This window comes from Pipistrellus kuhlii, unplaced genomic scaffold (assembly GCF_014108245.1).
Source record: "Pipistrellus kuhlii isolate mPipKuh1 unplaced genomic scaffold, mPipKuh1.p scaffold_m20_p_6, whole genome shotgun sequence".
NCBI lineage: Eukaryota > Metazoa > Chordata > Mammalia > Chiroptera > Vespertilionidae > Pipistrellus > Pipistrellus kuhlii.
The window spans coordinates 53,569,587-53,639,738 of NW_023425562.1; the positions used below are offsets into that span (position 1 = coordinate 53,569,587).

At 50.6% G+C, this 70,152-nt stretch overlaps 2 protein-coding genes across 2 annotated transcripts; both read right to left on the reverse strand.

The window, feature by feature from the left end:
* Positions 1-8,734: 8,734 nt before the first annotated feature.
* Positions 8,735-27,476, reverse strand: LOC118707946. The gene is made up of 15 exons (XM_045574633.1): positions 27,368-27,476; positions 25,654-25,866; positions 24,262-24,264; positions 23,719-23,884; positions 21,383-21,514; positions 20,496-20,580; positions 20,279-20,378; positions 19,861-19,982; positions 18,940-19,122; positions 17,364-17,417; positions 16,255-16,470; positions 15,127-15,194; positions 14,816-14,861; positions 12,915-12,978; positions 8,735-8,865 (listed from the first exon to the last, which is right to left on the reverse strand). The coding sequence occupies exons 1-15, from the start codon at positions 27,474-27,476 to the stop codon at positions 8,735-8,737; spliced, it is 1,692 nt and encodes a 563-aa protein (XP_045430589.1).
* A 6,170-nt stretch (positions 27,477-33,646) lies between these two features.
* BPIFB1 (BPI fold containing family B member 1) lies at positions 33,647-54,921 on the reverse strand. Its single transcript, XM_036418793.2, has 15 exons — positions 54,738-54,921; positions 53,574-53,715; positions 52,681-52,788; positions 51,583-51,723; positions 50,520-50,601; positions 45,042-45,105; positions 43,282-43,367; positions 42,100-42,279; positions 41,152-41,205; positions 40,529-40,687; positions 38,974-39,041; positions 38,117-38,162; positions 37,004-37,067; positions 35,983-36,059; positions 33,647-33,804 (listed from the first exon to the last, which is right to left on the reverse strand). The coding sequence occupies exons 1-15, from the start codon at positions 54,850-54,852 to the stop codon at positions 33,772-33,774; spliced, it is 1,419 nt and encodes a 472-aa protein (XP_036274686.1). The 5' UTR covers positions 54,853-54,921; the 3' UTR covers positions 33,647-33,771.
* Between the last annotated feature and the right edge of the window lie 15,231 nt (positions 54,922-70,152).

The following is a 70,152-nucleotide window of genomic DNA, read 5'->3' on the forward strand; positions in this document are numbered from 1 at the left end:
CTGCCTAGCACGAAAGTGAATTGGACTGAGGGACAAGATTCTTGTCCCCATAGAGTAGCAGGAGGAAGAAGTCTGTTAGGACCTGCCCCTGTGAAGCTTCGAGGCCATGGCTTTTGGGGCCTTGCTGCTGCTTCCTATGCCCAGGGCTCTGCAGTCTGGAGGGCCTTTGCCTGTGTGGGGTGATGTGGACGTACCACCAGCCCAGATATGTGTCCCAGAGAATCTGTTGCGCATGTGAACCTTCAGACCCACACAAGAGTGTTTCGGTCAGCATTGCTCAGAGTAGCTCACAATGGGGCAAGAACAAAGTTGATGTAAATCATGGAGGATTCATTAGGTAGAATATTTCAGTGAAAACTAATGGGCTAATATTTCTCATTATAACATGGATGAATCACCTTAGAAACATAAGTGTGAGACAAATGCAAGCTGACCACCTTTGTGGAAACTTTGTAACATATAGTGCAAATTTTTAATTTGATTGAGAAAGAGTAGCCATGTGTTGTAAAATATAAAAAAATGGCTCGGGAAAAGTAATCAGGCCCAAGGCCTCTTCTGGAGGGGAGAGAGGAGGGAAGGATGTGCAGCCCAATGAGAGTTGTGGGGCCTGCAACCCTATGCCTGCTTTTGTTCTTAATGCAGATTTTGGTTACAAAGGTGCTTGCTCTGTATATCTTCTTGGTTTTTGTATAGTTGACAATGAAATTAACCATCACCATCACCACCATATACTGCTTGATGAGTACACAGTTGCCCTTCATACCACTGTCTGAACTTTTTTGTACATTTGAAATACTTCATAACAAGGTAGGATGGTCAGAAGAGTGAGGTATATATTCCTAGTGGTGGGTGGGCTGTGAGGGTGGGCACTGTGGTCAGGAGGCAGTTGCCGCGTGTCTCTCTGTCACCCTGCCCTGTCATGCTGGAAGGCCAGCCTACGTTTCCGAAGGCTGGTAAGAGTAGCCATGAGGACTTTCCTTCTTGCATTTGTTTGATGATATGTCCTATTCCCTTCTTGTTCTCAAAGGGTGTCTCTTCCAATTTCTGACCTCTCTGTCTTCTGATCCTGAGAGACTACTGTGGGACAGAATTTCACATCTTCTAGAGGAAGCTGAGACTCAGGGAGGGGATGACACAGGAGCTTGGTGAGCACAAATCTGGTCAAGGAGTTTGGACCTGCATTTCTTAGGTCCTGGCTCCTGGTCAAGCAGGTTGATGCTCTAAGCACCTATGGGTGTCTGTACCGAGCTCTGCGGTCCAGCATTGGAAGCTGTGAGATTTCCTGACAGTGTCCAGGTGGTAAGAGTCATAAGAAAAGGCAGGCAAATGGAGAGGTTGCTGGACCCAAGAGCTCCCTTCTCCAAGCTTGCTTTGACATGTTTTACCCCATGTGTGGACCAGCAGCCTCAGCATCATCTTGGTCATATTAGAAAACCTGTACCACTGTGATTCTGATACCACCTCCTCTTTGAAAACCACCTGTTCAAAAGGTGTAAGTAGCCTTAGAAACGAGAAGCATGTGTGAGGGGTGTGAAAGTTAAAGATGTATGGGTGAAACAGTTCTTACTTACAGTCATCGAGTATGCTGCTGGACATGAAGTACTTGGCCACAGGGATACAGCTAGGATTTGAAGTTCCCGGTAGATTTTTTACGGATGAAGAACCTCTTAGAGTTGGTGGAGATCTGCGGAGCTGTCCAGGTAGTAGAAAGGGTCTGTCGACAGGAACTTTTCCCAGCAGTGAAGGTGGGGTCAGCAGGTCAAGCGCGTCTGCCTGGACAGCCAGTGTGAGGGCCAAGGCCCAGAGGCTTATCATCTTGGTGGCTGATATCTGCAAAGGAGGGCTTTGTCAGACACCACATTCCCAGTGGACCATAGGGCTGCCAGTTTGTATTGGATGTACACACAAGATCCTACCTCATTACAAGGGTGCTATTCACATTGCAGATATTGTATGCATACTGTATTCATGGGACAACGTCCTAGCATATGGCAGTCAATGTTTGGAGGAAGGGCCTCTTTTTCATTTCTATACACCTGTGCCATAAAGATGTCTGTGGGCTGGGGGAATCCTTTGGGTACAGGCCATGCCCTTACTGTAGGCTTTCTGACAGTCCTCTTGACACAAACATCCTTGGAGTGGTTTGAGTTACCATATGGGTATTGGAGATTTTTGAATTCTCCAGCTACAAATGCTATGTCTCCAGTAATGGACAAGTCCCTGCTTCTGGTCAAGTAATGGATAGCAGTGTCCTTGTTGGTGTGAGCTTACAAGTGCCATCCCTTTGTGAAGTGTAAATGGATATCAGCTGCTTTAAATTCTCTGCACAACCCTGAGAGGGAAGGCTTGAGTCCTCTATATTCAAATGGTGAAAATTGTATAGAGCCGGCAATTATGCTCACCTGTGCCCATTGTCCAGCCCCTTGGTAATTATCATGGGCAGGACTAAACCACCCCATCAACCATTCCCAGGCTTGGCATTCTTCACCCTTCTGGTATTGGGCTGCCTTGGCAATTTAATTCAGTTTGCAGAGGCCAGAGCCATCCCCTTGTGAGTGAGACCATCTAAGGGCTACTCTGTCTTTTGAGGCCTGTTCTGTTTCAGGAGAGCACTGGTCTGGTTTGATGGTGGCATGAGCCAGTTCATGCTATTGCATTAGTACTCAGCACAAATCGGGCTCCCTGTGTGAGTGAATGATGGAGTCAACCCGGGAATCCACCTTCTGTGGCCTCTTCTGTGTGCAGGGCAATGGGTGATCCTATTGGCCACAGGTCACATGGCCTCTTCCTCTTGCTGGGGTTGAGCATCCGTAGCTGATGTGATTGTATAAATGCGTAAGTCTCAACTCTACCTCTACTGGTTGGGATGTGTCTGTACATATATCCTTATTGAGTGCTGGTCAGTGTTTGTACTTGTGACTGTGCTAACATCTGCAACATCTCATGCAATCCTCCCGGCAAGTCCAGGCACCAGATATTATTACTGCTGTTTCCAGCTGGAGGCAGAGAGCTGGGTTCCCTCCCAGACAGGAAAGCCCCCCTTGACTCTGAGCTCAGCTGCTCCCTCAGTGGGATCACTTCCTTTCCTGGTTGTCAGATTCCTCCCTTACCATGATTCTCAAAGTCTGACTGTCACTGAGAATCACGGGTAAAATGGAGGCTTGTGTCTTAGGGCGTTTTCCCTCTGTGAAGCAAGTAGACTTTGGAGTTTCTCTCTGTTTAGATTTTTTTCTCCAGACAAGTTTAAAAAATCAGGCTCGGGGACCTTTGTTCTCGCCATGGGTAGGTGGGCATTGCCCACCTCAAGCTGCCTGCCATTTACCAGCATCAGCAGCAGAATCGCTATTGCAGAAACGTTGGGAAGGACATAATCAGAAGCCAATGTCAATCCTTCACATTGAACACATTAGGTGTTATGAAAAAAATATCATCACATTTTCATTATTTTTCTGATTTTACCCTCACCTGTGTGAAATTAGCCTTTACTGTCTCAGGTGACATATTAGTGTCCTCTGAGGAAAAAGTAATAAAATTCTGTGCCTGTGACCGAGTTGATGGCAATATTGTTAGACATCGTCTTTAGTGGGGCCCTTGGAGAGGCCCAGAACAAATCCCCCTTTTCTAAAAATTGTGACACCTACTGTGCTCAGCAGAGTGCTGTGTGGCTCAGTAGGGAGGGGGCTGAAGAGATTCTAAATGCAGACCCCTCGTTTATCGTCCTCTGATGAACTGCTCTAGCTTGTTTCTGCCTCTGAAATTCGACCCGTTCTTTTGTGAACTTGATTTAGAGTTCTTACCTTGCCCAGTGTCGATGAGTCCGTGTTGACGGGAGATCTGTTCCGGAAGCTGCCTGTCCTCCTGCTATTGCTGGGACTGTCAGACGGAAAGGTGTACCCCACATTTATAGACCTACGTCTCCAGGGCGAGTGATCAGACATGAAGGGACGCCATTCAAGTGTGCTGATAAGGGAGGCGTGATACAGGCTGATTTCCAAGATCAGCACCTGCTAATGGTTGTGACATTTGTCATTGCCTTTCTCAGAGATGTTCATGGTGTCTGGAAAATTTTCAGAGAGGTGAGCCCGACCAGGTACTTACTCTTCCATATTTTAAATCTTCAAAGGCCTATTATCCCTGAGTCATGTGGGTGGTGGTTGAATGGCAGAGAACAGATGGCAACTTACTGAGAGCTCTTTAGAAAAGGTGCCAGTGCTGTATCCTGTCCGAGGTTGGCATTCAGCATTGAGTGACTGACTGAAGAATGGGGACTTGCGGGAGAGGGCATGGGGTCCCTCTGGACAGGGTATCTCTCTGTTAAGTGACATTTTATATCAGGTCTGTGCGATGGGAAGAATCCAAACATACTAAGATTTAGGAATAAAGTGATGGATGCAGGCGGATTGGAAAGTACACAGTGTCTGAAGTGGGCGAGGGCCTGAATGCAGGCCTGGGGATTGTAAGCATGGCTGTTACATAAATGGCTCAGCCCCCGTTCCTTTCCCAGAGTGCCTCTGGAATGAGGGTGAAATGTTTTCAGATGTCTGCTGTCCTTTCATTGCTTTCAAATCTCAATCTCCACATGAGGCCTCCTCTCACCTGTTCCTTATTTAATGGCTCCCCAAATTCTAGAGGCCCTTCTCTGGGCCTCAGGCTTTCCTCTATTTCAGAGGTTGTTCTCAGCCATCTGTTCAGTTCCTGCCCCTAGGATTTTGTGCATCCTGCCACCGCCTTGCTGTGTGGTGTATCACAGCAAGAGTGTGGGAGAGGGAGATGATTTTGACAGAGAGTGTGGCTAATGTCTGCTTCTGCTCACTTGAAGTGGGGGCATTGGTTTGGGTTCCTGCCTTCAAGCAGGCTCAGCATGCTTGCTGCCTGGCCCTTGCCAACCCCACTGCAGTTCTCAAACTGTGGACCTCAAGTGCAGTTCTGGTTGCCAAGGGCCCCATTTTGGGATTTGCTGAAATGTCAGATGCATAGAACAAACAATAGTTGACCTTTTCCAAGAGACTAAGACCATGGGTTTTACAAATGATGATAAGGAGGATAAAACCCAACTGTCCTGGATCTTATTTTTCTTGGACATTTGAGAGAAAGTGAGTGATTCTTTAGTTGAAATTCATGACACCCACTAGTGGGTGTGGCCGTTGGTTTTGCTAATGGTTTCTCTGGACCCAAGGAATGAACCCTTCTCCAGACATGGGGAGGGACACATCCGGGATGCAGCCTTTGAAGGCCCCATTGGGCTTCCTGGTTCCTTGTCTTTCTTTCTCCTCAGCCCCAGGAGGTGGGGCAGCCCTTAACTTCTGCTAATCCAGGACCCACCTGAGCGGCTTCTCTGAAGGAGGCTTAGCAGGCTGAGCACTAGGGCTCCCTTACTGTCAAGTCCCTAAGTGCTAAATGATTTGACCTGCTGACTCTTGAAAGGGAAGGTCCTTTCAAGGCTGGCCCAGGCTTGGCGGAATCACAGCTGCTGGTGATAATGCAGATACCAGTTCTTTAAAAAAAAATAAAAATAAAAATATATATATATATTATTGATTTTTTACAGAGAGGAAGAGTGGGATAGAGAGTTAGAAACATTGATGATAGAGAATCATCGATCAGCTGCCTCCTGCACACCCCCTACCTGGGATGTGGCCGAAACCAAAGTACATGCCCTTAACCGGAATCGAACCCAGGACCTTTCAGTCTGCAGGCTGACGCTCTATCCACTGAGCCAAACCAGTTTTGGCCAGATACCAGTTCTAAATTGCCTGTGGGTGAAGGTGTCACCATAGGCCCAGCTGATCCGGGGGTGTCCTGGTGACAGAGGCATCAGAGTTTTGACCTTTTTTTGGTGTTTTTTTTTGTTTAGTGAAATGCACACATGTGTGTACACATTTGTACTTTGCCTGTGTATATGTTTGTCTGTGACTCTCCAGGTCCCTCAGCAGTCTTTTCAGTACTCCTGCTTTGGTTTTCTTCTCTGGTGTAATCAGTCTCAGATCTTTGTTGGTATTAGGAGTTCACAGAGCCTCTAGCAGCAAATAAATCTGTGTTCCCAATTTCTCTGGAGTTTTGTGTAAACTTTGGGTTAATTTTTATTTCTAAGGTTACACATCTCTCATAAGATTGTTAAAAAATTAAATTCTTTATTGTTCATAGTATTACATAAGTCTCCTTTCCCCCCCATTGACCTCTCCCCAGCCGCCCTCATTCCCCAGCACATTTCTCCCCTTCCCCCATCTGTGTCCATTGGTTTTGCTCATATGCATGTATACAAGTTCTTTGGTTGATCTCTTTCCCCTTCACCCCTTGCCTTCCTCATAGGTTGGACAGTCTATTCAATGCTTCTGTGTCTCTGGATCTATTTTTGTTCATTAGTTTATGTTGTTCATTATATTCCACAAATGAGTGAAATCATATGATATTTATCTTTCTCTCATGAGATTTAAAGGAGCCTTGTGTTTTATTAAAGGTGATGAGCCGGTGTTTTGGGGAAGACAGAGTTTCTCTGTGCAGGATTTGGGGCCAGACAGATGTGTGCGTAAATCTTGGTTCAATGTGTGGGGCCTTGGAACATTATCTAATAATTTTCTCTTTTTTAGTTTCCTCATCCATAAAGTATATAAGTGACAGTCATAACTGAAACAACCAAACGGATGACCGAACAGGCTGTATGGAGCGACTAGGCTGGCAGGAGGGTCAGTGAAGGCCAACCAAATGACTGAGCAGCAGGCTGCGTGGGGCAACCAGGCTGGCTGGGGGGCAGTTGGGGGTGACCAGGCTGGTGGGGGGGAAGTTAGGAGCTACCAGCTGGCAGAGGGGGCAGTTGGGGGTGACCAGACCTGCAGGGAGGACAGTTAGGGGTGATCAGGCAGGCAGAGAGGTGAGCAGTTAGGAGCCAGTGGTCCCGGATTGTGAGAGGGATGTCTGACTGCCAGTGGATCAGGCCTAAACCCACAGTCGGACATCCCCTGTGGGGCCCCACATTGGAGAGGGTGTAGTCTGGGCTGAGGGGACCCTGCTCCATGCATGAATTTCATGCACCAGGACTCTAGTAGATAATATTGTCCCTATCATAGGGTTGTCATGATGATTAAAGCAATTAACATATGTTTGGCATATGTGAGTATTCTATAATTTACTGTCATCATCATTAATATTACCTACCATTGGGTCAGGTATTTTCAATTGTTTTGTACCTTTCTCTCAGATTTTATACCATTTCCGTATCAATATGGTGTACCCAGATTTTGGCAACTATTATACCTTGTTTCCAACAAGAAAATACAATGTTTTGTTTATGCTTCTTTACCCTCAAAACATATCCTTTCCAGTGCTTTTACCAGTTTGAAGGCAGATATAGAGACTTTGCAAGGCCAACATGCAGGGCTGTCCTACCCTCTAGCTCAGAGACCCCCTTGGGGGCTGCTGGTTGGGGATATTTTTTCTTCAATGCAGGGCCTGTGGTTCATATTTATTTATTTATTTACTTATTTATTTATTTATTTTTTCTTTAATATATTTTATTGATTTTTTATGGAGAGAAAGGGAGAAGGATAGAGAGTTAGAAACATCGATCAGCTGCCTCCTGCACACCCTCTACCGGGGATGTGCCCGCAACCAAGGTACATGCCCTTGACCAGAATCGAACCTGGGACCTTGCAGTCCGCAGGCTAACGCTCTGTCCACTGAACCAAACCGGTTTCAGCCTGTGGCTCATATTTAAAAACCGGTCCTGAGTCAAGTAATGAATCTACACCATCATTTACTCTGAACGCCAACCTCCTCCTACAGGACAGGGTCTCTGCACCAATCCTTGGGTGCCCCTCCGTGGTGTGGGCTCCATGGTGGAAAACTGGCGCTTAGGAGGGCTTTGCCTATAACTCTTCCATTTCCCCAAGGCCAGCTGGGGTTACCGAGGGAGCCGGACACTAGTTCATTCCTGAGGCAGAGTCCATCATAAGCTGCCACTCTTTCTGTGGTGGGGATTTTAGGACAATCCTGTTTCTCCTCACCCGCCTTTTTCTGGGGCCAGGCTTCACTTATTATCGGCTTTGGCTGCTGCCTATCTCTCCAAGCTTTGCCATCTCCCCACACTTGGCAACCATGGGGCTGTTTTCATCTGACTGCACAGCCCTCTGGTTCCTGCCCTTCTCTGCTCACAGCCCTGACCTGCCGGGGCCACACGGAACTGGGACGATGGTGAGGAGGGAGGGCACAGGCACTGCTGTTGGGCACATGAGAACTCCGCTGCTGCCTGCTCACCTTGCAGGCTCAGGGCAGTTCTGAGGTGCAGCTGTGAGGTTCAGTATCTCACAGTCACCTCACTTCCCTCTTGGGTGGTCTGGCTGCTTTCCTTTGCCTCTTTCCTCCATACTCAAGGCCTCCCAAATACCTTAGGGCTTCACAGTCCTTGTTTTCTTAGGGACCCCAAACCTTCTCTTCCCTGCTCCCATCCTTTATCCTGACTAGGGCACCTTTCCCGCATGTGTAGATTTTCTGTGTGTCTTTCTATACCTCATCCTCTCAGGGCCTGGACTTGGGAAACTCAGGCTCTTAGTCCGTTTTCTGGGGAACCCTCTCTTCTCTGAGAAACCGAGCACTGAAATCATAATGTCCTCTGAGGGGCCAGGGGAAGCAGGAACGATCAGGCAGAAAACCCTTTCTTTAAGCATTTCAAGATGGCCTCGCCACCTTCCAGAACCTCTTGGCAAACTCAGAACCAGACTCTTTCTCAAGCAAGTCATCTTTATTGCAACTGAGATTTTCCACTGTGACTGTAGCCGTTCTTGGAGTCTCCAGGGTCTGGAGCACGTGTGGCTGAATGGAGGGATCCTCTGCAAGAACCTATTCCTCTGGAATGGTCAGCAGCATGTAATCCTGTGGGTAGAAGCAGCGATGTGGACATCCATCTTACCAAACCAGCTCTCCTCTCCCCGAGGCTGCGCCTGCCTCTCCTGAGAGGGGGTGAGTCCTATGAGCACACCATTCCCCCGTGGCAAGAAGACAGAGTCAGGGACTAACTGGATATGGTGATTAGTGGAGGGCAAGGAGGGTCTTGGAAATGTCAGTGAGGGAGGGAACAGGCTGGTCTTCAGGGCTCTTCCTGAAAGCCTAAGTATCAAGGGCTTCTAATGTCTCTGAGGCATTGGGGTTCATCCCGGCGGGTCACCCTGACGTGGACCTATCACCGGGCTAGAGCCTTCCACTTGCTCCCACCCACCGTGCCCATGCCTCTGCTGGGCCCGTCCACGCTGCTGGAATCCAAGCGCTCCTGCCTGTACCTTCTTCCCCCCCAGAGCGGGAGATTTCGGGGGGTCAGGGACTGGGTCTAACTCGCCTCTTTGTCCCAGCATCACTCAGCACAGGCCAGGCACAGAGCAGCTAGTGCCGTATATTGCCTGGCTGCATGAGTGGTAGTGAATGAGTGTGTGAGCAGGGAAGCCAGGGAAGGAGGCACAGATTGTGCACTGCCCACTTCTAGGTGGTGCCACTCATGGAAACGACAGGATGAGTGATACACGCTGCAGTTGTGCACCTGGCACAACGTGCGAGGCGGCTTAGAAGTGTGTGAGCCAATGAGCCCACCACCACCTATTCCTTTGCCTCTAGAGGAGTGGCTCTGACGTGAGACAGCCGCTGTGGCCGTGCCGGGATTTTGCTTCTCTGAGCCCTGACTCGCTTGTCTGTAAGATGGGACAAGTCACAGCATCAACTTCATGCAACTAATGGTGACGACCGCCTGGGTAAGGCATTGAGCCTCTCAGTGAGCCTACGGTCTGGTCCCCTGAGGAATGCATGCAGCCCCTCGGAGCCTCAGTCTTCCCACCTGTAAAGGGGGCGTCACCCCCAGGATGGCTGTGGGAGACAGTGAGTTAAGGAAGGGGAAGGGCTTGCCACATGTAGGGCCTTCTATGCCCAGGCCCCAGCTTCTGCCTCAGCAGGTCAGGGACCACGGCGACGCTAAGGCCCTTCTAGCTCTGACTTCCTATTGTGCCTCCAGAAGCTTCTTTTCCCAGCATTTACCTCAGAGAACTCCATGCAGGCCTTGTTGAAGGAGATGCCCTTGATGCTGGGCAACGGGAGGTGTTGTTCTCCTAGCAGCTCTGTGAACGGGACGGGTAAGGCGCTCAGTCCTGTGTGCAGGCTGGGCAGTGAGGGCCAGCCAGCGGACCCCTGGCTGCTCCTATGCCCAGGGCAGGGGCGGGACTGATGTGCCCCCTTCCCTTCCTCAGGGAGCAGCATCTCCATCCCCCTTCAGACAGCCCCTCCAGAAGGCCAGGCCTCTCTAATGCCCACCCATTTATTAACATCCTGTTTTACAGAAACTTCTCTCAGACATATTCAGTAACTATAGATGCCTTCTTACAAAGTTATTCTTCTTAGCACAATTTTAAGGAATGTTCATTATGTTGGAGTCTTCTGATGATTGTATCAATGAATTTTATTGTTCCTGTTTAATTGTGAGAAATGGTTGAAAAATGCGATACGTGCCTGAAAAATGCTAAAATCTTGGCAGAAATAGGAAATATCTCAGAAAAGGATTAGGAAAAAAAAAAGTCAGGATAAATTGAAAAATTAACTTTAAAACACTAGAAATTTGATTATATTAATAAGAAAATATCCAATGAAGCCCTGGCTGGTGTTGTTAGAGTGTTGGACCCAATCAGGGCATGTGTGGTGCACATCAATGTTTCTCTCTGTCTCGGTGCTTCCTCTCTCACTTTCCATCCCTCCCTTCCACTTTTTCTTTAAAAATCAATGGAAAGAATATTCTCAGGTAAGGATTAACACATACACAATAAATGAAAAAGAAAATATCCATGAATATATTGCATTATTAAATATATAAAAAATAGTTCTTCAAGAAAGTTTTTGGCGAATTGGTAAATGTGGTGAACTTGAATATGGTCAGTTTTCAGATTGAATTTCAATGAATTCATCATTTGGCTGGTTGATTTTTGACACACTGAGCTTTGGCAAACTTGACATATGCCCCTTTTCCCCTGTCCTCTGCACTGACCAACCCTCACCCCACCTCATCCACCCATCGGCACTCTGGGCTCAGGGGAGGATCTAATACCTCTTGCTGGCCTAATGTGGTATTTGGTCCAGTTAGGTGGGGGTTGGGATAGAGGAAGAGGGATAGTACCTCTGGTCTTCCATCTATCCTCTGATCTTTTCCAAAAATATAGTTTCCACATAATATTATATTAGTTCCAGGTGTATACATAATGATTTGACACTAAGAAGTGATCACCGTGATAAGTCTAGTACCCATCTGTTACTATACAAAGTTATTACAGTATTATTGACTATATTCCCTGTGCCGTACTTCACACTTCTATGGATTATGTATTTTATAACTGGAAGTTTGCATCTCTTAATCCCCTTCACCATTTTCTCCCATTACAGTCTGCCCCCTTATCTGGCATCCATCAGCTTATTCTCTGTATCTATGAGTTTGTCTCTTTATTGTTTATTTGCTTTTTGTAATATTTCACATGTAAGTAAAAACATACAGTATTTGTCTTTCTCTATCTGACTATTTCACTAAGTATAATATCCTGAAACCCCATTCATGTTGTCTCAAATGGCAAGATTTCATTCTTTTTTTAAATTTTTATGGCTGAATAATGTGTGTGTGTGCGCTTGTGTGTATGTGTATGTGTGCATGTGTGTATATATATGTGTATGTGTGTGTGTATGTGTGTGTATGTATCTGTGCGTGTGTGCATGTGTGTGTATATATGTGTATGTGTGCATGCGTGTGTGTGAGTGTGCATGCGTGTGTGTGTGTGTGTGTGTGTGTGTACTGCATCTTCGTTATCCATTTACCTGTTGAGGCACACCACCCTTCCTATTGGCCAGGATCTAAGATACATTTGTTGAATGAGCTTCCTGTGATAGGTACTAGCAAAACGGGTATGGGGGTGAGGCTTTCTCCTTCATCTTTTGCCTTATCCCAGGTCAGGTTGCATCCTTGCCTACCTGCACTTTCTCTGACTGCCTTGTCACCATCCTTCCCCACCTCCTTCTTGAGCACAAATTGCTCACTTCATGCCCAGAACCTCCCCTGGGCCTTAGAATAGATGCCAAAGTCTTCAGCCTGGCTAGCCTTTGAACCTCTGCCTGCTCCTCTGGCCTCACTCTGCAGGCCCAACATGAGTCCTTGAGTTGGAACACAGAAAAGAGCCACTGTTAGGGAAGCAAGAAGCTAGGGTTCTGGGTTCAGCTCTGTCAGAGACTTGCTGTGTGACCTTGGTTAAGTTACTCAATGCCTCTGGCCTATCTGAAAGACAAGGAGGCCGAGCCAGGTAATTTATCAGAGATGAGTAATCACTTCTGTGTTTGTGGACGCATGCGCTGACCAAATAATCATGGGGGTGGGTGGACAATGGTTACACAGACTGCATCAGGGGAGGCGAGAAAACCCATGAGTTCTATGGGGAAGAGGCACCCGACTAGACTCTTAAGTTAGCGTCCCACTTAAGGGGGGCATGTTTGCCGAGGCCTCACTGGGCTGCTTCCTTTGCGTGTGTAACCCACCTGGGTCCTGTAGGCGCTGGTGTTGTGAGCTGTGGGCTCCACCGCCTCTGATGGGCCTTCCTGTTTTCACTTTCCACGCTGACCCCTACCTCCCCCAGAAAGCACTTCCCAGCTCCTCTCCCCACATCTGAGTTCCTGTCACCGTACTGCCTGGGCGAAGAACAGGACGGCACACGTGGCCCCTTCCCCACCCTCCTCACCCACCACATCGCAGTGTTCAGGGTTTCTGTGCTGCCTCCTTTTGCCGTGTGCGTGGGCGATTCTTAACCAGCCCCAGGGAACAAGACAGAAGGCAGCTGTACGCGCAGAGCTTTGGGCACTGTGGATGCTTCTCCAAGCTAGATGGTGTGTGGGCATGAGGGGACACCAGTGAGACTTACCGTTGTGACGGGGCAAAAACACCCTCCTCAGAAGCTCCGAGACAAAGGCCTTCAGACGTTCTTTCTGCAACAGGTGAAAGAGGACTGGAGGGTCACTTCAGCTGGGTCAGCAGATTGTGACCTCTGGAAGGGGGGACCCCAGTGGATAGGTACCCACAGGAGATCAGGAGTAGTTCTGGGGACCCCACTTTTTAAGGCCGTTGGAGCCAGATGGACAGATTAGTGAAAGGACCGGGGAAAGTTGAGGGCCTGGAAAAGCAGCCTTCACCGCCTGTCCCAATGCCTGTCTCATCGCTCAGGGCAGCCCCGGGAGAGAAAAACGGTTGGGCCAGAGGAAGCCCCCAAGTAAGGCTGGAGCAAGACCGGATAGAACAGGCATGATAATGTGGAAGTGCTTTCTGTACAGGTTCAGTCCTTTTGTTGTTTTTCTATCTCACAGTGTTTCCCGAGGAGTCTAGAGCATGAGGCTCCGGCCTGTGGGAGTGGAGGGTGATGGGATGTCCCCAGGGCAGGAGGAGGGGATGGCATGGGTCTCCCTCAGACGGGCAGGGCGATGCGGAGCTCTCCCCGTGCAGGAGCAGGGACCACCCCTGGGGGAAGAGACCACGCGCTCTGCCTGTGGACTCATTAACAGGAGTGGCCAGCCCAGCCCACGACAGAGAACCCCACACTGCCTATGTGGGTGCCGTGGCTTAGGACGCGGGGCTCGGGGTGAGGAAACCCAGCGAGGGGCCCACAGCCCTGCGGGAGGCGCAAACGGAGCGTTCTCCTGAGAGAGGCTGTTTCCCGCCTGCAGAGAAGGAGGTGCCCTTCCAAATCCTGGTGCCATCCGGGATGCACCGCTCACCTTCCCCATCCTTCCCATCAGGAAATCCTGCCAGCTCTACTAGCTCTTTCAGACCATCCTGCACCTGCCACCACTGCCGCCACGTGCTTCATGCCTCAGCAGCCCCTGCATAGTCTGCAAGCCTGGGGGCGGGGTGGCCTCCCTGCCTCCACCCTGGCCCTTCTGTCTGCTCCTCCATGGGCTTTCATGCCACTTGGTAAAAGCCGGTCCTGACTAGAAGGCCCCGATGGGCCTAGCCCTGCCCTCTCTGACCTCTACTCACCCTCTCTGCTCCAGCCACCTTGGCACCTGCCGTTTCCAGAATGATCAGGCACACCCCTGCCTTGGGGCCTCTGGTCCCCTCTGTCCCCATATTCCCACCGCTTCTTCCCTTATCTCCTCCCATCTTTGCTCAAACATTTACCTTCTCAATGAGGCCTTCCCTGATCTTTTTAATATTGCCTCTACCTACCTCTTCCCCTCCTCTGCTTTCCCCATAGCACTGCCACCTGCCTACATAATATATGATTTACCTTATATATTATATACTATGAATGTGAGTTCTGCTAGGGTAGGGACCTTTGTTTTGTTCACCAATGCATCCTAAGACAAGGTGGGCACGTGACAGATGCTCAGTGTTAAGTGAACGAAAGAATGAAATGGACCAGTTTAAGTCCTGGGTGCACCCCCACCCCGGTGGGCATGGGGGCTCCAGGGCAAGATGAAATGAAGGATAGAAAGTGAGTGAGTCTTTGCGCCTGGACCGGTTTGGCTCAGTGGATAGAGCGTCGGCCTGCGGACTAAAAGGTCCCGGCTTCGATTCCGGTCAGGGGCATGTACCTTGGTTGCGGGCACATCCCCAGTAGGGGGTGTGCAAGAGGCAGCTGATTGATGATTCTCTCTCATCGATGTTTCTAACTCTCTATCCCTCTCTCTTCCTCTCTGTGAAAAATCAATAAAATATATTAAAAAAAAGAAAAAAAGAAAGTGAGTGAGTCTTTGAATCCCCTACATCAACAACTCAGGGTCTGCTGGTGGGCCTTCAGGACCGTAGGGAGGCCAAGGCAAGACTCACCTGCTTTGCGAGGCCAGCAGGGTAAGTGCTCAGGGTGACCATGGTGCTGCCAGAGAAAAGAGATCACCTCTTTAGTCAGGGCAGCTGCCTGGGGGTACAGTGCTCAGTGAGGTTCGAGTCACAACCTCCTCCCTCCTTCCTTCCTTCCCGTCCTCCCTCTCCCCATGTCTTCCTCTCTCCCTCCTCCTATAAACCACTCTGTTCAGCTGACAGCAGGCATGAACACGTGTACCCCTTAACCACACCCTCCCTCCATCTCTCTCTGCGCGAGTCATCTTATTTGTTCAACATCCAACGCCAAAATAATTTACCTGTAGGGAGTGAACTGGAGTTTTAAATTCTGATTTCTTGAGGAAAACATAGCCTTGGAAAGGAGTTTCTATGGCAAAGTGAAATTCAGTCAGAACCGGAGAAGAATTTACATCCTGGTTAGAGGTGATTCCCTTCGCGTCCACCTCCCATGAGTGCCTGTCTGGGGCCAGCTCCCTCTCACCCAGTCCTACCCGCAGCCCAGCTGCTGGTTTGCATGAGTTCAAATTATGACTGTGTTGGTGTTGCCCAGGAGAGGGCGCAGGTGGGTGCTGGCTGCTCCTGGAGGGCAGGGAAGGCTTTGGGGGTGGGGATGGATACAGGGAAGGGACTCAGCCCAGTGGGTGGAAAGCCCTTTGCAGGTGCCAGCTGGCTGGGGGTTGAGGTTTCCGGAAGCCAGAGGACCCTTTGGTGTTTGGGAGGTTTCTATGGACAACCGTATTCACATGGCCACCGTATACATGGGAAGCAGGGCTTTCACCTCAGCCAGGGATGACTGTTTCTTTGCCCCAGAACCATGCCAACTAGGATCCCAAGATCGTGCTGTGCACACCGATGCCGATGCCGCTGGGCTTGGCTAGGTGGGGCGACTCTCTAGATGAGGCAGCGCCCCAATGTCAGGGTCTGTGGAATGTAAATAGGGATCCTGGGGGGCTCAGGATAGAGAAGTTGCAACTTGGGGGAGCTGTACTTTCCCAGGGCCTGGCCCTCTCTAGCTTGGGTCACCTCTCTCTCAGGAAGGAGAGTGCAGACACATTGAGCCCCTCCATCAACTGCATTTCTCTGATCTTCTGTTGTGGACAAGGGCTTTCGGTGCAGCCATGTCCAGGGCAGACAGTTAACATGCTGCCACTCCAGGGCACTGAGCAGAGAATCCCGGAGGCAAAACCCTTTAGTTGCTGAGGGGGTTCTCAGGGAGCACTGGGGCCTGACCTGAGGCAGGAGGTGTTAAAGTATTTTCATGTTTTAACAGCAGGCTGTTTGGGGATGGGCTGGTTGATGATGCGGCAGTGAGGTTTGCCACTGTGTGTTTGTTTGTTTTTTGTCATACCGCTTCAGGCAGGGCCCGGGAGGGACCCTCAAGTGGACCCAGGGCCCCTGGGGAACAAAGAAGTTCAGGCTTCACTCACCCAGAAAACGGAGACAGAAGGGGTGCCATTGGGCCTCAGCAGCATGAGGGAGCCCTGCTGGATGACCGTGGCCCTGTGACCATCAAGGTGGACCGTGGGAGGCTCAGGGGTCCTGATGGCCAGTCCCATTCTCCCTGGGGACTGTTCAAAAGCCAGAATGAAGTCGAAGCGTAAAGGTGTGGGCAGGCCGAGGCGATGGCTTTCCTCAGCCCCCAGCTTGGAGGAACAGGGGGAGACCACCTGAGGAGTCAGGGTGTCTTGTCTAGTTCTGCGGTTTGACCTCGAGAAGGTTACTCTCTCACTGAACTCCTTGGAGGTCAGGTTACATCCTCCTTCTCCGGGCATGCATAGCAGGTACGAACATAGTTTTTGGAGTTCGAGTCCTATCTACCACCCGCAACCTGTGTGGCCTGAGACAAGTTTCCTAATCTCTCTGTGCCTCAGTTTTCATACTTGTAAAATGAGGATAATCATCCTGTCTATCCTATAAGGTCATTGTGGGGATAAAATGAATTCATTGATATCAAGTGCTCAGAACAGGACCCGGCACCCAGAAATGCTATTGTTATCAATTGTGGTTGTTGTGGTTGCTGCCATTCGGGTGCCCTATTCCAGAAGCCTTTGGAGAGAGGACACTAAGCGTGGATTTTGGAGTCTGGGACTGGGCTCAAATTCTGATTCTGCCACTTACTGAGCAACGTGAGCTTAGGCAAGTGAATTCAGCATGCCAAACCTGTTTGCTGATGTATGAAAATGTGTGAGAGTGCAGGTCTGCTGAGAATTATGTTCACGTAGGCAGAGATGCCTGGCACACAGCTACCGCTCGCTGTGCCTCGCTCAGCAGGCTGGTGTCTTGTTCGGTGGTGGATAATGACAGCCACGTGCCATGGCCACTGGGTGGGCGCGGAGCTGAGTGCCTTACGTGAATCACCTCCTTTACTTCTCACAACACCCATGAAGCAAGTGCAATGATTTTGTGAGTCCACAGGAGGAAACTCTGGCCAAATGGGTCATGCCCAAGGAGGCCAGATCCCGCCCCGAATCTTTTCTGGGATCCTTGCCAGGGAGCTGGGGAAGGTGAGGGCGGGGGGAGCTGGCAACACACTCACCTTGGGCCTGGGGTCCAATCCTCTCAGTGACAACAGCTGAATGAGGTAGGCAGCCTGGAAAAAGGGAAAAATGTGTGTTGGCCTTTTGAATCCTTAGATCTGTTCCGAGCAGGTTTTGGGGATGTTAATTGGGGTTCAATGAGATGTAATTGACCCCGACAGAATGCACCACGTGCACACCAGTCAGTCTGCACGGAGGAGCCATTCACTGGAAAGAGTAGCCTTTGATTGTCTCAATGATCTCTCCCTTTCCCAACATTTTATTGTGAAAAATTTCACACTTACATCAAAGGTGCAAGAACATAGAGATTCTACGAATATTTTCCTATATTTAAAGCAAGTATATCACATTTCTATCCATTTACCTATGCTGCATTGATTTTTGAAGGCCATAAATCATTATAAAAACAACAAATTGTATAAAGTAAAAAGTAAAAGTCTAACACCTCTTCCCCCCTCTCCCTAAGTCCTATTCTCAGGGGTACCCACTGTGGACATTTTGGAGTGTATCCTGACAGACATTTTCCCTACACATGTAAGCATGAATAGATGGGAAAATTTTAGCCATGTGGCCCTACACCTTGTTTATTCCTCTCACCAGTACATATAGAACAACTCCATTCTTTTTAACAGTCTCAGAGTGTTCTGCTTTCTATGAGCATAACCTGACTTATTTTTTAAATTCCTTATTGATGGACACCTAGGTTAACTTTGTTTCTCTTCCTATAACAAGTGAGGCTACAAAGAACCCTTTGCACATACATTCTTGCCCTCTGGTGTAAGGATTTCTCTGGACATGGAATTACAGGGTTCACGTCTAACTGTTTCTTAGCTGCCCCACCTGTGTGGGCTGGAGGGAAGAGCATGAGGAGGCAGGAGACGGGTTCCAGTCTGAATTTCACCTGCTGGGTGACCCTGGACAAGCCACTTTTCCTAGCTGGACCTTGGTTTCCTCTTGCAAACATGGAGCAATAACATCAGAACTCTTCCAGATAGGAATCTTAGGATTTTATATTTTAGTGTTTACTGAGTACCCACTGTGTGCCCTTCACATAGTATCCTGTTCACAGTCCCTGCCCTCAAAATGGGGGACACAGTAAACATACCATTCCGGACAGCGCCTTAGAGAGGTCTTCACCGACTTCCCTGGCCAGGGTAGGGAGCCCTCTCCTCTTGCCACCAGTCACTTACTGATCCATCACTCTATATTATTTCATATGTCTGACTGTTTTCTTGTTCGGGTTCTCCTCCCCAATCTGACTGGGTTCTGCCAGGGCAGGGACCGGTGTGCACAGACCCCGGCTCACAGAAGGCCGTTAGTAAATATTTGAGGCATACATGGATGGATGCGTTTTGTGAAGCGAGCCACAGGGGGCCTGGGAGTTGAAGGACGACTTCCGAGAGGAAGGGATGTCTCTGCCGGAGGAGTTATCCGGGTGAGGTCCAGAGGGGAGAAGTGGCTTCCCTAGGCCACCCAGAAGGGGATTTCTGCCGGCTCACCCTTGGCTTCTTCGTGTGAAAACAGAGCAGTAACATTTGTTATGTCCCACCCTCCCTCCCCTCCCCCTCCACTCACCGTGGGGTCCCGGGGGTCCACGCAGACTTCCTTGCTGGCGTAGAGGCAGGACAGGATGTCATTGTAGGCGTCCACCCGAAAGGCCAGGTCTGCCATGCTGCCCTGGGCTAATTTGGGGAGGTCCTGGGGGGCCAGGAGGTCCAGCCTTGGGGCTCTCTGGCCTGGGCCGCAGCGGGTCACGAGCTTCAGAGAAACGAAGGGGGAAGAAGAGATTCCGTGGGAACGGCCTCCCTGGCCAACAACCGGTTACAGCTCACACACACTCACTGTGCGCAGGCTCAGTGCTGACCGTTTCCGCGCACAGTCTCCTTGGAGCCTCACGACAGCGCCGTGAGATGGGGACTATCATTGGCACCATTTCTCGGGCGAGGACACTGGAGCCCAGAGAGGGGAGGTGACTACTTAAGATCCTACACATGGTAGGGGGTGGAGCTGAGTTTTGAACCCATGACCTGTTGTTTCCATGCTTCTCCCTCATTTGACGCTACTCCCTTCCCTGCACCCTGTTAACGGCACTCCTTCCTATCTACTCAATCCTTCCTGACCTCCTCTCGTTCCATGGGGGCAGATGGACAGCCAGCCTCATCCTTTCTATGGGATTCATTTCTGCATTTGAGGGGACCCTCCCAACAGGGCATTGCGCATGGCCCTGCAGTCCCTTGCCTGTAGTTGGGGCTTGGTCCTTGCTCCTGGGACATGCAGCCCTGTGGCCGCTCCTGCTCTCCCGCGTTGAGGAAGGACTCCCTGGGCTCAGCACGAGCTCCGAGGACAGGGACCTGGGTCTTCCTTTGCCTCTTCCTCCTCCTCCTTCCCCTCCTCCCCTTTGTGCTTCCGGCCAGAGAAGCCCCATCACATTCTCCTCTTTGTCCATCCTCTCCCAGATGCCCCCGGAGCTGTGCCCTGGCCAGGGGGCTGGCTCACCAGGACTTTCATCAGGATGGCGTCCTCGGTGAACTCCGTGGTGGTGACATAGTACCGGAAGTCTTCTGGGCCTGAGAGGGCCCGGGCTACAGTGAGGAAAGGAATCTGGCACTCAGCCTCCCCTGGGGCACAGGGAGGCAGCAAAATGGAGAATCTGTCCTCCCTCTCCACTCAGCTTTAAGTCCTTTATGGGCTGGGCTGTGCTTCTTATAACAACGGCCATTTATTGAGCAATACCTTTGTGCCAGGTCATATGCATTATCACAGAGTCTACTCTGTGGGCCTCTGATGATCCCACTTTACAGGGTCAGAGGCACATTGCTCCTTTCCTCCCCCACTGGAAAGCAGGCCCGCAGTGGGCAGGGTTGGTGTGCTTTGTTTCCCATCACAGCAGAGCCCAGGACAGTTCCGGGCACACAGCACAGGGACAGCAGAGGAGCCTGGACCAACATACACAAGTGGATGTGCAGCAGGTCTTCCAGCAGCGAGCTGAGCAGGGTCGTGGCCAAGGGGCACACCTGGAGGGAAGGCATGAGGGGGTCTTGGTTGGGGTTGGGTGAGGTTGAGGGCTCTCCTTTGCGGTTGTGCTCCTTTTCCAAGGGGTGAGAGGGGGGCCGGGAGGATGAGCAACTCACTATCTTTTGCAGGAGGAAGGGCAATGCCTGGTCCAGGACACGTGTCACCATCCCCAGAGCTTCATTCACCAGGAGGAAGTTCATCCTAGGGCAGGGGAGAGCAGATGGGGTCTGAGACACCAGTGAATGGGAGACTGAGGCCAGAACATGGAGTCCAGGGCAGGGCTGAGGAAGGTCCCCGTGAGCCTATGTAACATGGAAATTCAGAGTGGCTGCTCCCTTTCTCACCTGATGTTTCCCTCCTATTTCCTCCCTTTCCTTTTCTGCTTTTTCATCCTTCCTGCCTTCTTGCATTCTACCTCCCTCACTTTCTCCTGCTCCTCTTTATTTCTTCCCTATTCTTCCTCCCTGCCTCGGCCTCCTTATTTCTCTCTCTGATAAATGTTTCTGTGACTTTCAAAGAGGGAGAGATCACAATTCGCAGTAGAAGTCACGGCGGGATTCATGAAGGAAATGGCTTTTGTGCCAGGTAATTTGAGAATCACGGATAGTGGCCACCTTCTGCGGAAGGTTTAATGCTAAGTGGGTCCCATGGGTTCACTCATCTGTTCCCCACAACCACCCGAGCTGGCTGGGTTCTGTGAGAAATCCTGTTTTACTAGAAGTCAGATAGCTTGGCAAGGGGCCCCTATGTTAGAAAGCAGCCGAGCTGAGATTTGATGCACATGCTTAGCCATGACATTCAACGTTAAGGCTGAAGATACTGATGGTGGTGTGGCCTGTGGCCTTGGCGATGATCCTGACCCTGGTGTCCTCAGTCACTCAACTATGCTGGGGCAGGCAGCCTCAGCCCTGAGCCTCAGTGAGGGGCTGAGCTGCAGGGGCAGTGCACGGAGACCTGGCACCCACCTCCACCCAGTGGAGGCGCAGAATGGGCAGGTACTCACCGCTCCAGAACCGTGATGCTCAGGTATCCTGGTGGGGTGTGGCACTCCTCAAAGGCCACCTGGGTCTTGTTCCCTGTCTGCTCCAGCCGTATCCCCATGCGGATGTTCTTGATGACTTTGAGCCGCAGGATCCTGCAGGGCCAATGTGTCTAGACAGGCTTCACGCCACAGCCCAAGGTTGAGACCAGAAGTCACAGGCCAGTGGCCTGCAATGGCCCGGAGGGCTCAAATAAACACCAGGGGAGTTGATTAAGAATATGGAATTCAATCCCGGCTGCAATGGCTCAGTGGTTGAGTGTGGACCTATGAACCAGGAGGTCACGGTTAGAATCCAGGTCAGGGCATATGCCTGGGTGGCAGGCTTGATCCCCGATTCTCTTTATAGATTTTTTTTTAAAAATCTCTCTCTCCCTCTCTCTTTCTCTCTGAAATAAAAAAAAAATGAATAGATAATAAAAGAATATAGAGTTCACATATGCGGAACTTAATGAACAAACTGAACTACTGAGCAAAATAGAGACAGACTCATGGATAGCAGGCAGACAGCTCGGATGTTGGTGCTGGAGAGGGTGGAGTGATTGAGCAAAAAGAAAAGAAAAAAAAAAAAGAAAAAGATAAAGAAAAAAAAAAAGAGAGAGGAACTCCTGGACATGTACAACTGTATGGTGATTGCTGAGGGGGTGGAGGTAGAAGAGGGCATGAGGGATAAATGGTGATGGGAAAAAAAAGAATATGAAGTTCATACTTTGGAAAACCTGAAAGATCAGACAATACCAAGCCAGAGTCCTCCCTGGGTGGCAATCTCTTGGGGGCGCTGAGGGTGACCTTGAGATGGGCTATATGCTCTCTAGTTTGCTACAGTTCCACCAGGTCAGGAATCAAGTTGTATTTTTACTGCACATCATTACAAGGGTGATATTATATTTATTGTATAGCAGAGAGATATTTCTCTATGCCCATTCCTCTATCAAAGAAATATTTCTTTGTGCTCCTCTATCAAAAAGGGAAGCTAAATCAAGAAAGCCACATTTTACAAAAAAATATTTCTAAAAGGCATTGAAGAATAGTCCTTGTCAGGCCAGTATGGCTCAGTGGTTGAGCTTCGACCTATGAACCAGGAGGTCAAGGTTTGATTCTTGATTAGGGCACATGCCTGGGTTTCGGGCTTGATCCCCAGTAGGAGGGGGCGGAGTGGGCAGGAGGAAGTGATCAATGATTCTCTCTAATCATTGATGTTTTGTTTTGTTTTTAAATATATTTTATTGATTTTACACAGAGAGGAGTTGAGAGGGACAGAGAGTTAGAAACATCGATGAGAGAGAATCATCTATCAGCTGCCTCTTGCACACCCCCCACTGGGGATGTGCCCGCAACCAAGGTACATGCCCTTGACCGGAATCGAACCAGGGACCTTTCAGTCCGCCGGCCGATGCTCTATCCACTGAGCCAAACCAGTCCCGGCTGATGTTTTTTATTTTGAAAAAAAAGTATTTTATTGATTTTCCACAGAGAGAAAGGTAGAGGAATAGAGAGTTAGAAATATTGATGAGAGAGAAAAATCTATCAGCTGCCTCCTGCACATTCCCTACTGGGGATGTGCCCACAACCAAGGTACATGCTCCTGACCGGAATCGAACCCGGGACCCTTCAGCTTACAGGCCGACGCTCTATCCATTGAGCCAAACTGGTTTTGGCTAATCATTGATGTTTTTATCTCTCTTCTTTTCCCTTCCTCTCTGAAATCAATAAAAGCATATTAAAAAATATTCCTGTTTCATGTGCAAATACCACCACAGCACTTCCTCTGTTGGCTGTTGTTTTTATAACCCCAGGCCAGCATCTTCCCCTACGGTTTAGTGAGCAATCTGAACGCAGATGGGCAGTGTGTACTTTCTCAACAGCCAAGTACAGCAGGAGATTTGATCATCCCCACTTTGTAGGTGAGGAAACTAAAGCCCAGGGAACGGTTGCCCTTGCTCAAGTCACTTAGATGGTAAGTGGGATTGGAGTCTAGGAGTGCTGAACTCCAAGGTGGCCTTGAATTAGATCCTCCTCAGACCGTCCTGTTAATGCATCAGCCTTTTAGGCAGATGGGGTGACATGGAAGTCAGAGGGTTTTATCTCAGCTTCTGTGGCTGATTCACTGTGGTATCTGGGGCATGTCCCTCTCCCACTCAGTGCCTTAGTTTCCCCATCAGTAAAAGTGGCTTTGAAACAAGCTCAAGAGGAAAGGATTCTTACGATGCTTATGGTGACACAGGCAGCAAGCTTTTGTCAGCAGTGCAGGCTGCCTGCTGCTTGCGGAGGAAGCTGGGAGGAAGCGCCCGGGCACTCACCTCTGGAGCGAGAGGTACAGTTTGCATCGCAGTGTGACCTGCAGCAGGCTGTCGCTCAGGACTTGCAGGGTGACCTCGGGTCCTTTGGCATCTTCTATGATCAACCTGTGAGAGGGATGGAGGTGGCACAGCCTGGTAAGGCTTCTGTGGAGTGTGTGTGTAGTGTCTAGAGTAGGAGCGGACCCCAGGAAGGGAGGGGCAGCTTTGGGACAACCCCTCCCTGACCCCAGTTCAGCTGCAGAACACTGGGCTCCAGTTCCAGCCTCCAAGCCTTGAAGACCTGACAGGTCCCTTTTCTCTCCAGATCTCAGGGCCTCACCTTTTTTATTTTTTATTAAAATATATATATATATATATATATATATATATATATATATATATTATATATATATATATATATATATATTATTGATTTTTTACAGAGAGAAGGAGAGAGGGATAGAGAATTAGAAACATCCATCAGCTGCTTCCTGCACACCCCCTACTGAGGATGTGTCTGCAACTAAGGTACATGCCCTTGACTGGTTTTGGCAAGGACCTCACCTTCTGCAAAAGGAGATAATACAGTGGAGGAGCTGTCTATACACGTTTCACCTGTCTGAACTCAGTGTAGGTGTTCTGCAGAAGGGAAGTGGGCAGGTGAGAGTCTGGAAAAGCAAGATGGCTGGTGTACCCACTGCCATCCTGGCAGGAACCATCTGCCCTGCTGAGCAGCTGGGAGGGAGGACATGAGTCTCTGCTCTCCTTGGTGAGAGGAGCCTGACTTTTATGTACTTTTTTAAAAAATATATATTTTATTGACTTTTTACAGAGAGGAAGAGAGAGGGATAGAGAGTTAGAAACATCGATGAGAGAGAATCATCGATCAGCTGCCTCTTGCACACCCACTACTGGGGATGGGCCTGCAGCCAAGGTACATGCCCTTGACCGGAATCGAACCCGGAACCTTTCAGTCCGCAGGTCGACACTCTATCCACTGAGCCAAACTGGTTTCGGCAGTTTATGTACTTTTTGGACGTTAGATGCAAGTTAGTGACTCATTGGGCAGCAGCAAGTTGCAGTGCCGGAGGAGGTCCTGGCTCATCAGGCTCATCAAAGGCTGTGTCTGCCTACAGGCAGAATCTTCCATATATATATAAAAATATATATATAAATTTTATTTTATATCTGTATATACATAAAATTTCAGAGAGAAAGGGAGAGAGAGATAGAGACATCAATGATGGCAGAGGGGCATCAGCTTGGAAGGGCCGTAGGAAAACCCTACCTGGTCCAAATCATTCTGTTTTTTATTGAATTAATATTATTGGGTGACATTGGGTAATCCTATGCAATAAAAACCTAATATGCTAAGATGAAGGCAGAGATCAGAGTGGTGCTTCTGCAAGCCAAGGATCTGCAGAGATTGCCCGCAGCCTTTGGGGAGGAGGGGGAGAGCCACAGGGAAGACTCTTCCTCACAGTCCTTGGAGGAAGCCACCTGCCTGCACCCTGACCGCAGGCTTGTAGCTCCAGAACGGAGACACCGTGCGTTTCTGTTCAAGCCTCTCAGGCTGCGGCCCTTGGTTTCAGCAAACGAAGACAGCCAGAAAACCTAGAACTGGATGAAAACCCTCTTGGTTTTTAAATGCTGGCCATTTGTTAAGGTATTTTTTTAAGAACACTAGGCAAGACTGTAATTCCCAGGTGTAGACTGAAGGTGGAGGGTACCAGACAGAGATCCCTGATTTGGACCTTGCTTTTTTCTGTGGGAGATTTCAAGTGTCCCGGGGAGGCTTAAGAACACGAACAGTGCACCTGCTGAGTGCTCCCCAGGCCGCAGAGAGCCTCCATGGACACCCAGTCCTCCCCCCACGGCCTGGGGCTGCATGTAACTGGCGAGAACACGGCGCCTGAGGGGGAAGACAGGCCTAGCAGCCCCGGTTCGCTCACCCGCCTGCCCGGAGCAGCTGCCCCAGCAGAGGGAGGCTCTTCCCCGCGAGCAGGTCCCCGACCAGCGACAGGTCCAGCCCGCTGCTCTTCCTGGAGAGGCTTTTCTTTACGAAGGGCAGGTGGCCCAGGATGGCGATTCCTTCACCTGTGGCCCCCGTCACAGGTATCCTGGCCACGCGGTCCAGAATGCGGTGTTCCGAGAGCAGGTCTGAGATATCTGAGGGCACAGGACACAAGCCCCTCCTCAGCATGGGCTCACCCTGCCTCCAACAAACGTTCACCAGCCAGCATCTGCTCTGGTCAGGGAGGCCGGTGACCATTTAGCAACAAGTACTTCCGTGCTTACTCTCTCTCTCTCTCTCTCTCTCTCTCTCTCTCTCTCTCTCTCTCTCTCAAATATATTTTATTGATTTTACATAGAGAGGAATTAAGAGAGATAGAGAGTTAGAAATGTCGATGAGAGTCATCGACCAGCTGCCTTTTGCACACACACCCACTGGGGATGTGCCCGCAACCAAGGTACGTGCCCTTGACTGGAATTGAACCGGGACTTTTCAGTCCGCAGGCCGATGCTCTAGCCACTGAGCCAAACCGGTTTCAGCTGTGCTTACCCGCTCTTGGCTCCGGGACCAGGGGCCCTGTGGCTCCTGCCCTCGTGGGTGGTGCGTGCTGGTGGGAGACAGACCACACTGAGCACTGAAGGGAGCAGGCACGGCAATTCCGAGAGCGCTAAACAGTGCCACAAAGAAAACAAAACGCAGGCCAGTTGGAGCATGACTGGAAGAAGGGTGGTCACAGAGAATCTCTCAGAAGAGGAGGCATTGGAGCTGAGACCTGAATGAGGGGAAGAAATCCACTCCTGCGGGATCTGAGGGGGAGAGCAATGTAGGCAGAGGAGAGAGCATGTGCGAAGGCCCTGAGGTGGTGAGTTAAGGAAACAGATCTGTGAGGCAGGACTGTGGGGCCTGGGGGACAACAAGGAGCTCATGGCCAAAAGCCAGGGAGAGAGACAGACAAACAGGGCAGGTGCCACCCACGGGGGTAAGGCCATGGACAAGGCTTTCCCAAAGGGCTGTGAGAGCCAGGAGGGGGGAGACCTTCCGCTGGGAGAAGTTGGGAGGGATTCCCTTCAGAGCTTTGCTTGGATGAGTTGGAATTCCACGTGTTGGGAAGAAGGAAAAGAGCACAGCAGGCAAACGGAGCAGCACTAGCAAAGGAAGAAACCGGAGGGTCTAAGGTCGGGGTGTCGAACTCAATCAGAGAAGGGGCCAAAATCTAAAATCCAGCCTAAATCTCGGGCCGAATGGTTTACTGAACAGTCATAAACTGTCATTGTGATGGAAACGCAGCGGAGTGCAGTGATGACAGCGCGGTGCGGGCCACATTGCAAGGCCTGGCGGGACGGATTTGGCCCGCGGGCCTTGTGTTTGACACATGTGGTCTAAGGGGTGGTCAGGGCGGTGGTGGTGGGAGAGGCTGGACATACATAGAGGGCCGTGGGTGCCAGTGCGAGGAGCCTGGAGGTTCTCCCGAGGGCTCTGGGGAGCCACCGCAGTGCCAGAGCCCGGAAGGACGGGCCAGCTCTCAGCGAAGGAAGGCACGTTCTGCTGCTGGGGACGGGGAGGCCAGGAGAGAAGCCTCGACTAGGGAGGTGGTGCCATCTCTCACCCTCTCCTTCCCTGGGGCCTGCCTCCCTCGGCCCACCCCTTTCATGTTACCTGTTTCGACCTGGTCCTTGCTGATCCGTAGAAAGAGCAGGTGCTGGGCCTCCCCGTGGGCCTGGGGCAGCAGCCCCCAGCATAGCAGTGACCCCCAGAACAGCAGCATCCTCGAGGCCGGGACCTATGGACACAGAGCTGGGAAGCCCCAGGCCGCCTCCATGGCCTCACCAGGGACCCATCGCTCAGCGCCTTGTGCCTCTTCTAGAACGATCCCTCCCGTTTCCCCTCCCCTGGCTTCTCCTCTAGCTCCAGGCCCACTGGTCCATGAGCAGAGCCTGCCCTTCCCGCCATCTCACACTAGCGCTTTTCGCCTGGCATGCCCTTCCTCCTTGTGTGGGCTGCCTTCCAATCGGGGCTCTGCCACTTCCCGGCTATGTGACCCTGAGCAGGTCACTTGATCTCTCGATACCTCTGGCCTCTCACCCGTAAAATTGGGCTTCAACATTAATGGTGAGGAATACATTCAACAATATGCACCAAGCACTGAGCAAGCAATGGACCTATAACCCCGGTTAGTGTGGCTGGCCCACACTGTGAGGTGTTTAAAGATGTAGGACGTTTCAGGATCTTGAGGAGGACAGGGAAGGGTCCTGGGGGAGGCACCATAGTGGCTGAGCTGGGCCCCTGGGACTTGAAGCCATGGCTCTTTACCAACGAGTAAGGAAGTATCTCAATATTGCACCTAGTGTGTTTGTGCGGGGTCCTGGCGGCTGAACCCCAGCCCTGCAGAGTGTGGCCAGAGGGGCACAGTCAGGACCCTGGAGCCTGCAGGTGGGGGCGGGGTGTCGCTGGGTGGGCATAAGTGAGTCACCAAGAAACTCAGCTTCTGAAATGCTAGGCAGGGACCAGCTGGGATGCAGACACACACGCTGGGGTAAGCAGGGCTCACCGAGGAGCCAGCGCTGCACGCCTATGAAGAAGCCACCCAGAGGGCAATGCTTCCCCTGAGCAAGGACAGGACAGGATTAGCGTGCCCCCCCCCCCCCCCCCCCAAGCAGCTGAGCCCGCCCTCGAGGGCCTGAGAACATTCTTTCATTGCCTCGAGTCAGCAATGTCCAGATTTTTTGTGCTTGGTGGTAAGGGAGCTGCCCCAAACTGTGCTATAATTGGGTATAAAAAAGAAAGTTTTTGTTTGCATATGCAAATTTTGGACTGAAAAACTTGTACTTTTGGCATTAGCTATTTATATTTTGCTTCTAGCATTATTTAAAATTCACCCACTATTTGTCAGTCCTATGACAGACACTTCCCTCAGTCAGTTCACCTAAGTCAGTCCCTCCTCCCTCTCTGCCCTTAGTACTTCACACCATCCTCCCATCTCTCCCTCTCTTGTCCTAGATCACCGCACCAGCCCCGCCTTCTGCTTGAGCTCTCACTCTGTGGCAGACACCACGCCAAGAGCTTCACAGGTTCCATCCCATCATCGAGTCCTCACCGCAGTGGCTGGGGTCACAGGTAGCAGGTCCGTTTTGCAGAGGACAATATTGAAGCTCAGAGAGGAGCAATGTGTTGCCTGCCCCAAACCACACAGGGAGTAGGTGGCAGAGCCTGGATTTGAACCCAGGTCGGCCTGGCACTAGGACCCTCTGCGCCACTTCACCACATTAGTGTAGGTATCTAGAAGCACCTCAACGTGCCCCTGTGGGTCTCTTTGTCCTTACCTCTCCACGAATAGGGATGCCTGGAATCTCTGCCTGGTCTCTGGCTCCCGCTTTCAAGAAAGACACGTTTATAACCCGAGCTCACCACCATAGGTGGCACATGGCAGGAAGTCCAGCCCCTTGGCTGCGGCTGGTGCTCAGAGGAGCTCTTCGGGGGAGGGAGGGTCCTCTTGGCAGAGGGTGGCAAGGAGCTCTGGCCAAGACTGATAGGGCCTGTCCCCCAGGCTCCAAGGACAGACGCTAGGCCGGGCCAGCATACCCCAGGGAGGAAGTGGGAGGACCCTCCGGTTTGGGGGTTGGGCCCTTTCCCTGAGGTACGACATCAGAGCCGCAGGGCCTGGCTGGGTCTTCACTCTTGAAAGGGACCCAGGGAGGCTTCTAATACAGAATGTGCCAGCCATGGAGCCCAAGGGAGTAAGGGCGTATACTGGGGGGAGAGCGGAGGAGCCCGGCGACCGCTTTGAGACCGTTCCCCATGCCTTTTCCCTGTGTGGCTTCTGTGCCATGCCTCTGTGGTCAGGCAGGCCTGCGTTCAAATCCCCACTGTCAAGCGGACACTGTGTGACTGTGGGCAAGTTACATTCCCTCATGGGACTCCCTTTTCATGCCTGCAAAAGAAAAAGAATAAACCCACATATGTCTTTTTGGATATTGTGAAGATCTTTGAGGTTACGCATGTATTGTAGATGTTAGCACAGGGCCTGCCACCTAGAGAGGGTTCAAAAGAAGTTACTTGTTTTCATTTCCATTTTATGGATGAAGAAAACAGACTAAGAGAGGTTAAGTGGTTTTCTCAAGGTCGCTCAGCAGGCCTGAGACAGAACTGGATTTGAAGTCAGGGCTCAGAGAGGGGGCTGGCTACCCGGTGAAAGGGAAATCCAGGGTTACTATGCAACATGGCTTCCAGGCCCCCCAAGTTCTCACTCCCAACCAAACTGCTATGCAAAGGTCCTCTGATGTGAGCATCCTGGTGCCCCCATGGCGAGTGTGCATAGCTGGCTCTGCCACCGTGACGCCCTCATCAACTGCTGTCCAGGTGGTTATTTTGATGGCAGGCACATTCATCTCCAGGTGGCTTTTAGATTTTCCACAGGATTCTCTCCAGAATTAATTCCTTCCCCGTTCACAGCTCAGAGATGTGGTCAGCGTAGGTGTTACACTCCGTTTTTCAGCTGGACACACCAAGCAGAGGGGCTGATGGTGGGAGAGTGGAAGGCAGAAGCTGCCCAGGAAATGCTAGGTCAATGTCAGCTAGTGCTCCAATTCTCTCTTTGGCTAATATCAAAAGCAAGCGGTTGATGTTAGTGTGATTCAGGAGCATATTTTAGATGGGATGTACTTATTCTAGAATCTCAGTGTCATTTTTGGTTGGAAGATGCTCTAAAAGATGGCTGGTTCCCTTTCTTTCTTTCCTTCTTTCTTTCTTTCCTTCTTTCCTTCTTTCTTTCTTTCCTTCTTTCTTTCTTTCTTTCTTTCTTTCTTTCTTTCTTGTCTTCGTTCTTTCTTTCGTTCTTTTCGTTCTTTCTTCTTCCTCCCTCCTCCCTCCCTCCCTCCCTCCCTCCCTCCCTCCCTCCCTCCCTCCCTCCCTCCCTTCCTTCCTTCCTTCCTTCCTTCCTTCCTTCCTTCCTCCCTCCTTCCCTCCTTCCTTTCTTTCTCTTTCTTTTAAAAAAATATATTTTATTAAATTTTTTACAGAGAGAAAGGGAGAAGAATAGAGAGCTAGAAACATCAATCAGCTGCCTCCTGCACCCTCCCACCACTGGGGATGTGCCCACAACCAAAGTACATGCCCTTGACCGGAATCGAACCTGGGACCTTTCAGTCCTCAGGCTGAACCTCTATCCACAGTTTCGCCTCCACTTATTTCTATTGATTGGGTCTTAACATAGCTGCCACATACTTGGGGCAGAGAAAGGCTCTGGGGTTAATTTTCTCATGAGTCACTGGGGTTTGATGCAGGATGTTGGTGGAAGCTTAGAGGTCTCCCTCTGCCACCCCCTTCCAAAATCTGGCCTCTCTACCCCGGACATGTGGGAAGAATTGGTTGGAGCCTCATGGAATCCACCTCTTTTACCTCACCGACTGATCTCTGCGGAAAGGAGATTTCCTGGGGGAATGGGCACGTGGATGAGGCTTGGCTTCCATTTCACTGGCTGGGTGTTACTTGATCCCTCATCAGTAAGACAAAGACAATAATGACTCCTGTGAGGCCGGAGGGGTTGTTGAGATATCACTGGGTATTTTTTTTTTTTTTTAATCTTCTGTGGCTAATGAGACTCAGAGAGAAGTAGAGGACTTTTTCCTCTCCAGACCAGGAAGGTCGCAGGGTCTTAGAGATCTGACCTAGGGGTTCCTGCCTCAGGGGTGCATGGATGTGGTTGTGGCTCAGGCCTCATATGGAAGGAGGCTGGCGCAGAAGACCTCTCCTTTCTGGGAGGTGAAGATCGAGGGGAGTGATAAGTTAGAGAGTAGGAGGCATTGTGGGCTGATGTAGTGACGTAGTCAGAGCCTCCATTTCCTCGTTTGCCAAGCGGGGGTGCTGCAGGCTGTGGGAAAGGCTGGGGGATGAAGGTCCGTCAGACCCTTGGCAGGGCAGGTGCTTGTCTTGGTGTGGGTTCCCCGGCAGGATCTGCGTGCAGGGAGCTGGTTTGGGAGGGGATCTCAGGAGACTCTGGTAGCGGGAGGGGGAAAGTAAGAAAAGAGACAGCCATCAAGCAAGTGACTCCAGGGCACCTGGGGCTCTGGCCCGCTGGGGTATCGTGGGAGCAGGGAGCTGGTGTGGGGTTGTTCCCTGCCCCGTGGGGTGAGGAAGGGGGGTTATTTACCCACTAACCTCCAGGAAGCCCCAGAGGTTGTGGGTGGTTGGAACCAGAGCCACAGCCATGGCTGTTTAGGGAGGTGCTTCTGCTTGACTGGGGGTGGGTGTGCTCGCTGCTGCTGACAGGATCGCATCGACAGGGGTTCCTCCATCGGCACCAGATGGGACCCAAGACCACAGGCTCTGCCCCTTCTCCCGGGGTCCTCAGAAGCTCCCCAACAGATCCTTGTATGACTCCAGGGAACCAGCAGAGACCTACTCCAGACAGGATGGAGACCCACTTCCTTTTTTTTTTTTTTTTTTTTTTAGTTAATCCTCACTAGAGGATATTTTTTCCATTGATTGTTAAGGAGAGTGGAAGTAAGAGAGGAAAGAGGAAGGGAAATAGAGAGAGAGGAAAAAGTGGGGGAGAGGTGAGAGAGACACCCCAATTGGCTGCATTTGGTGTGCGGGCCAATACTCTAACCACTGAGCTACACTGGTCAGCCAGAGATCAATTTTCTGGATCTCCCTTGCTGAGTTGGAGCTCACACCTAGATTTAATATGATTGTGAAAATAATGATGTTAGGGACCCAGACCACTAAGTGTGGCTGGGAGTCCGTGGTGCATTGGGAGTTGCAGCCCACGGCCCAGAGCTCAGCCACGGCAGAGGAAGTGCCCACTGGCTCTGCTATAAGCGCCTGTGCAGGGTCTTATCCTGGCCCTTCTGTGTCCCTCTTGGCCTAGCCAGTGTCTTTTTTTTTTTTTTTTTTAAATATATTTTATTGAGTTTTTACAGAGAAGAAGAGAGAGGGATAGAGAGTTAGAAACATTGATCAGCTGCCTCTTGCACACCCCCTACTGGGGATGTGCCCACAATCAAGGTACATGCCCTTGACAGAAATGGAACCTGGGACCTTCAGTCCGCAGGCCGACGCTCTATCCACTGAGCCAATCCGGTTTCGGCTAGCCTGTGTCTTGTAGATAGAAACTCAGTCTGAGCTGCCTCTCCAGGCTGTGAGCTGTTCTTATGCCTTTTCAGGCCCTGAAGTTGGGTAATGACTTTTCCTGTGAGGCCCCTTGTGTGCATGTGCGAGGAAGGGACTTTGTGTGCTCGGAGGGCCTGGAGTCTGGAGAACAGGGGCCCTATTGTCTGTGCTGAACCTGATGCGTCAAAGACGTCAGGGAGACAATGGAGTCCCGTTGCTGTCCAAGCAGGAAGGGCCTTCGGTGATAAACCAACATCCTGGAGGCCAGGCGACAGCAGTACCAGATGACATCACCCGCAGGGACATTGTTTGAGCACCTCCTGCATCACTGGAACCATTCTCTCTCATGCCATCCTCACTATAGCCTCCTAAGATTGGAATATGACTCTCCCATTTTATAGAGAGAAAAACTGAGGCCCATTGAGGGGAGCCACCTTCCAGGGTGAACCACCATCGAGGGGGGCCGGCCAGAAGGCAAAGCCTGCCTCTACAGTCATGTTGTTCAGACGGCTCTCAACCCACCACACTGCCAAGGCCAACAAAGCATGCGACCCTGGCCGAGAGGTTGTCCCACCAAGTGGGGGTCTTAGGGCCAGCCCAGAAGGTAGGAGGGCACAACCAGCTTTCTTATTCCGGAAGCCCAGAGAGGCGGCCAAAACCTTGGATGCTATCCACATGTGGTCTGATGTGGCCCACACATAGCTCCGATGTGGCCCAGATCGGCTCAGAAGGGCCTGAACATGATCCAGATGTAGCTTGGATGTCCAGCCCATTGGCCTGCCAAGGGCACAGTGACTCCTGAGACAAATACACTCCAGACTTCACAAATCATAGACAACTATTTATTTATTGCAGAGAGGGAACCTATGGAGCTGGATGCCACTGGGAGCCAGCCTGCCCCAGGTGGCCGCTGTCCAAGTCTTCATTGGAAGAGAGGAGAGGGGTCCAGGGTTCTACGGGGTGACTGGGGTGATCACAAAGGCGTCCTGCAATTGGAGGAGAAAAGTCAGCTGGGTTGTTTTTATACCTCCTGTCTTGTGATTTATGCTAGCATGTCCTCCTCAAGGTGACCCCTGGCATTGAGGGTCATGGTCCTGAGCTCACTCATACAGAATTCTTGGAAGCGACGGAGGAGTAGGGTCTGCCTGCAGGGAGTGAGATTGTATAGGATCATTGCCCCTAGTCCTAGCTGATCACCAACATGCTCCCAAAAGTTTGCTCAAATGCAGATTTCTGGTTGTATCATTTGGGCTAAATATTTTAAAAAATATTTATTTTTGAAACTATTACATATATCCCCCTCGCCCCCCCCCCCCCCCCCCCCATTTAGGCAGCTAAATTTTTAACAAGGCTCTGGATTTTTTTTTTTTTAAACTAAGTGTGATAGGAAGAACTTAATCTATTGGATATCCCCCAACATTTTATTTTGGTCATTTTCAAACATACAATAAAGTTGAAAGAATTTTATGTGATCACTTATGTACTCATGATCTGGATTCTCCCACTTAAAAAGCTATACTTGCTTTATCTTATATCTAACCACTTATTCATTTGTTTGACTAGACTTTAAAACATATTATATTATAAAGCTATAAAAAGGAAATAAATGTGCTGCTGAGTCCAAAATAAATGAACAGAGTAGACCAGAAAATTTGGAAACCGTTCCAAAGAATGAAATGATACTTTTGCAGCTCAAACTGTAAACAATGAATTATGTGATGCAAGTTGTTTAAAAAAAAAAAAAAGGAGCATTGCTAAATGTCCCCTAATAAGAGATATGTGAAATAAACCAAGCTTCAGCTTGTATGGATACCCATTGTCCATCCAACACCAATCCATGTATGTCTTAGATAAATAAACTACGTATATTTTACTCGGATTATTGTAATGTAGTCCCTTAGTGCATGGCCTGTGAGTTCAGACATCTGCTGAGTTTTGTGGATGAGGAAGCTGGGCTCAGAGAGGCCAGAGGACATGCCTGTGGTCCGATGGCTAGAGAGAGGCAGAGCTGGGATCTGAACTGATCCCCTGATTCTCAGCCTAGATTCTCAGCCTCTTGTGGTACCATCCACAGAACTATTCCCAGTATTCTCCATCAAATCCAGCTAAAGGGTGGGCGCGGTTGTTGAGGTGGGCAGCCGATAAGTCGTCAAATGTCAACTTGCTTTGGAAGCTTGTTAACAAAGCCTCCTATCCTTCCCCCAAAATGGACTCTAGTGGGGTGGGGCAATTTGGAGACTTCCTTTCTTCTGGGGATTTCTCTGGAACTAAACAGATTGCCGCGCCTCCCTGGCCTTTGCTTGGGCACCCTGGCTGTGTAAGGATGGGCAGTTACCTGTGGGTGCTCTTCATTGTTAATACTTCTGCTTTCAATGTCTCCCTCACTCCAAAGTGGACTAGAAACTCCAAGAAGGCAGGGGTTTCTGTCTTTTTTTTGTTCACAGTTGTGCTCAGTGCCTGGCACATAGTAGGTGCTTAGTAAATGCCTGCTGGCCAGCTGACTAAGAGGGAATCACCTCACTGTCATTGGCTCACTTAGAGACTGGAGCCTACAGCGGGAGGTTATCAGGGCAGGTGCTGAGTGCAGATCTCTATTCTGCCACCTATTGAGCCTGTGACCTCATCAGACTTGAGCCTGTGACCTCAACAGACTTGCCATCTCTCACTCTCAGTCTCCCCATCTATAAAATGGGGATGACAACAGGATGTACCTCATAGGATAGTTGTGAAGACTGAGCAAGATACCCCAGTATCTGGCACAACATGATTATGGGCTGTTAAATATTATTAATGACAATATTTGGGGGAAGAGGGGGGTGGATGGTGCTACAGCTCCTCTCCATAACAGCTGCCAACAAGTGTCAGATGTTCAATAAGCATTTACTGAGCATCTACTGTAGCAGGCCTTATTAAATCAATGAACAAACAAATGAATGGAAGCTAGGGTGGAAAAAGCTGAAGGAGTATTGACCCCTGTCAAGGACAGTTGTACTCTTCCAGCTACAGATGAGGAACTGAGGTCCTGAGAGAAGAAGAAGCAATGTGCCCAAGGCCCTTCATGTGTGACCAACGGGGTCAGGATTGGAGCCCAGCCCACACCTCCCAGCCCCGGGCTTTCCTAGTGACGATGCCCTCCCTGGGGCAGGATGTCCAACCCCACTCACCTTGGTCAGAGTCAATGAAGATTCGGTAAATCCCAAGCCCTTCACCATCGACAGTGGGATCCCAGATCTTAATTTGGCTGAAATAACAAGTATGGTTGGAGACTGCTGGGCTTGGGGTGGGCCTGGGCAGCTGTGGGTAAGCTCACCACTCCCAGAGGCAGGCTCAGGACTTGGCATGCCTGACGCAGGCTGCCCCTTTTGCCTCTGCTCAGCTGTCCTCCTGCCCAGTATCCATGTAGCCCCCTCTCCTTAGCCTTTGCCTCCACCCATCACGGCTCTGGCTGCTCCAAAGGGCACCCCCTCCCCCCCACTTCCTCTCACACTCCTGCTTAAGCACCAGGCCTCCCATCATCCACAGCACAAGTGTGGACATTGAGAGATTTCTCATTCCAATAAAATAAAGAAGTGAAAGAGGTGGGCTTGTCATAGGTGACCAACCGTCCCACCCCCATGACCTGAGGCTTAATTAGAATAATTCCATCTTTTCTCTCGGCTTCCTCCACCACGAACACAAATAACAACGCTAGCAACAACCATGGCTGAGAAATGTTGAACACCAACTGTGCGAGGCAGACCCCTCTGCCCCTGACAAAGACCATCTCCTTTATGCCTCTGAAGGCGGTACTCTCATTTCCCCATTTTACAGATGGAGAAACGGAGGCTCAGAATAGTAAGGCAGCTCATCTAAGGCAGGGGAGCCAGCAAGAGGGAACTGAGACTTGAACCGGGTCTGTCTGAGGCATATCGAGTGTGCATTGTCTGTTTACACCCCGGTCCCCAGCTGCCATCCCCAGGGGCACTGCCTGGCTCATCTTCGCGTTCTGAGGCTCTGGAACCAGTGAAGGAAGTGGGGCATGGGAGAGCTCATTTCTAGATGGGTGACCAGAAAGGCTTCCTGGAGAAGTGGAATTTGAAGCAGGGTGGAAAATGAGCGAAAGGGGCCGCAGATGGAGACTCGGGCAGGAGAAGTAACGGGCCCACCCTCTGGGAAGCGGGGGGGATGGATAGCAAAGGGACGCACCATTCTCATTTGGCAGCAAGATGGCGGCGAGGAGATCCATGACGATGTCTTTCAGAATCTCAGGCTGTGAGAGAGAAGGGATGTTGTTCCCTGGCTGAGAATCTCCAGTCCCCCCAAGAACGGGAACAGCCCAGCCCCATCCTGAGGACAGCTGGTGGGGATGCTGGAGTTCCAAGTCCCCTGCCAGTCCAAGTTGCTAAGGCTCCTGGGAGTGACACAAACACAACTGGCCCTGGGGTCCCCTAGGTCAGAGGGACCCACCCTCCACTCTCCGGCCTCCAGTAGAATGTGCCCTTAGGAAATTTAGCCCTGTGCTTCCTGAGGTTTTGACTTCTCAAGGGAAGTCAGAGTCCTGATTTCATGTGAAACCTCCTGTTTTAAAATACCAATAAAAAAAAAAATATATATATATATATATATATATATATATATATATATATAGACAGCCTGGCCAGCATGGCTCAGTGGTTGACATCAGCCTATGAACGAGGTCACGGTTCGATTCCCAGTCAGGGGACATGCCTCAGTTGTGGGCTCAACTCCTAATGTGGGGTATACAAGAGGCAGCCGATCAATGATTCCCTCTCCTCATTGATGTTTCTATCTCTCTCTCCCTCTCCCTTCCTCTCTGAAATCAATAAATATATATTAAAAAAACACATGTAAAGACAAAAAAGAACCCCAACCAAAACAAAATACAAAAACAAACCAACCAAACCCCGAGAACTGACACCACGCCACAAGACAGGATTCAGCCAATCTCAGACTCTGACTTAGTCCGACTCAGAGGAGGAAGCTGAGGAGCAGGAGAGGGCTGCTCACGGTCACTGAGATGAGTTTATGTGATTGTGAAGAGGAGAGAGTGTTGTTTCTTAATTTTGGGTCAAAGCTTCACAGGAAAGTGGATGTGTATCTGAGTGTCCGTAGTGTGTGTTCTCAGCTGTGTTTGGCACAGAGCAGGTAAATGTCTGAACCAGGAGCTTAGACTGTGTAGCTGATAATGTGGAGGCTGGCCAGCCCACGATGGGGCTGCCCACGGGGACCTGTTGAAAGCACATTCTGCAAAATGTCTCCTTTGAAATGGACCATTCTGGACAAGCCGTTAATACTCACGTCGAACAATTCAATGTCTGAGTTCATCAGGTGGATCCGATCAGAACTGCAACAGAAAATGCCCACGAGAATGGTCCCTCCAAGTCCCATGCATGCATTCATGCATGCATTCATTCATTCAACAGCTGTTTATTGAGCACCTATTATGCACCAGACACAGTGTAGGCTTGGAGATTCAGCAGTGAACCAACTCAGATTCTTGCTTTATGGAGCTTACATTGTAAGTGAGGGTGGGATGGGGAGACAGAAAACAAATAGTTAAAAATCATACAAATCATCCTCAGGAGGGAGGACCACCGTGAACTGAGGAGCTCAGTCTTGTTCCAAAGGGGATATCTGATTCCAAGCTCAGCTGCTGCCCTGTAGGAATGCAGGCCTATGACAGCAGAAATTCTGGTTTTTATATGTTGGCAACTCATTTCTATTAAGAAACCCTACCCTATTGGGCCGATCACAACACTCGCAGGGGCTGCATTTGCCCCCGGAACTCCTCTCGGGCAGCAGGAGGGTGTGGGGCGCAGAGGGCAGCCGGAGCGCCGTGCTTCTGGGCTGGGCTCCGTGGGGGCTTTGCACGGAGGCATGACCGTCACTGCCTCTGTGTGGAGGTGTCCGGAATGGGCCGCCACGGCCGAGGGGATGATGCTGGGCAGGCTGTTCCCGTGGCCAGGGTCAGCATGCCTCCCTTTCCTTCTCTGTCCTCACACTCAGTCCTCGGCAGCTGGACTGCCCAGGTAAGGCAGCCGTTCTGCCTGCCCTGGGGTAGCCTTCCCCAGAGACTCACAGCACTGTGTTTAAAGAAACCCAACGGCCACCAGGGGGCACTCATTTCCATCGCCAGATCCTTCGCTATGATTTACCTGATTTCATTTAAGTTGAGCATAAGCCGGTCGCCTTTGATATGAAACTGAGCTTCCGAGTTGGCTTCCTGCAACGAGAAGCCCACGTTTCTTTCAGAGGATGCGTCAAAGGTGGGGAGTGGGGTTCTGCAAGGCGCTCTGGGGTCAAGCTGACTCTCGGGTCTCAGCTATTGGTCTTGAGACCTTGGGAAAGGGTTTGACCGCTCTGGCCTCACTTTCCGCATCTATTAAATGGGGTAGTACCTGTACCCCCTCCCCACGGAACAGACAACCACATGGGATTGCTATGGGAAACGATGATGACAGCGGAGCCTTCACGGTGTGTCTGGCAGGTTTAGGAAGTTTATATGATGATCACCACAACTCTTTGAAGCGGCTTCTATTTTTACTCATGGTAGAGGTGAGGAGGCTGAGGGACAAGGATCAGTAACCTCCTGGTAATGTTAACTATTATTATTATTATTATCAGAAAGGTCAGAAGCAAAGTCAAGTTTCGATTACAAGTGCCAAAGATATACATCAGCTTGACCTGTGGGCGGGGGTGAGGTAGGGGTGGGCGGGAGGGGAACCTGAGGGCAGGGTGCCAGGCTCTGGCTCCAGGGAGCTGCATCCAGAGGACAGACTCGTCCTGCAGGCCTGGGCCTGGGGGCCTTTGGAAAAGTGCCTTCCATTGGCCATGGAGGGAAGCTCATTCTCACTGCTGGTTGAGAACCAAAATATCCTCCAATAGCCATAGCCAGTGGCTCAATGGTTAGAACATTGGCCCTCAGACTGAAGGGTCTCGGGTTCGATTCCGGTTAAGGGCACAGGTTGCAGGCTCAACCCCCTGCACCGGTTGGTCGGGACGCATGCGGGAGGCAACCAATCAATGTGTCTCTCTCACATTGATGTGTTTCTCTCTCTCTGTTTCTTCCCTTTCCTTCCACTCTAAAAATCAATGGAAAAATATGCCTGGGTGAGGAGTAACAACAACAACAACAACAACAAAAGAATATCCTTCATTGCAGGAAGCTAGGGTGCTGTGTCTCCTGAGGTCTTTTGTGTGGGGGCTCTGCTGCGAGGACAGTCCTCTCTAGCTTCTTTCCAACAACCAGGTCCTCTCCAGACCCCTTGGCCGGGCATGGTTCCAGCAGCCAGGCATGAACCCTGCGTTGTCTCTCCCTTCTCTCTGCCTCTGCGGTGGGCGCGGTCAGAGCCCCCCTCAGATCCCCTTCAGAGGGCGGGACGTCCGTCCGTCCCTCCCTGCCCAGGGCTGCAGCCTGCAGTCCCAGCCCCTTTGCTGCGGCCATGCTCCTGCTGGAACAGAGCGGCCTTGCTGGGAGCCATGTCCTTCCCACCGCTGGGGACGATTGGGCGGCCAGGAACCGATTGAAAAGGGGGTGCAAAGTCTTGACTGACTAATAGTCACAGGGTCAGAGCTGGGCCCCCAAAGCTCCTGATCCTTGGGGTTAGAGCTCGCTCTCCCATCCTGATGGGCGACAAGAGGGTGGAGACGTTTAGCAAAGCAAGAGGGGTGAACCGCAGGTGTCCCCGGTGTCACGCGCCGCGAACTCACGATGCCCAGGGTGAAGAAGGGGCGGCGGACTTCGTTGGTGGGGAACACTTCCAGCACGATCATCTGGGCCACCTTGGCGCTGCCCTCGTCCAGAAGGAGCTCCGGGGGCTCCTGGGTCAGGATCTTCACGATCTGCGTGTGCCTCAGCTGGCCCGCCGCCTGGAAGGACATCGCGCCTGCCTGTGGCCCTCAGGTCCCCGTGGCCGGCCCGTGCCCAGCTCCCCGGCCTCCCTGCGTCCTCTCGGTGCTCCGGCCACGCTGTCTGCTCCGTCCTGACGTGGATTGCTCTCACCCTCTCAGCCTGTGGTTTGGCTTCTCCCTCTGCCTGGAATCCCCTTCTCTCCGGGGAAGCCCTCCCTAGATTTCCGGACCCTGTCGGTGCCCCATCAATGCTTTCATAACCCTTCGCATCTGTCCTCATAACGGACATGCTATCTGTGTAATCATGTGACTCAGGCCGACCTGCCCTGTTGGACTGAGATCTTCCTGAGGACAGGGGCGGGCCTGTAGAAGTCACTAGTGCTGGAAGGAAGGAGAGCCGTCTCCCACCATTTTATTCCCCGGAGGCCTGAGGACAGACCCCCGCAAACACCTATCCAGCTGCAGATGGCACGTGGACCGACCTTCTCACTGATCCGATTGATGCTGTCCTTCAGCCGGAGGGCCATCTCAGGAAGCTGAGGATGAGAGGAAGCCAGAGCAGGTCAGCTGGGAGGTGGGGTGGGGGGAACATCCCTGCAGCAGCCCCATGGCCGCGATCCCCAGAATCCCAGAAAAGCCGGGTGGGCCCGGTGGTCCAGGCTACGTATTTGTCACTGGTGAAAAACAGCCCTCTGTTAGCCGCTGTGAGGCGGGGTGTGTGTGTGTGTGTGTGTGTGTGTGTCCCCGCCAGCCTGTGGGTTGGTGGTGGTTGTGGGTTTGTGGGCAGCTCATTGCTCTCAGAGCGCACAGAGAAGTAACCCAGTTCTTACTGTCGTCCTGAATGTGGTTGCTGGTGACCACCCCTCTCTTCTCACCATCTCAGCCCCATACACTGAGTTCTGATCCTCAAGAGCTTGGCTACCTGTTGTCTGTCAGCTTCCTTGAACTCCGGACACTCTCCCATAACCTTGGGGCAACGCTTCTGCCCTGTAGGCCTGTTTCCCCATCAGTCACCGTGGAGGCGGTGGCACACCCTGGGTGACTAGGGCGGGCTGTGTTGAGAAGCATTCCAAGGCCTTGTCAGCATCGAGGCTCAATGGGGAGGACCCTGATTGATTAGTCATGTCTGCCACGGGCCCACGGTGGACAGACAGGACTGCTATTCCGTAGGAGAAGCAGGGGTGTCCTGTTCTCAGAGGGCGGAACGAGGACCAGGACCGGATGTTACAGGGAAAGCTTCCTCTTTAGCACTACGTGTCAGAGAGACTGTTAGGGGAGGGAGGAAGCGTGCCGTGACGAGAGGGGTGTAAACTCAGCTCGACAGGGGCTTCGTGCCCAGGGGCTCCGGGGTCCTCGCATCCCCTTTGGTTCAGAAAATTCCCATGATGCCGTAGAGGTGGCTGCATCCTCTGTCCCACTCCGGGGCTTACCACGTAGTCCAGCAGGACCATGAGTTCCTCCGGAGGGAGAAGGGAAGCTACTGCAGCGTCCACCACGTCCTGCCTCACGGTGAAGCTGAACGGGGCGCCGTCCAGAGCCGGTATGGTCAGGGAAGCCCCGGGCTCATTGAACCGTCTGGTCACCTTCCCCTGGGAGTCCCGCAACTTGGCCTAAGGAGACACGGAGCAGAGAGCTGGAATCGAAACTCTAACCCCACACCTTACCCAGCCGCCACCGGGAAGGAGACAACGCCACTCAGCCTGTTTCCCTTTTTGCACTTGCAGTCTGGAAGCTCAGCCCGGAATTCAGTGCCTCGCTGTAGGTGATGAGTTATCTCAGGTGCCTAGCAATATCTACCCCACCTGCACCCCTCAGATAATCTCTGATTTTTTAAAAAAAACTTTAAAGGTCTTATTTGGCATCTAGGTTTCAGCTTTTCAGATACCGCACAAGCCCTTTGGATGAAGGGAAAATTAAAAACTGTAAAAAAAAAAAAAAAAAAAATGGATGGAAATGCTTGATGCTGCAGTTTTCCAAGGGATCCGTGAGAACTGGTCTGGGATGCAAGCTGCTCGCGTTGGTGTGGTCCCTTCGGGAGTCGAGCTCCAGGGTGTATGCAGCTCCCTTTACCAGGATCTTCCTGCCTGCCCGTCTTCAGCCGCATTTCACTCTCTCCTCCGTCCTTGGGGACTCTGATTACTGACATCTTACAAGTGAGGAAGCTGAGGCTTAAGGAGGGGAAGAAACTTGCCCACAGCCCCTCAGCCAGGGACTGGTGGAGCTGGGAGAGAAAGGTAGGCCTGTGTGTTTTGATCCTGGGCTCCCGTTGTGAGGTAATCAGATGTGTGGGGACTGGCGGGGGCTTGCCTGAGAAAAAGGCCAAGAGCCCCAGGGCAAACACGCTGGCCTGGGACCGGGGAGGGAGGGTCGGAGGACAGATCGCCAGGATCGATGCTCTGTGCTGGGCCCTTGGATCCTGCCTGCCGTGTTTGCTCCATCACAATGGTTTGCGTGGGACATGTTCAGCAGAGTGAGACTTTTCTAAATCCAGCCTGTGCGTCTTAACCGGGACCAGGGTTTTCTCCCCTGGAACAGACCCCGGGTGTCTGACCCTGGGGGGTCAGGGAAGGCAGTGATGTCCACACCTCACTCTCAGGGTCCATGACACTCACCCCCAGGTTGAGCCGGACGATGTTGTCATTGATGGCAGAGGACAGAAGGTCAAACTCCAGATGGTCACTGCTCATGGCAACAGGCGCTGCTCAGAGACGAGAACAAAGCTGTGTGAGGGTGAGGGGCGGGATGGGACGGGCTGCGTGGGGGCTGCTTTTGGCTGGAGCTGCGTTATTGCAGGGGGAGGGGTCACTAGAGAGGAGCAGGAGTAATGATGATGTTGATGATGATGATGAAAATGATAATAACTGACATTTATTAAACATGTACTGAGTGCTGAATTGTGTTAAACCTTTATATGTGTTGGCTCATTTAATCCTCACAAGAACCTTAGGGGGCAGTAGGTGCTGCTATTACCCCCATTTTACAAATGGGAAAATGGAGGCTCAGGAAAGTGAAGGGATTTGCTCATACTGAGAAAAGATTTGGACCCAGGGATCCTATGTCAAGGTCCTGGTGTGAACAAAGCTGACCTATTGCTTGTAACTCTCCACCTCCCCACCAGACTAATCCTATCCAGGCAGGTCTGGATCTGTTTGTTCACTGGATCAAACGTATTCTCCTTGGGATTCCCTACTTGGCCGCGAGGGGGCGGAGGTGTCTCAGCTGCCTTCGCTGTTGGGCGGAGAATGGGAAGGTTAGCGGAGGGGGCTCAGGGGTGGGCGGGGCAGGGAGTAGGCCATAGGAGCACTTACACCCTCCCTCCCTCCCTGCACCTTCAAGCCTGCCCTACTCCTGGGGAGCAGAGGAGCCAGATAGACTTCCGTCCTAGCCACCGTAGCCTTAGGCAATTTCTCCCTCCTCCATCTCAGTTCACTCATTTCAAAGTGGGGGTGTAATGCAGTAATGCTGGCCTCATGGGTTGTACAAGACGGGTGCCTAATAAAGTTGGCTTGAATCTGAATTACATCACACCTGAAATTTGAAGAACTGGATCTAAGCCTTCCCTACCACTAACTTCTGTGAACTCGAATAACTGACGTAATTTCTCTGTGCCTCAGTTTGCTGATCTGTGAAGTGGGGTAATGATCATATGAAACACCAAGCACAGTATTTGCTCTATGGGTGCTCAATGCTACTGATTCTGTTCTCTTCCCACTCCTCTCTGATGGCCCCTCTGTACGAGCCACTTCAGACCGCCAAGCAGTAGACAATAGAATTGTCTCCTTCCTTTCCATCCCTGCTCTGAGGCACTTGAGCACAGCAGACACTTGAGGTGGGGGTAGGAGCCTGTGACCGCCATTTCTGCTACCTCAGGAAGGGAGAAATAACCCTCCTGAGCATACATCTGGTCTTTTCTCTAAGCCCACAGTCTTTGCTGTATCATTCATTTATGCATCCATTCAGCACACATTTGAATAAGTTTCTCTCTGCTATGTGCCTGGAACTTTCCTATAAACTTTTAATCCTCACTAACAATCCGGAAGGAGGAATGTATAAGTTCCATTTTACAGATGAGGAAGCTGAGGATAAGGAGGTGGAGCTGGCTTCCCATGTCACGAGACAAGTCAATGGTAGAGGGGGCATTTGAACTCAGATTTCTTTGGGGTGACCGGCGGGCTCATGTGGAAACCTGCCTATAGCAGGTACTGGTGAGCTCAGAGCTGTGAATTCCTGTCTGCTCCTCCCGGGCAGGGATCAACTGGTGCTCTTCCCAGGGGCTGCTCAGGCCAGACTGGGGAGGCGCCCCCTCCAGAGCTGCAGCCCGGAGGCTGGCGCAGCAGAAAAGAACAAAGCTGGGAGAGAGCGGCGCACTCACCCTTCACCAGGCGCAGGAGCTCCTCCCGCATGTCTTCAAAGGCCGCCTCGATCACCGGGCACAGCTGCAACAGCACCAAAGCGGAGCTTCATCAGCAAGGGGGTCCCTCGTGACCCGGGCCCAGCCCGTGGCCTCAGTCCCACCGCTGTGCTCACGGCCAGCCGGGACTTTGTCCGTGGGGTAGAGAACTCAGGGGCAATCTAGTCCCCCAGCCAACTCTGCTGCTCAGGGCACCCCACTTCAGACGCCGGTGAACCTGGGACCTTTGGTTTCCATCTTGTTCCCAAGAGCCCATGTTTTCCATGAGAGGGAGATGGAGAGGCCGTTCCCTCATTCACGTATTCCTCCTGCATCCCAGACTCAGCACAGAGGCCAGCAGGACAGACCGAAGCAGACAGGAGAAGAATCTCTGTGTCCTTTGTGGGTTTCTAGCCACCCCTCAAATTTGCCAGCAGTTCTCATCAGGGAGCAATTTCCAGATGTCCCCCAGAAGACGTCTGGAAATTTCTGGAGACATTTTTAGTTGTCACAAATAGGGAGGTGATGTTGTTGGCGTCTGGTGGATAGAGGCCACCACAGTGCCCAGGACAGCTCCCCACAACAAAGAATGATCTGGTTTAAATGTCAGTCGTGCCAAGGGTGGGAAACCCTGGCCTCACCCAATCCTGGCCTTATCTGCTCTGTTCAAGACGGGGATAAACATCTACCTGCCCGTGTGCCCCAAAGGAGCTCCTGCTCTGCTCTAGCAGCCCGTTTTCAGGCACCCCAGGTTTTGTCTCAGGTGCAGTTTCCACAGCGGAAGAACCTGTTGGCTGACCACCCATTGCTGTCTCCCAAGAAAGGAATTGCACTTTGAGAAATGTCAACTTTTTCTATGAAAAACCCATTTTCTGCTCTTAGCTGCTCTGCCAACCCAGAACCCAGGAAGATGGAGGATGGAGGACTCGGGTTCAGAGACCCCCAGACTTCACTGCCAAGGCACCACCTGTTTCTCATGGGAAAGGTGTCCCTGGCAACCTTTTCATCTTACCCCAGAGTTCCTCTTCCTTCAGTTTCACTAGTGCTGTCAACTCTGCTCACACATTAGAATCCTCCAGGATACGAGCCAGAATCCTCTGGGATACTAAGGCCCAACCCAGACCAATGAAATCTGAATCTCTAAGTAGATCCTGGGTAGCAGTATAGCATCCCTCCTAATCCACAGAGGATACATCCTAAGACCCCCACCAATGGATGCCCGAAACCACAGATGGTACCCAACCCTAGATATACTGTGTTTGTTCCCATTTATACATTCTTTCACATCTGGATTGTCAGGATCACTACTTTTGCACTTTGTGGCCATACGTAAGTAAAATAAGGGTTATCGGAACACAAGCACTATGATACCAGGGCAATCTACCTGACAGCCAAGAGGATTATGAATGACCAAACAGCGGGGAGTCAATGTGGCATGGGGGTGTGGGACAAAGGGGTGATTCACCTCCGGGCTAGGACAGAGCAGAACAGCTCCAGATTTTATCACGATTCTCAGAACAGTGCATCATTTTAAACGTATGATTATTTCTGGAATTTTTCGTTGAATATTTTTGGACCAGTGGACCATGGGTAACAAACTTTGGAAATTGAAACCCTGGTTAAGGAGGGCACTACTGATGGGACCCACATACTTCTAGATGGGCTCCTGCCAGATTTCAACATACCATGCCTTTCCCCTTCACATCAAGTAAAATATTTATATGACCATTATATCCACTCCAGTGAGGCATGATGGGAAAACATGATTACTAGACAGCCGGTTGTCTCATATTTTTCACTAGTGTGGCTCTTTACCCTTAAAAACAGATCTTACCCAAAGAGCATTTTGTAATCCCAAGTCCTTGCCATTTTTTTTCTAGTAAATGTAAAATGTTGAAAATGTAAAAACACATTTTAAGCAGTTAAAGTGGGATGCCAATTTAAGAATGGTTTTGGGGAAGGCTGGCAAAAAATGTCCAGGATCCTACTTTAAGAAACTCCCACTTAAAAAAGAAAAAAGGGAGTCGTTACAAGATGGCTGACAGGTAAACACCTAGCCGCAGCCGCACACAACAATTTCAATAAAATACAACTAAAATATAAAATGGACATTACCCAGAACTACAGGAAAGTCGACTGACTGGAAATTCTACAACGAGAAGCAAGGAGAAAACCAGAAGGAAGCGCGGAGGAGCTGTAAAAGCCTAAGGTACGGAGACAGCAGTGCGCGCGGAGAGGACGGAGCCAGAGAGGAGGGAGGCTGAGTGCCTGGCTGGCATTCCCTAGCTGGAAGGAGATAAAAGATCCGACTGTGCTGGGCCCCAGATCCGCCTACTCTGAACCCCAGTTCTAGGCCAGACCCCGGGGACCCAGGCTCATCCATAGGGAGCTGGGCTGCAAGGCAGAACCCCAGGGGAGCGGCGAAAGGAGGTCCCGGAGGGGCGCACATTGCTCGCAGAGAAGGGACAGTTGGCTGTGCCGCGGGATTGCCCTGGCGGGAAGGAGACAGGGGCTCCAGACTGCTCTGAACGCCACCTCCAACTCCACTTCCAACTGAACTGAACCCCAATATCGGGCTCATTGGGGGAGACCCTAGACTAGGGGTGTCGAACTCAATCAGAGAAGGGGCCAAAATCTAAAATCCAGCCTAAATCGCGGGCCAAATGGTTTACTGAACAGTCATAAACTGTCATTGTGATGGAAACGCAGCGGAGTGCAGTGATGACAGCGCGGTGCGGGCCACATTGCAAGGCCTGGCGGGATGGATTTGGCCTGCGGGCCTTGTGTTTGACACATGTGGCCTAGACTGTTTGGCAGCAGGCGAAAATCGAGGGCACCTCTCTATCAGAGGAGCTTGCAATGAGTACTGAAGGACCCGCATAGGGCGGGACTGACGGAAGCCAAAGCTGTAGGCTCCACCCTAAAACCTCGCCCCATCCAAGCAGAACACAGAGACTTTTAAGGCTACCAACTCAGGAAAGCTGCGAAAATGCTGAGATGAAATAGATCACAAACGAAAGAAATGGAGGACAAAAAGCAACTGGATATAGAGTTCAAATCTACGCTTATAAGGTTTTTCAAGAATTTCCTAGAAAAGATCAATAAGACTTATGAGGATATGAAAAGGGATCAACTAGAATTAATAAGGAATCAACAAGAAATAAAGAATACATTGACTGAAATAAAAAATATTATACAGAGTCCTAAAAACAGAATGGAAGATTGCAAGAATCAAGTCAAAGAGTTGGAACATAAAGAGCCAGAAGACACTCCTCCACAGAAACTAGAAGGCAAGAGATTCCAGAAAATTGAAGATAATGTAAGAAACCTCTGGGACAACTTCACGCAAACCAACATCAGAATTATGGGGGTCCCAGAAGATGAGAGAGAGCAAGATATCGAAAACATACTGAAAGAAATAGTGACAGAAAACTTCCCCTACCTGGTGAAAGAATTAGACTTACAAGTCCAGGAAGCACAAAGAACTCCAAACAAAAGGAATCCAAAGAGGACCACACCAAGATACATCATAATTAAAATTCCAAGAGCAAAAGACAAAGAGAGAATATTAAAAGCAGCAAGAGCAAAGCAGGTAGTTACCTATAAAGGAGCACCTATACGATTGTCAGCTGATTTCTCAACAGAAACCATGCAGGCCAGATGGGAATGGCAAGAAATATTCAAGGTGATGAATAGTAAGAACCTACAGCCAAAGATAATCTATCCAGCAAAGCTATCACTCAGAATCGAAGGTCAGATAAAGAGCTTCACTAATTAAAAAAAAGCTAAAGGAGTTCATCACCACCAAACCAGAATTATATGAATTACTGAAGGGGGTTCTTTCAGAAGAGAAAGTAAATAAAGATAAAAATTATGAACAACAAATACGTAACTATCAACAAGTGATTCTAAAAACCAAGGAAATTAAAAAAAAATCTGATGAACAATATTAACTGTTGAACATAATAGAATCAGAGGTATGGAAGGGGAGTGAACTGACCATTCTTGGGGAAAAGGGGAGAGGGAGATGTGGGAAGAGACTGAACATAAACTGCACCTATGGATGAGGACAATGAGGGGTGGGGAAAGGGCAGAGGGTAGGGTGGGCACCTGATGGAGGAGGGCAATGGAGGGGAGGGGGGAAAGGAACATTTGTAATAATATGAACAATAAAAATTTATAAAACAAAAAGAAAAAAGAAAGAAAGAAAGAAAAAGAAACACCCATTTTTAAATAGGAAAAAGAAAACTTTCTTAAAAGAAAAATGATCTCATGTAAGAAAAGCCAAATTTTACAAAATTACTTTCAGATTCCTTTAAGAAGGCTCTCTGGAATGGTTTAATAAAGTATTAAATGTGATGTAGCTATTACATAATTGTGAATAGTGTACAACGGCATAGAAAATATATATCACTTAAATAATACAAAGTAGTACTGACACCAAGTGCAGCCACATAAACATTTGAGTGCAATATACAAAAGAGAAAGTAGCTGCCAAGGCAGAAGCATTATGGGTATTTCCCCCCTAACGTGGCTTAATTATTACACCCTCTTTTTCTTCCAAAAAGTTTTATTATAAAGAACTTATTAGTTATGTGACAAGGTATTTGGATCCTCCGGAGGCCCATTGTTGTGAACCTATCTTGGAATTTATAGGAATCCATTGCCAAAGTGGGTGAACCAACTTACAGACTTTTAATTTACCTGGGGCATGTAAGGGACATATAAAAGGAGACCGACTGTGTTTACTGACTCAGAAAAATAAATCCAGCAGGACCCGGCGGATGACAGAGCCCTGAAGACTGCTGGTTGGTTTGAGACACTAGGGTACTACAGCCGGCTTGTGCTGGTTTGTGAGGACAACTTGTTAAATTTTCAGGAGTTTCTGAGCCGGTGCCAAGCTGAGGCATCATTAAAAATTAAAGTATATAAACTTACAACTAAATAAATTATACTAAAAGCAAAGTTAATGAAACCTCAAAACTCATTACTTCCTAATTATTTTGTTAAATCTCACTAATTGTTCTGTTATATCTTACTATTATTTCTTGCTCTTGAGGGCATTTAGGTCTATTGCATCCGTGTGGTGGGAATACCAAACAGCGGTGTGCTATGGCACACTTCTTCCCAACTCTGCTCTGTGACATCACATTCGTAGCTTGATCTTGGCCTTGAAGGGAGTGGTTTATATCAGGGAAAACAGCAGATACTACATACACATCTGGGCTCTCCCCATCAACTCTCCAGAGTGAATAGTTAACGATTTATCAGCACATCCCTGTCCAAAGTCTCCTGGCTGACTTTCGGCAGTTCTATTATCTTGACCTCAAGGATTCATTGCTGAAAGAGTGATGCAGACTCAGTTTCCTACTCAAGGTCCCTTCACACAAGCCTGCAGTTCCAGCCCAGCCCTTCAGGGGGAGCAATCTTTACAGGCCCATGAGGCCCGATTCCACTCACCTTGGTATTCACCAGTTTGGGCAGGGCTGGCACCAGGAGTTTCATGACACCGTTGGCTAAGGGGTTGGCCATGAAAGAGATCCTTCCGGAGAGAAGAAAGGGAGAGAGCTTAGGGAAGGTCAGAGAGGATCACCCCTCCCTTGTCTTACAGAAGGGGAGACTGAGTCCAGGGGGGAAAGGAACTTGCCCAAGCTTCCTGGGCCTGCTGGAGACAGGGCTAGGAGTAGACCCTGTCTACTGAGCAGAGAGTTCTCAGGGAGCAGGGGCTGGGGGTTATCCTAGTAATGTGTGCTGGACACTGGGACGATGGCAGTTGGCATTTCTCCCCATTCTCCTGCTAAGGGAAGTCGAGGGAAACACTGCAGTTTTGAGCCCCTGCTGTGTGCCCCATACTCTTCTGTGCTGAGTTAGTTACAGCTGTGGCCTGAGCTAACCTCTCCCTGCAGCTTGAGGCATAGGGAGGCAAGCCCAGCATCACCCATATAGTACACTAGAGGCCCGGTGCACAAAATTTGTGCACAAGTAGGGTCCCTAGGCCTGGCCGGCAATCAGGCCCCATTTGTGGGGGGACCAGTGGGATGATTGGGGGGGGGGGGCATTGGCACCCACCTTGGTTGGCCTGGGGCCTGTGGGCTGGGGGCAGCTCCTTCATTGAGCGTCTGCCCCCTGGTGGTCAATGTGCATCATAATGACCTGTTGTTCCACCGGTCATTTTGCCATTTGGTAGATTTGCATATTAGGCTTTTCTTATATAGGATGAGGAGAAGTATTTGCTTGATGCCAGAGCAGGGTTTTACCCCTAGCTCTACCCTAGCCTGCCTGGGGGGTGGGGTGGGGAATTTGAGGGGCCCTAGGTAGGTGGCTCCTCTCCACCTTTAAAAGTTTGCCCCAGTGCCTGGCAGGATGGCTAACATCCCACCGTCACAGCTTCTCTGCAAGGAGCCCCAGAGCAAGAGTCAGGAGGGCTGGTCCCTTTCAATCTCTGGGCATCAGTGCTTCCCATCTGTGAAATGAGGCTTCCCTCCAGGCAGGGCGGGAGCCCAGCGGGAGGGCCCACACTCACTTCTTCAGCAGGCTGATGCGCAGGCTCCTGCCGCTGTTGGTGCAGCTGCTGAGGGCAAGGCCCTTCTTGCCGTTCTCCACGCGGATGGTGGCCTGGGCCTCTGTCTCCATGTGAATCTCCACGATGCTCTTGACCAGGGGCCTGGGGGTGACAGTGCCCCATGCTGTGAGCACACCCAGCTCCACTGGAGTGAGCCTGCTGCCCCTTTCTGCCCTCTGGCTCTCACCTCTCTTCTCAGGCTCTTGTGCTGGGTTCTCCTCCCCCCTCTCCTCGTCCCCCTTTCCCTCGCATCCCTCCTCCTCACCAGCCCACATTTTTATTATTTTTAATCCAGCATGTCCCAGGCTCTGTTTTTTTTATTCCTCTCCTGGTTTAAATTCTAAAACAGCTCCCAAATTTATACCCAACTCCTTACTCAGGTGTCTTACAGGCATCTCACATTTAGCATGCACAAAATTGAACTGCGGATCCTGCCCAAACCTGCTCCTCTCAACGATCTTCCCGGTCTTGGTTGCTGGCCACACCATCCTGCCAGTTGCTCAGGCAAAAACCCTGGACTCAGCCTTGACTCCTAAATCTCTGTCCTCCTCTTCCACCCGCATTCAATCACCAGGAAATCCTGTTGTCTGCACCTGCCTCCAAAATGTATACAGAACCTGACCACTTCTCGCCACCTTCCTGCCCCCAAACTCCGGTCCAAGCTATCCTGGTCTCCCTCTGAATTACTTCAGTAGTTTCTGGATGGCCTGCCTCTGCTCTTGCCTCCATATACAACTACCAGAAGGATTCTTTAAAAATATTAAGCATGCCATGTTTCTCTCTGCTCAGAACCCTCCCTGGCTTCCATCTCACTCAGGAGAGGCCCAGTCCTCACCTTGATCCAAGAGGCACTGCATGATCTGACCTTGGCTGCCTGCTGGCCTCACCTCCCATGACTCTCCTCTCTCCTACCCACCCCTCTTTGCCATTCTTTGAACAAAGCAAGTGTACTCTTGCCTCATAGCCTTTGCACTTGCTCTTTTCCAGATACCTGCAAAGTGGAAAAGGGGGGATGAGTGGGTGAATCTGCTTGCTATGCCTGATCAAGGGGATACTCACGTGTTGAAGCCAGCCACCAGGTCCAGTGGGATATTGACGATCAGCTCCTGGCTGTCAGCAGAGGGTTGCACCTGCAGCTCCTGGATGTTGGCTGAGGTGATTTTCAGCCTGGATGGATGCAGGAGAGATGGGATTCACCTGAGCATTGGCCACAAACTTGTTCCCCTCAATCTCTGTCTCCCCTGGTGCCCAGCCAGCCGCTGGCCCCAAGCCCTATCCACTGGTTCTTCCCCAGCATGGTCTTGCCAGCCCCCCTGCCTTGCTCCTGCTCTCAACACTTCCCTGGCTCCCCCATTACTGAAGAGATGAATCCCACAACATCTATTCTGACCGGCTCTCTCACCCTCTAGGCTAGGGGTGTCGAACTCAATCAGAGAAGGGGCCAAAATCTAAAATCCAGCCTAAATCGCGGGCCGAATGGTTTACTGAACAGTCATAAACTGTCATTGTGATGGAAACGCAGCGGAGTGCAGTGATGACAGCGCGGTGCGGGCCACATTGCAAGGCCTGGCGGGACGGATTTGGCCCGCGGGCCTTGTGTTTGACACATGTGCTCTAGGCCGTTGCCCAGGCTGGCCCCTCTGCCTGGAATACCCTTTTCTTCTTGTCTCCTGGTGAACATAGAGTCAATGGCCCACCTGTCACCGAGACTTAGAAGCATCACTTTCGTCCTCTCACCCCAGTGACCTTCCTCTGGAGTCACCTTGTCAGGCTCCCGTGTGACTCTCTTATGGGTTATTAACTCCTCTGGGAGCTTCTGAGGAAGGGACTTCATTTGTTTCATTCTTTGTGGTCAGACAGAGATTTGATACCAATTGATGCTTATTGACTGACCAATTAAACGTGCAAAGTGTGTCCCGGGCAGAAGCGTGGGCAGGGAGTTCCCAGCTTACCAGATGATGTGGTTCAGGACAGAGTTCACCAGGCTGCCTATGAGGGGGATGCCCCCGGCCGGCTCGTCCCGTATGGCGCTGAGCAGAGGCAGCTCCTGGAGGATGCGGAGAGCATCGTGGTCCCTCAGCTTCTGGGCCAGCTCTGGAGACAGATTCTAAGGGTTAGAGCCCAGCAGGAGGGGCAAGGCAGGGCTCCAGGCTGGGAGAGATCATCACTCAGGACTACTCGGGCCTGGACACAGGTGAGGGTATGGATGGTTCCATCCTGGCCCCCTCTACCATAGATGTGGCCCAGATGGGGGAGGCTGGGGCGTGGATGGACCATTTACCCCCCTGAGCATTTCCAGCCTCTGCATCCCTCCCACTCCTGGAGCCATGAGGCTGGGAACTCATAAGGCCCTGTTTAGGGCTGTTTTGTTGCCTAAAACACAATTCTCTGGCATCCACATCCTATGGGTCTGCTGTCCAAAGCGTATCAAGTGCTGAGCAGAGAAAGGAGGAGTCAGGCCAGGGCTCTGGGAGCCAGGAGCCCTGGGCTCTGTCCCACTTGGCTTGTGAGCAGAGCAGGTCAGAGGTGCAGGAGACCTGATGCTGGGGAAGGAGCCCTCGCCCAGTGACTGACCAACCAGGGCTGTATAAACACCCGCTCCCTCACCCCTGGGCAGGATGACTCAGGTGTACGTGTGCCCCCTGTGCCCCAGTGGCCTTCTGTTTGTTTCCAAAGGACAAGGCCCAGGCTCAGGAGGGCTCCCGGGCCGGGGAGCTGGAGGGGGAGAAAGCTGTGCCTGGATCCAGGCAGCCAGGTTTCCACCCGAGGGTCTTCCCTCTGCGGACTGGTGGGCCACTGCCTCAGACTCTGAGGAGGTGCTTTGCCAGTCCTCTGGTTGTAGGGGAGGGCAATTGCATCCTCACACCCAGGCCACCCCCATTCTGCAGGAACCTCAGAGTAGTCAGTTTTGGAATCATGGCTTTTAAAAAGGGTTTTTCTTGGAATCATGGACTCTTGGGATCACAGACACTTGCAACCTTTATAATTTACCCACTTGAATCTCATCTAGACCTGGGTCCCAACTGTGTCTTGCACACCCCCAGTCATGGGCAGGCCCCCCCTCCTCCCCTGCCCCATTGCCCGATGGTGCTGGAGCCTGGGCGGCCAAGACTTACTGTCTTTGATGATTTCTGGGCCGAGGAGGAGCACTGCAGGAGGACTGAGGGTGGCTCCGACCAAGGTGGCTGCCAGCAAACCACAGAGGAGGGTGAAGGTCCTTGAACCGGCCATCTTCCTGGGAGCCAGGGAGCAGCAGGTGGCAGACGAGAGAAGCTGGGGTGAGCATGAAGGGCCCTGTTAGCCAGGCAGAGAGGCCATGGGCAGGTCCTCCAGGCCTGGTGACTTGGGCATGGATTCCAGCAGAGGCTGCTGCTTAGTGGAGTGACTGGGAATAGTGTGCGCTCTTAGAGACACTTGCCATGATGATTCAACACCTGCCTCCCTGACCAGGCCGTGAGCTCCGGGAGGGAGCATTGCTCTGCCTGCTCCCCACTGTGTCCCCAGCCCAGCACAGTGCTTGGCACACAGTGGGTGTTTAATAAACGAATGGTTGCTGAATGAATGAATGAATGGCCTTTGGGAGCCCTGGAAGAATGGGGAATCTAAGCCTGCTAAACTGACAACGTCTAGGCCAGTGGTTAGTCCACTAGGACAACTCATTAGTCCACAGAGCCAAATATCAACAGTACAACAACTGAAATTTCTTTTGAGAGCCAAATTTTTTAAACTTAAACTCTATAGGTAGGTACATTGTTGTCAACGTAATTAGAGTACTCCTAAGCTGGCCTTTGCTAAAAACTCAAGGGGCCAAAGAGCCGCATGTGGCTCGCGAGCCGCAGTTTGCCGACCACTGGTCTAGTTAAGTCACAGGGTCCCCTGTTAAGTCATAGGACCCCCCATCCCTGTGTGCCAGGAAGCCTAGGGTTGAGGAGAAATATGGGCATCAGAGTCAGCCAGACCTGAGTTGGTGGACTGCCTCTACCACTTGCTGTGTGACCTTGGGCAAGGGACTTAGCCTCTCTGAGTCTCAGTTTTCTCATCTATAAAATAAGGGATACTAATAATACTTACATCACAAGGTTGTTGGGGGGATTAAATGAAATCATCCATTTGTGGCCTGGCATGCTATAAGAGCTCAATGAATATTAGCTGTTATTATTAGTTATTACTAATCCTATACTCAGAAAGAATCACCTTGCACTTAAAGTGAGAAAACAGATATGATGCCTTCCACTCTGCTCTTTTGCCAGGAAGTTTCTGTCATTATCTGCACGTTATTCTGTCCTCTGATTGGAGACACTCAGAGAACCAATACGATGGTAGTATCTGTATTTGTGGAAAAGTGTCTCCTCCCTAAATCCTAGCACCACACACACACACACACACACACACACACACACACCACATCATATCTCACCTCCTGGCATTTGCTTATGTGGTTCCTTCGCATGGGATGCCTTTCTGTCCCTTGTCCAACCAACTTCTACTCACTTCTCACCTGACATGTCACCTCTTCCTGGAAGCCTTCCCTGATTGCCCTCCACCACCATACCCCTGGGATTTCCTTGAGCACAGCACATACTGCATTGGCCTATATTAGGAGGGCCAGGACTGTCTGATACTTCTTGTCTCCAGTATCACCCCAGCCCAGAGCTGGACACCGAGCAATTGGTGTGTGCAGAATGGGCTATGTCATCTGGATGAAGCCAGGGAGAATCAGCCATTCTTATTCCTCAGGACCATCCTCTGGTCTTCTGGGTAAGGGAGCTGGGCACCTCTCTACCCCCTCAGAGGGTCCTAGTTGACAGAGGGACCTTACCTGGGGACCAAGACTCCCTCCTGCTTCTGACCTGATCCCACCAGGTGCCTTCAGCTAAGAACCCCCCTGGAATCCTAGGCTTTCGTCCCTTCCCCACACTTTTACCTGGACACTCTGGAGTCCTCAGCCTCCTCCTCACCTGGGCAGTGAGTCTGAAAGCCCAGCCTTATATCCTGCATACCCTGGGCTAAGCAGTCACCCTTTGCGTTTGGGCTGAGGCCTCAGACGGGGCCAAGGTGTCCAAGGAAAATATTTGTGGCTTCTGTTGAACCATATCTTTGCCCGGAGCAGTCCCAGGACTCTAGCTTCCTGAGGTTTGGAGAAAATCTTGGGCTGCCATGAAGGGTGGGCCGGGGGCTGGGACACACGGCAGGCACCTGGACCCGGGGCACCATCGCTGTGTTTGCAAAGGCACCGAAGACCTCCAGCTCCTGAAGTGAAGCCTGCTGAGGGGGACCTTCACATCCCTTGGGCACATCTCCAGAGAGGCAAGCAGCCCCTCCTGGGCTTCCCACCTGGCCATGCCCGCTGCCTATGCACAATGCCTCTCTGTGGAAGGCCCGAGCTCGGTGCCAGGGCCTGGGCCGCATCAGCTCCTGCTTCCTGCCCCTCGGTCCCATGCATTCTCTGGGATCAGCAAGCATGACTGTGCCTCTGTGGGCATGGCACGTTTTGGAATCCACGGGTTGCCACGGACGTGCCTTCAATATTGCCCAGTTCCCTTCAAACTGCTGAGGGCCTCTTTATCCCGGCCTCGCCCCTTCCAGGCTCCCAGGCCTGTGACGGTGCTGTGTCCTCTTCCTGGAATGCCCCGCCCACCCCCTGACAACCCATCCTGCAGGGGAAGCCTTTGGAGTTTCACAGACGCGGTTCAGCGTCCGCTCCTGGGCTGCCAGCTGCGCGGCTGTGGGAAGATGACTTCTCTCCGAGCCTGTCTTCCCTCGGCTGTAAAATGGAACCGTTCTGAGAGTCACATAAGACAATGTGGAATGCTTGGAACATCAGATAATTCAGTAAATGGTGAAGGCTATTATTACTGTTGAAATAATGTCACTGACCTTCAAGGCCCAATTCAGAAAGCAGGGTCTGTGTAAGGTGGCCTGGCTTCAGTTCTACCTACTCTTGGAATCCCTTTGCCTTCCTGGGAGCCCCCAAAGTACTAACTACTTACTCTCGTGGGGCTTGGGGTCCCCATGGCCTGGAGAGATGTCCATTTTATCCATCCATCCACCCATCCATCCATCCTTCATCCCAGCCTCCTCTCCAGCCTCCCTCTTCCCTCCCTTAGTCCCCCTACCAAATTCCAATTTCCACCCAACAACCTGAGTTAAATTTTAAATATATTACTCAGACCTTGTCACTCCCCTGTTTATTAACACCTCCCCTCCCCTCCCCTCCCAAGGCCTCTGCAGCTCTTGTATGAAAATCCAAACTCTGGGAGGCCACACATGGTTGGCTGCTGCCCACCTCTCAGCCCCCATGTCTCATCCCTTTGCCTCTGTGTCCTCTTTCCTAGCTCAGGGTCTTTGCCGGTGCCGAGCCTTTCCCAGGAGCGCTCCTCTCCTAGCCTTCCCCTGGCTGCTCCTGCTCCTTCACCAAGTTTCCGCTTCAGTTTCCCTCCTTGGAAAGGCCTTTCCTGGCTGCCATGTCTAAATTAAAGCTCTCTCTCTCACTGCGCACTCATGGGGTCTTCAATAGCCCTTACTCAATCTGAAAACTCAGATGCCATCTGAGGCACTACAGCTCCACAGGTGCTGTATACCCAGGAAGGGGCCAGGCCACAATGGCAGCAGGAGGCCGAGAACTGGTGGCATAGCTCTTCGGTCCCTCACGTGGGAGCGCCTCACCGCATCAAGGTGATGAAAAGGTCAAGAGGGAAACGGAGACAGCTGTGGTCCCTTCTCCCACTTCCCCAGGGAGGAGAACAGGCTGTTTGCCCGTAAGGCAGGCATGGAGGGAGTGGGATTTTCAAGGACAATTTATGGGCTTGAGGGTCCCTGAAGTTGGGACAAGGAATATCCTGGACTCCCTTTCTTGTCCAGGCAAGGTTGACGAGCTAAAGTTATGGTGGAGAGCCCTAGCCGGTTTGGCTCAGTGGATAGGGTGTCAGCCTGCAGAATGAAGGGTCCTGGGTTCGAGTTTGGTCAAGGGCCTGTAACTTGGTTGTATGCTGGTTGTGGGCTCCATTCCTGGCCCTGGTCAGGGTGTGCATGGGAAGCAACCCATCGATGTGTCTCTCTCACATTGATGTTTCTCTCTGTCTTTCTCCATTCCTTCCAGGCTCTCTCTCTCTCTCTCTCTCTCTCTCTGTGTCTCTAAAAAAAAAAAAAAAAAAAAAAAAAAAATAGTCCTGAGTGAGTGAGGATTTAACAAAAAAGAAAAAAGTTTTGTTGGAGAGAGTGGATTCTGTGAGTCAAAAATTATAACTCTTTGCTTTCTCTGGATGGCATCAAAGCTTGTGTGTGTCTTTCCTAGGGCCTGTGTGGACCCTGCAGGAGAGATCTGGTCTGGGGCTGGTCTAAGTCCTTCCCACTATCTTCCCCTGGGCAGGCGAGGCAAGGGTGCCAGGGTCTGGGATGGCACGCAAAGTGACTGGTGGGACAAGCTCTGCTTGTATCTGAGGTTACAGCCTGAGAGACCTGCCAGGAAGGTTTGGTCTCCCCCCAAAGAAGGTGCTGTGAGACTCAACTTGAAACATATTTTGGCTCCCCAGAGAGTAGGGAGCCATCTATCAGTCAGGGGAAATCTCTCCTGCCCTCTTACCTCTCGTTCTAGCCAGAGACAGAGGGAAAAGGCGCGAGAGAGCCTCCCCTCCCCTCTCTAGTCTACAAGCTGGTCCATAGGAGCCTCAGGGGTGGAGGGAGAGAGTTTGATGTTCAACTGAAGCCGGTCACTCTGACATAACGAAGTGGTGGAGTGGGGAAAGACCATCTCTTTTCTACAGATCGCCACCTGGAGGCCAGGTGGGAGAGAATAGAGATACTATCGCCCTCATTTTCCAGAGAAAAAAGGTTCTTGCAGAAGGGGAGTGACCTGCTCAAGGTCCCACGGCCATAAAACGTGGAGCCGGGCTCTGGACCCAGCTCTGGCTGACTCTGGAGCACGATCAGCTCCTGTGTCCAGCCCATCCCGTCACCTCCAGCTGGGATGAGGGGCTTCTTCAGGGAAGTCTGTGGTCCTGAAGAACACCAGAGACGGTTTCTGAGGACATGGCAGTTGGACAGGTGGAAATCGGGAGGTCTTGGGGACTGTCACTCACTCAAAAGACAAGAAGGAAGACACCTTGAGGCACTCGCTAGAGTGGCCCCAAGCCCACAATCTAAAAAGGCTCTCTGTTGGCACCAAAGGTGCAACCAGGATGGCACAAACACTTCGCCTCTCGTTGCCTGGTACTGGCTGTTGGAGAAGTCCTCAAGGTCCATCTTAGCGGGGGAGAGTGTGATGATTGATTAGCAATGCCTGCCATGAGCAGTGTAGCTGCTACATCCTCGCTGCAACCACCTGTCTCTTTGCCGAAGATTTTGCATTTCCTTGCAAAATGTCAAAGAGAAAACAAAGTGGGGAGGAAATATCTAGACAACATGGAGTTTGTGAATGCCTTCGGACAAGTCTTCGTATCTCTGGGCCTCAGTTTCCCCAACGGTTATGGTAGATAAGGATGTTGGGCTCCTTGATGCTGTGGGTGAGGTTGGTTTGGATAACCTTGGCTTATAGCAGAGGGACCTCGGTAAATATGCAGTGAGGAATGGCTTGTTTCCAGGGACCAATCTATTAATTGGAAGGCTCATACCCATTGGCGCAGGGTCTGTGTAGGTTCTGTGCCATGGAGCCCAGGGGTGTAGGAAAAATGAAATATTAGGCTGCTCATTGCAGCATTATTATAATGGCCCTGAAGTGGGACCAGCTTACATGTCCAGCAATAGGGAATTCAGTAAATAAAAGGTGGGCCACCAGGCAGCTGTCCCAAAACAATATAGAGAACGTATTGAAGGCTCTTAGCAAGGGGAAAAAAGAAATGGTTTCTACTATTTTTTATTAAAAAAAAAAAAATTTTTTTTTTAATCTAGAAAAAATCCTGGAAGGAAATGCCCCCAAATGGTAACAATGTTTATTTCTCGGTGGTGTCATCACAGGTGACTCTTACCATCTTCTTTGTATTTTCAAAATTAAACAAATGTTTACACTGAATGCATTTTCTGATCGGGAAACAACACCATGAAGCAGCTTGGAAACGAGTAAATAAAAGTTGAGGAGAGGACAAAGGAGCGGAGGCAGCCTCGTCCCTTTCCCAGAGCCCACCCGCGGACTCAGGATTCCAGGGAAACACTGCGATGACAGGGCTGATGACATGCTGACAGCTGCAACAAAAGCCCAGTCTCACGGGGCCCGGAACCACCGGAACCACCGGGAAAGAAAGACAGAAATCAGAACTGGGAACACATGGGCATAATCCCTCTTTTGTGGGATAGGAATACATAAGCTTTAACGCAAACAAACCTGGGTAAGCCAGAATCCTAGGTTGGGTCAGGGTCAAGGTTAATAAAGGAAGGGACAATCGCAAGGGCTGGATTCCATCAACTGGAGCAGCGTGTGATGAGGTGGAGGTCGGAAAGGGAACCCCAGACAGAGTGATGGGTGCCCCTCCATTCTCTGAGTCATTGAGGACTGCGGGATGGACAGAGGCATCAGCCACAGGTCAGCTGGTCAGCCAGCTCATTGTAATCCACAGTATGTGGGCCTAGTTCTGGGGGCCTTGGACATAGCAGCAAACAAACAAACCATCCCATGCCTTCCTGGGACTCACATTCTCCTGGGGAGACAGTGAGCCAGAAACAGACAAAGAAATATAAAAACGCAGAGGTCAACTGTCTCAGTCGTGGGGTCAGAGAAAAAAAATAAAGAACACGGCCCTGGCTGGTGTTACTCAGTGGTTAGAGTGTTGGCCTGAGCACCAAGGAGTAGCAGGTTCGATTTCGGTCAAGGACAAGTACTGGGTTGCAGATTCAATCTCTGACACCTTTCAGAGTACATGGGGGAGGCAAGCAATCAATGTGTATCTCTTTCACATCGATGTCTCTCTCTCCTCTCTCCCCCTTCCTCCCTCCCACTTTCTCTGAAAACCAATGGAAAAAAATATCCCTGGGTGAGGATCAAAACAAAACAAAACAAAACAAAACAAAACAAGAAAAAGTGCGTTTGTTTGGAAGGCTGGAGCTCTATCATCAGAGCATCATGGGGGTTGAAGTGCTTTAGCTTCAACTGGATGCCCTCCCCCACCGTCCAACACACACACACACACACACACACACACACACACACGCCCTGTGTAAATCTCTCCTTGTTTGACTTTCACATTTCACATATATTTGACTTTGGAAACAAATTTGGGGAGTAAATTATGTATGAAGGGAGGGGCTGCCTAAAGAATAGAATGGAAACAGCTCTACCGTTTCCTTTATTTTATTTATTTAATTTTTAAAAATTGAATTTAGAGGGGGCGGGGAAGAGAGGGAGAGAGATGGAAACATCAATGATGAGAGAGAATCATTGATGGGCTGCCTCCTGCCTACCGCACACCAGGGATTGAGCCCGAAACCCCGGGCATATGCTCTGACTGCGGATTGAACCACATGACCTCTTGGTTCATGCATCCACACTGAACCATTGAGCCACACCGACCGGGCAGCGCTTCCATTTCTGAGTGCTCACTACCTGCCAGGCTGAGAGTCTACTAGCTCACGACTAGCCCACAAGGTCACTGCTATCACCTTCACTGTGCAAGTGAGGAGACAGAGGTGAGACCAGGTGACCTGCTTATGGTCACACAGCCACTGGGACAAGAGGCCACGTGTTGAACTCCAGTGCTCTTAACCTGGAGCCACTGTCTCCCAAACACCTGTTGTCTCTGTATCATGTCCCCTGCCGGCCACACAGCTTCTGCAATATCTACTCACTCAGCACACGTTTGGGTAAGTGGAATCACGTTTGAGAAATTAAATGCACTTGATTTTCTATTGCTAACAGAAAATTGTATAACCCTACCAACGTGAAAAAAAGAACATCTCTTCCCATAAAATAGGTGCCAACATGACTCTGGTGCCAATAATGACGTCGGTGATTCAGCTTAATGAGCACTTCCATGCCCTTTGCTTGCATTAGCCCAGTGGTCGGCAAACTCATTAGTCAACAGTCAAGTATTGTGGCCGGCAAGACCCAGTGGAGTCAGAGCTTCAGATGGCTAGCAACATCCTGTCGAGGCAGGACTCCAGGCCAGGGAAGGAACGAGCAACCAGACCCACAGCAAAGTATGTAGCATAACTGTTAGTCATAAAATAGTTCTGTTGCAAGGCTCAACCCCCAGGGAGGCACGTCCTGTTACCAGTAGCCGCAAGGCAGGACAAACAGACCAAACCGGGTGAAACAGAGACTGCTTAAGCTGAAAATAAACCCCCACCCCAGGTGTTGTATAAACTTTAAATGTTACTGTACTTGTGGAATTTTTCTATAACTTATAACTGACATTTCTTTGTTAAAACTTTTAGCCAATCCTAATCTGCCAGGCATCCCTAAGACGGGGATAAAAGCAGCATGCTTAGAGTGGGTCGGGGCTCTCATTGCTCGCTGCTGTGTCAGTTGAGACGGGAGCCCGGACTCGAGTTCGTGATAAAGGCCTCCTAAATTCCAATTTGGCTGACTGGTGGCCATCATTCGCGGGTCGCCCATAACAGTATCAACAGTACAGCGATTGAAATTTCTTCTGGGAGCTGAAAACCGACTTCTGCGCATGGGCCGCGAAGTTTCAGTCGCACTGTAGGTGCACGCCCGCACGTGGTATTTTGTGGAAGAGCCACACTCGAGGGGCCGAAGAGCCTATCACCCCACACGGATGCCCCGAGGTGGGCACTGTTTTATCCTCACTTCATAGGCGAGGTTTGAACGAACCCCCTTTCAAGAGCGGAAATATTTTTTCTGGAGTCCCGGGGAGAACAAGCCGAAATGCTCTGGCCGTGCTGCCTGCTGGAGGTGTCCAGGCCCAGGAGCCGGCGGTGGGAGAGGTGAAGGGCTGAGGACGCTGAGGTCAGTCACCTTCTCCCACCGACAGTGCGGAAGGCGGCCCTGCCTCTGGGAACTGCACGGGGAAACGCCTCCGAGTGCTTTCTCGGAGTGCGAGCCCAACGGCACATCACACCGCTTACCTTGTGGGCGGCGGGCGTCCGAAACCTGAAACGAGTGTGTTCTCCGACCTCTCTGCACCTTTTCTGGGCTGGCCGCAACCTCCCTGGACTGCAACGTCTTGCTCTTTGCTTATATGGACTCTCCGGTGGCCGGAGGGGAGGTCAGGAGCCCAGTGGGCACCTCCCTCCCAGTTACCCACATGGAATTAGGTTCCTGAGCTAACATTTACTCACTTACTCACCGGTTCTCTGGAAGGGGAGAAAGAGGTCATTCGTGTGCAAACCAGGAATCCCAGCGTGGCAGGAACTGTCCAAAGCCTTCCTCCACGTTGGAGAGGGACACTCAGGACACCCCTCTGCCCCCGGCAGCCCGCCCCCGCTCTGCCTCTCTGTACTTTCAGTCTGCTGCTCCCGAGAGGAGGTCATTCTAGGGTCCCTGTGCACAGAGGGCCCAGCTTCTGCCTGCTTCCACTCGTTCCTCCGTTCCCTCCCTCACCTCCTGAGTGTCCCCACGGTGCAGCCTCGGGCCTCCCTCATCGTCGCCCCCGCTGCCTGGCCTCCTCTCAGGCCTCCGCAGGCATTGACCGGGGCAGCTGCGGCAGTCTCCTCTCTGGCCTCCCTGGTCAGCCTGGCACCTCACATTTCCTCTCCACCCCGTAGCCAGAGCCGTGTTCCCTCCCCTTAATCCTTTCTTAAGAAAATTTCAAACAGAACAAAGTTAGTTTTGCAAACACTCTCTGTCCACCAGCTAAGTTCTGCCCATTCAACCTACTGGCTGGATACATTTCAACCCAAGTTGCAGATGTCCACACCCTTCCCACTAAGTACTTCAGCTCGAGTGTCATTCCCTAGAGCCATGGTCTGCAAACCACGGTTTGTGAGCCACATGCGGCTCTTTGGCCCTGGAGTGTGGCTCTTCCACAAAATGCCACGGCCTGGGTGAGTCTATTGTGAAGAAATGGCGTTAGAAGAAGTTTAAGTTTAAAAAACTTGGCTCTCAAAAGAAATTTCAATCGCACTGTTGATATTTGGCTCTGTTGACAAATGAATTTGCCGACCACTGCCCTAGAGTTCAACATTTGTCTGCAGGTGGAGGCTAAGGTGCATCTTTCTCTGGCCGTCCAGTGTCTGAGTTCATCCAACACCAGCCTCCTCCTCCATGATGCCCAAGTTTTACCCAATGAGATCAAAGTCGTGTGCCAGTGGGGAAGTGGATGCCATGTCTGTCCTGGCCCTCATGGTCTGTCTCAAACAGTTGATGAAGACATTGCTGGGGACTGGAGAGCTCTGGGGGTTACAGAGGAACTGGCTACTTACAACAGACAGGCCCAGATTGGTGGGTGCCTTTGGCCTCTGCCCCGATTAGCTCAGCCCTCAAGGAGCCAGGCAGAGACAGAAAGAAGCAGAAAAACATTGAGCTCAGTGGGAATATCACTTTTGATAGGATCGTCAGCATTACCCAACAGCTGCGGAGTTGATCTGTAGCCAGAGAACTCTCTGGAACCATTGAAGTGATCCTGGGGACTGTCCAGCCTGTGGCTGCAATGGGAAATGTTTGAATTAATATTCAATGAAAAGCACAGATATTACTAGTAAGTATCCATTTGATAAATGCACATATCTGTGTAAACCAAACCCCTAATAAGATACAGAAATTCATCATCACTCTGAAAAGCTCCCTCATGCCCCCTTTTGGTCAATTCCCCCCTGAGTCCCCATCATGGGAATGGGATCTGATTTTTTATTTTATTTTTCTTTATTTTTTTTACCACTAAACATTAGTTTTTTCTGTTCTTGATCTTCATGTAAATGGAACATACAACATATAATCTACTGCGTTTGGCTTCTTTCACTCACTCAGCCTAATGTTTTCATATTCATCCACATGATTGTAGCTATTGGTAGGTCTTCCCTTTATTTTATTTTTATTTTTTTATAGGGTTGGGGGCGTTGAGGCCCGGTTAGCTAAATTTCTTTTTCTTTCTTTCTTTTTAAAAAAAATATATTTTATTTTTTTACAGAGAGGAAGAGAAAGGGATAGAGAGTTAGAAACATCGATGAGAGAGAATCATCGATCAACTGCCTCTTGCACACCCCCTACTGGGGATATGCCCGCAACCAAGGCACATGCTCTTGACTGGAATCGAATCCGGGACCTTTCAGACCGTAGGCCAACGCTCTATCCATTGAGCCAAACTGGTTTCGGCAGTAGGTCTTCCCTTTAAAAATAAAAATAAAAATTATATCAGAGAGAGGGAGGGAGAGAGAGAGAGATAGAAATATTGATGAGAGAGGAACATTGATAGGCTGCCTCCTGCAGGCCTCCTCCTGAGGGCCCAGTCCGCAACCCAGCATGTGCCCTGATTGGGAATTGAACCATGACCTTCTGGTTCATAGGTGGATACTCAACCAGAGTCACCCTTTTTATGGGCACACAGTATTCCATTGTATGAGTCAGTTACAAGGTGTTTTATTTTTCTTCCTGTTGTTGGACAGCTGAGGTATTTCCAGTTTGGGATTATTATGATACAGTTTCTATTGAACATTTTAAGACAAATCTTTCTTGTGAATAAATGTTTCCATTTTTCTTGGATGGAATTGCTGGGTCACAGGGGAGGGGTATGATTATTTTATAAGAAAGTTCCAGAACTTTTCTCAGAGTAATTGTACTATTTGACACTTCTGCCTGTAGTGTATGAGAGTTTCTGGCTGCTCTACTCCTGCACCAGCGTGTGGTGTGGTCAGTCTTTTTAATTTTAGCTCCTCTGCTGGGAGTATCAGTGCTATCTTTATGTGAAACATGTCCCTGACTCCCTCCTGATGGCTCAGGAGCAAGTCCATCTCTCAGCCTGAGCTCTGAGCTCCCCAAGGTCCAGCCCTTCTCAGTCCAGCCTTGCCTACTCCATCTCCCTTGACCTGAGTCTCCCCCCCGTCCTGCATGAAACAGGTTAGGTTAATTTTTCTCTGCTTTTACAGGGGCTGGCTTTTCAGCCTGGAATGTGCTCCTGTCCTTGCTCATCTGATTGACATCCCAATTACCCTTTTAGGCTTAGCTAAGGTGTCACCTCCTCCAGGAAGCCTTCCTGGACATCCCACTCAGAGGAAGTCATTCCCTCCTTCATGCCATGAGGGTACTTTCCAGCTACTTCTCCTGCAGCTCCAATCACCCTGCTCTGTACTGTCTCACCGTTTCGGCTGTGAACTCTGTGAGGGGAGACACCCATCTGACTCACCCTGTGTCCTCAGCACCCAGCCCAGGGTCTGCACGGGAGCTCGGGCTTCAGTTAACAGACTCGACGGCAGCAGCAGTGGCCACTGGAATGGCCTCTGACATTTGTTACGTGCTCACGGGTGTTGCACCTTGTTCCTCCACCCCTCATCGATGTGCCTTGAAGCTGTTTTACACACCAGCATATACAGTTTTAGCGTTTCCTTTCCCAGGCTGTATCATACCACGACGTTTCCCCTTGTCTCCAGAAATGAGCCTCCCACATGAGTTTACGCTCCCCGATCAGGACCCTGGTGGTACCTCCCACTATTTCTGCTGCAGTCCTATCATCTGTTACGAAAGGGAGGGTAAGAACACTCCACAGAGTGTCTTACCGTAAAGCACGGGGGCTGGCCTTTTCCCCTTGGATGCGTGTGGACTGTCCCCCAAGGGGTGAGAGGCTCCTGCCAGTTGAAGGCAATTCTCTAGAGAAGAGGGAGGCTGCGGTCAACATCGACAGCTCCTGGGGTGAGTGCCCAGTGAAGGGGCGCTGGGTGGGGCAATGCCAGCGTCCACAGTCCACCCCTTGCACTGCTGAAATCAACTTGCTTTTCGTAAAAAGTTCACTCTGTCCAGGTGCAGCTGCTCCATGATTCTGGCTGGTCATTGTTACAGACTGGAGTGTGTCCCCACAGATGGATATGTTGAAGCCCTAACTCCCAGTACCCCAGAATGTGATTAAATTAGACAGCTGATTAAAATCAAATGGGGCTGTTAGAGTGGGTCCTAATCCAATCCAATAGCTTCTTACAAGAAGAGCTGATGAGGGTACCCAGAGAGATGTCAGGGTCACAGAGGTGCTGAGGGATGACCAGGTGAAGAGGCAGCAAGAGGGCAGCCACCCACAAGCCAAGCAGAGAGGAAACCAATCCTACCGACATCTTGACCTGGGACTTCCAGCCTCCAGAACCATGAGAAAATAGATTTCTGTAGCTTAAGCCACCCAGTCTATAGAATTTGGTTATGGCAGCCCTGATGTAGTCATAATTCATGGGAAACTTATCGTGCTGCCTAGAGTTCCTGCTGTTGGAGATAACCAGGCCTTAACTGAGACCCATAATCTCCCTCCTCTACTCTGCACTCTGATTGCCCTACTTCGAAGCACTTCTGCTAGTCCCAGTGGCTGACTGGTCTCCTGAATGGATGGCACTGTGCTGGTCCCTGTTGGTGACAGGTCATACATTCAGTGGCAGTTACTATAATAGATCAGCCTTGGTGTCCCCAATCATTAAATCTTGCTTCTTCCAGTCCCATGACTAAACCATTAATCCATTTGCCTCAGCCTAGAAGACTATAACGAGGTGTCCATTTCTTTCTTTTCTCGAAGTGGATGACCAGGTGTGCAGCCTGAAGCTTTGCTCGCTGGGAGGATTTCCTCTCGTTCCTGCCTTTCTGAGAGGGTCTCTAGTGAAACAGCATCCATTTTCAGTTTACACCAACACACCGAGCAGACCCATTCACAAGCCAAGCTCAGGGTTTCCCCTTCTCCATCAACTGGTCACGATGGACGTCTTATTGGTGTGAACTGAGTTAGAAGTGTCCCTGCAACAGTAGGAGGCAACATACGTGACATAGGAGGTCCACGTCACCCGTTCGTGCAGTTTACTTATGCCCACTGGATCTTTTTGAGTCCAAATTAGCTGTACCGCCTCTACCGGATGATGCACTGCTGCTGGTCCTGCTTGACTCGGTGGATACCAGTGCCGAGGGCATGATGGGAAGTTCTGGCGGCATGGCCTCTTCAGTGAGGCCTATGGCCAGGTGCCCCATCGCTACGAGAGCCCAGGAACATGTCAGGGGCTGTTTTTCTAAGAGTGTGCAGTTCTCTGCTGAAGATGGCATCGCCTTGTTCCGGAACTGTAGCTGTCTTCACTGTGTCTCGCTTATTGGGCTTCCTCAGAAACAGCACATGGCGTCTTCATCACGAAGTCTGAATGGTCACATGACTCAAGCGGTGATGCTGCTGGAGCTGCTGCACGGCACAGCCCTTTGTTGTTCTGCTCAGTAGACACTCCTCTCTGGTCGGGGAGAGGATGGAGGATAGGGAGAGAATTATAAATGCAAATGCTTGTAGAATAAGGTTGCCAGGAAAAAAAAATACAGGAAGTCCATTTAAATTTGAATTTTAGATAAAAGATGAAGTCTTTTTTTAGTTTAAGTATGTGACATGCAATATTTGGGACATACTTACATTAAAAATTACTTGTTGTTTATCTGAAATTCAAACTTTATTAAATATCTTATATTTATATTTGTAAATCTGGCAACCCTACTTTTAATAGCCAAGCTTTTAATAGCATAAAACAGTTTGATATCTTAGGGTGGGGGAAATGGTGAATGCATTTATAATCAGTACCCAGTTGGAGAATAATCACCACTTAAGGTAATTTAAAGTAGAAATGAAGAACAATGTGCCAGATTTGGCTCGATGCTGGTGAACTTTCTACCCCTGGCAAAGAGCTTGGGCTCTAAAGTTTGACTTCCGGGATTTAAATCCTGGATCCACCACTCACATGACATATGACCTTAAGCCTTAGCATCCTCATGTTTTTTAAGATTAAATAAAATCCTGTATTTAGAGGATTTAGCCATTAAAAGGGCCCGTCATTAATGCTAAATAAATATTAATCTTCAAGATGACTATTGGGTTGCCATGCAGCAGCTCCCTCTAGTGGTCATAGGACATATGTGTGAGCACAGGTGCAAGGCTAGGTAGGATCCTGGCCGTCTTAGCTAAGGGTATGCAGTAGCCAGGCTAGTCAGGCATTGGATAATGGGGCCCCAAGTTCCCTAGATTCCAGTCATTCACATATTACCTCCCCAACCACTGTTACCTTTATTTACTAATTTTCCTTTATTCCCTTTTAAACCGTGTCACTATTTTTAAAGAAATCCTATCTAATAAAGAGGGAACATGCTAATTGACCCTCACACAATTGCAAAGATGGTGGCACACATTGCCAATAAGGAGGGACTATGCTAATTGATTTCCTTGCCCTCAAAGATGGCAGCACCCACAGCCAATAAGGAAGGAATATGCTAATTGACCGTTATACCCTCAAAGATGGTGGTGCCCAAAGCCATAAAAGGGAAGTGCCCAGTCCCTCAACCCCCCAGATGCCCAGTCGATGCCTGAGGTGCAGGCAAGCCTCAGATGGAGGCTGCCCAGATGTCCAGGGCTGCCAAAGGCTTAGGTAACTAGGGCCAGCCGAGGCTTGCGCTTCTGGCAGTGGCAGCAGCAGAGGTGTGATGGGGCATCGCCTTCCCCT

What these genes read in the sequence shown, in the direction of transcription:
- LOC118707946 (XM_045574633.1), bottom strand. Translation starts at nt 27,476, where the DNA reads ATGCTGCTGTTCTGGGGGTCACTGCTATGCTGGGGGCTGCTGCCCCAG. An exon ending in TGGACCCCCGGGACCCCACG is followed by an intron (nt 17,418 to 18,939) that starts GTGAGTGGAGGG and finishes CCCTTTTTCCAG; the next exon opens with GCTGCCTACCTCATTCAGCT. An exon ending in GTTTTTGCCCCGTCACAACG is followed by an intron (nt 8,866 to 12,914) that starts GTAAGTCTCACT and finishes TTCTACCCACAG; the next exon opens with GATTACATGCTGCTGACCAT.
- BPIFB1 (XM_036418793.2), bottom strand. Translation starts at nt 54,852, where the DNA reads ATGGCCGGTTCAAGGACCTTCACCCTCCTCTGTGGTTTGCTGGCAGCC. An exon ending in TGGTCCTGCTGGACTACGTG is followed by an intron (nt 41,206 to 42,099) that starts GTAAGCCCCGGA and finishes TCTCATCCTCAG; the next exon opens with CTTCCTGAGATGGCCCTCCG. An exon ending in CTTGCTGCCAAATGAGAATG is followed by an intron (nt 36,060 to 37,003) that starts GTGCGTCCCTTT and finishes TTGTTATTTCAG; the next exon opens with CCAAATTAAGATCTGGGATC.